General features: G+C 41.6%; 2 protein-coding genes and 1 long non-coding RNA gene across 5 annotated transcripts; 1 reads left to right on the top strand and 2 right to left on the bottom strand.

Annotated features, from left to right (window-relative positions):
* Positions 1-22844: 22844 nt before the first annotated feature.
* On the top strand, positions 22845-45824 carry LOC307046008 (polycomb protein SCMH1). Of its 2 annotated transcripts, none has more exons than XM_079692106.1 (17): positions 22845-23012; positions 23615-23748; positions 25832-25903; positions 26160-26237; positions 26518-26588; positions 26714-26948; positions 27602-27690; positions 27914-28157; positions 34015-34256; positions 34893-35099; positions 35798-35924; positions 36637-36837; positions 37555-37725; positions 39232-39354; positions 43070-43201; positions 44840-44973; positions 45128-45824. In XM_079692106.1, the coding sequence occupies exons 3-17, from the start codon at positions 25879-25881 to the stop codon at positions 45245-45247; spliced, it is 2199 nt and encodes a 732-aa protein (XP_079548232.1). In that variant the 5' UTR covers positions 22845-23012; positions 23615-23748; positions 25832-25878; the 3' UTR covers positions 45248-45824. The 2 variants fall into 2 exon arrangements, with proteins under 2 accessions (XP_079548232.1, XP_079548231.1); XM_079692105.1 differs by having other exon boundaries at positions 27911-28157.
* Positions 45497-50159, bottom strand: LOC307046009. 2 transcript variants are annotated; one of them, XR_013810044.1, is made up of 3 exons: positions 49835-50159; positions 47156-47276; positions 45497-46386 (listed from the first exon to the last, which is right to left on the bottom strand). It is a non-coding gene; the product is annotated as an uncharacterized lncRNA (long non-coding RNA). The 2 variants fall into 2 exon arrangements; XR_013810045.1 differs by lacking the exon at positions 49835-50159 and adding an exon at positions 47376-47563.
* Positions 50160-52143: 1984 nt separating this feature from the next.
* On the bottom strand, positions 52144-54989 carry cited4b (Cbp/p300-interacting transactivator, with Glu/Asp-rich carboxy-terminal domain, 4b). Its single transcript, XM_079694283.1, has 2 exons — positions 54773-54989; positions 52144-53910 (listed from the first exon to the last, which is right to left on the bottom strand). Exon 2 carries the CDS (start codon positions 53899-53901, stop codon positions 53041-53043), a length of 861 nt encoding a protein of 286 aa, XP_079550409.1. The 5' UTR covers positions 53902-53910; positions 54773-54989; the 3' UTR covers positions 52144-53040.
* Between the last annotated feature and the right edge of the window lie 13102 nt (positions 54990-68091).

Below are 68091 nucleotides of genomic sequence, written 5' to 3'. Positions count from 1 at the left end.
AAAATAAATTAATGTACAAAAATGTAACTGGTGGGTTTAAAGTTTCTTTCACTGCTGGATGTCTAGTCAATAAACCAGCAGCAGCTCACACTTTAGGTACACATATGTTTTACAGTATTTATTTCTGTGCCTTATAGCCTGTTTTTTTATTACCATTTTTATACATAGGGTTGGACAATAACTTAAAGAGGGCCCTCTCAAGCTTTTTGGGGTTTTCCCTTAGCTGTAATATAGGTATTTTTGCATCTAGATCGTCTGCAAAGGACAACATTAGTTTGTCTCCCACACACTCCTCAAACGCCTACATTTGACTCCTTGGTTTACTTCTGTAACATAATGAGATCACTATAGGCGCGTTCACACCAAGTACTTTTCCCAAAAGGTTCCTGAGAACTACGATTTAGTTGCGTTCACACCAAAAAGTCCCAGGAGCTAAATTAGTTCTAGAGAACCTTTTTTACCCCCTTTTCAGTCTCAGACTTTCGTGGGAGAAAAAGGTTCCTGTGTCTGATTGGCTGGGCGGAATGCAAACCACGCCCCGTCAAACTCCAAAAACGTTTGTGAAGCCGCCATTTTATTATCCTCGCATTGCATTATTAGCATTAGCCCAGCGCCAGAAACGCAGAGAGACTAACTTATGACAACACAAAATAAAACATGGGAGCGGTGGAGATGAGGAGGTGTCGGCGTTCTGGCCGTTTACTCGGAAGGCTTCAGTAGAAGCTGCTGGGAGTCCCAGCAGCTTCTACTGAAGCCAGTCCCTACTCTGGGGACTTCCGGCCTTGGACTTTGGGCGGCAGTATACGCCGTGAAGTTGTTTGCGGCCTGCCAGTAAACCCAAAGCAGAAGAAGAAGAAGTGACGTCAGCGGTTTCATTTGCCTAATCCACCCTCAGGGGACTTATTTCCGGTGTGAACGCGATCTGTACTTAGTTCATTGAGAACTAAAGAGTTCTCAGGAACCTTTGTGGGAAAAGTACTTGGTGTGAACGCGCCTAGTGTTAGTCTCGTGCTCAGACAGAGGTGCTGCAGCACAGGCATTATGAGAAAAATTGAAAAAATACCTTTTTGCCACATGTAACAGTAGAGGCACACAATTCAAATATGAACCTGAATATGTGCGCAATAGGGCCCCCATGTAAACAAGTTAGATGTTACGTTGGAGAAGTTTATAATTCCCAATCTTTTTCAACAGTTTTAGAAATGTAGCTACTGTCAGTCAAAATAACTCAGTCATGTTTCACTGTGAGGGTGAAACTCTGAATGCTTGCTGTACAGGTGTCATTTATCATGAAGGGTCTGGATGCCACTTTTCTGTCTCGAGGCTGTGTGTCCTGCCAGCAAAACAAACAGCAGTGATGCTCATCCTGCTAGTTTGAAATCCTGCACTTGAATTTGACGAAGGATAACCATTTTTAAAGAAGTGTGTTTGATCCCATTATGCAGTGCCCATATCGTTTGAGCACCTGTGCCCACATATGTGTCTCAAAGGCAGAACAAATATGTCTGCCATTCCACATTCCTGCCATCTGACTAACCACATTCCTGCCATAGCCTGGCAATTAAAAGCCCTTACCTCTAAAATCCACACCACATAACCTAGCCCAGCAGTGAACTAAGAGCACTAAAGCCCATTAAAATTGGAAGTGCATGCCAGCTTCTTAATCGAAACACATGTAAGCCATTAAGAGTACACTTTGAATTCTTCTCTGTGAGCTAAAGGGGGAAACAAGACACAGAGGGAGAGAAAGAGAGCCAGAAACAGACGTCAACTCGGAGAGAAAATTTGGGATTCTCATCTCCCTTAAAACGACTTCAAAGACAGCAACGAAAGGAGAGAAATGTAGATAACAAAAAAAACACATGGAGACAAACACAAGGAAAGTAAATAGGAACTGGGGGCTTTGATTAGCGGGCTGGATAATAGCGCTAATATGGGGGGTTTGAGCTCTAAATCCAGACTCTCGCTGTGCCTTGCATCTTCACATCCCCCCCCTTCCACATTTTCAGATGGTTTGGCCGCGGGCTCTTTGAATTGGGTCCCTATGGCGACAGCCCGGCTGGCGTCCAGAGCAACACTCTTTCCTGATGCTGTTTGGAAGTTGCAGGGATCACAGAAGGCCACTTCTGAGCACAGACTCTCATCTGTCTGTCTGTCTGTCTCTCTGCCTGCCTGTCTCTCTGCCTGCCTGCCTGTCTGTCTGTCTGTCTGTCTGACTGTCTCTCTCTCTCTCTGTCTCTCTGTCTTTCTGTCTGTCTTTCTGTCTCTCTCTCTCTCTCTCTCTCTCTCTCTCTGTGTCTGTCTGCCTGTCTGTCTGTCTGTCTGTCTGTCTGTCTGTCTGTCTCTCTCTCTGTCTGTCTGTCTGTCTGTCTGTCTGTCTGTCTGTCTGTCTGTCTCTCTCTGTCTGTCTGTCTGTCTGTCTGTGTGTCTGTCTGTCTGTATGTCTGTCTGTCTGCCTGCCCGCCTGCCTGTCTGTCTGTCTCTCTGTCTGTCTGCCTGTCTGTGTGCCTGTCTGTCTGTCTGTGTGTGTGTCTGTCTGTGTGTCTGTCTGTCTGTGTGTCTTTCTGTGTGTCTGTGTGTCTTTCTGTGTGTGTGTCTGTGTGTCTGTCTGTCTGTCTGTCTGTCTGTCTGTCTGTCTGCCTGCCTGTCTGTCTGCCTGTCTGTGTGCCTGTCTGTCTGTCTGCCTGTCTGTCTGTCTGCCTGTCTGTCTGTCTGTGTGTCTTTCTGTCTGTCTGTCTGTCTGTCTGTCTGTCTGCCTGCCTGTCTGTCTGTCTGTCTGTCTGTCTGTCTGTCTGTCTGTTGAGCGAATCAACCTCTTCAACGTCAGTTAAATCCTCACCGACATCTACTTGAGTTTTCGTAGTGGTGAGAACCAAGTGGAGTATTCTTTTATGTATCTGTAAAAAATGTATGCGGTTCCCTTCTGTGTCATTGTCTCTTTTTATTACTCTCTTTCTCGATTTGTAATTCCTAATTCAACCTCCCACTGTCTGTGTCTTGTGGTTGTTACATAAGTGAACCCAGCTACACACACACACACACACACACACACACACACACACACACACACACACACACACACACACACACACACACACACAAAATGCTCGGTTTTCATTTGCAGTAACTTAACAGTACCCCCATAGAGCTAAAAACAGAGCATGAATTGGAAAAATAAAGCACATTAGAAACAGTAGTGAAGCTCAACTCCACAGAGATTTAGTTAGAAGTTAAAAAAGTACCACACACACATAAACTTAAAATATATTTTTCTCTTCTTTTCCTGCAAGTCAACTTTCCTGAGTTGATACATATTTGGTACGATTGAAAGCATTTGAAATTGTTGCATTCTGGACCAACATTAAATCAACCTAATTGACCTCTGAACCTTACAAATGAATGAGTTGATGTTGGTGAGGTTACACAAAAAATGGTTATGTAATCAAATGATGTATACGTGCGTTATATTCCTTGTAGGATTTCCTCCAGGGAACTGTGGTAAACCCAGATTAATATAATTAATTGATTAGGAGACGACAACCTTAACAATACTTACTCATTAATATACAGTTATACAATAGTGTTTCTGCTATTTTTCCCAATTCATAAAAGGTGCATTACGCTGTGGTGGTCACAGTGTGGCCTACCTCTGCTTTAAAACACTGTTGCATAATATTAGCATTAAAATGAAATGACTGTCCCAGACTTCTAACAAAAAGACTGTGTCTATCTTCCAGTGTCCAGGGCAGACAGAGGTTCAAGAGGTAGCTGTTGGGACACATACCACTGAGAGGAAGTCTCACACACATGATTTATATGGGCTATTTCCAAAGTTTCTTCATCCTTTCTGTCCTGTTTTTTTACTTCTGTTGTCCCTCTGACTTTTTTCTTCCTTTTGTTGTTTTGATTCCCCTGATGTTTTTATTTTCTCTTTTCCCCTGCCTTTCTTATTGTCAAATCCCTCATGCACTCCTTTTGAACGTGTGGACGCACACTCACATTCACTAGCCTACATCACAAAAACTCACAGATATACTCTTCTCTTCTCTCCTGCACCCCTCTCTCTTCCTTTCCTTAACATCTCTTTCTTTCTTCCACACTTCTCTAAGATGCTCTTGTTTCTCCCTTCATCCATCTCTGCTTCCCTTCATTCTCTCTGTGATGCTGCTCTAATTCCTCCCTCAGCGTCTTTGATCTCATTGGCCTCTGCTCTGATCGGCCTAGCAGACTGCTGTGGGCTTATTGATCAGGGCTGCGGCAGAGGAATCCCCATTCATTGCAACATGAATATGTCTAGCACATGGTCTCAGTTACACTTAACACTGTCAATAAAGGCCTGACGCTCTCTCGCTCTGCAGTCTGTGACCTTACAGATCCTCAAAAGGGAAAAAGTGGTGTGTGTGTGTGTGTGTGTGTGTGTGTGTGTGTGTGTGTGTGTGTGTGTGTGTGTGTGTGTGTGTGTGTGTGTGTGTGTGTGTGTGTGTGTGTGTGTGTGTGTGTGTGTGTGTGTGTGTGTGTGTGTGTGTGTGTGTGTGTGTGTGTGTGTGTGTGTGTTTGTTAGGGCTGCTCGATTATGGCAAAAATCATAATCTCGATTATTTGGGTCAATAATTGATATCACGATTATTAAAAACGATTATCCATTTACTAAAAAAAATGTGAACAGTATGTTTGTAACAGTTGATTACCCTGAACTTTATAATTCAACTGAAAAACCAATAAAAACATAATAAATAAAACATTTTTTTTTTAAATAAATAAAATGAAATAAATAATCTTTTTATTTTGATTATGTTGTTTTCATAATCGTTGCAAGCCAAAATCATAATTGCGATTAAAATATTAGATTCATTGAGCAGCCCTAGTGTGTGTGTGTGTGTGTGTGTGTGTGTGTGTGTGTGTGTGTGTGTGTGTGTGTGTGTGTGTGTGTGTGTGTGTGTGTGTGTGTGTGTGTGTGTGTGTGTGTGTGTGTGTGTGTGTGTGTGTGTGTGTGTGTGTGTGTGTGTGTGTGTGTGTGTGTGTGTGTGTGTGTGTGTGTGTGTGTGTGTGTGGTAATCTTTTTAAAAACTGTATTTTAACTGTGTTTGCACGTCTGACAGCCCACAGTCACGCTGTGGCAGCTATTTGCAGGTAAAACACACCATTAGAAACATGTCAAGTTGTAAACATCGTTGGTCTTCATTTGGAATAAATAAAACATGTGTGGCTTTCAACTATATGCCTCGTGAAGCTCAGTAAGGCTTCTTCGGGCTGAACATTAAAGCCAGTAAACATGTGCTGTACATGGCTGTTTCTTTCATACCTTTACAAGTTGGGTGTGAGTGTTTATCCTTTAAGCCCCTGTCACACTGTCCCGAAATTGACACCCGATGGACACACAAATATGGAATTGTGAATTTCGCACGAAGATGGCCCCGAACCACACACGAAGGCAACATTTACATTTCATTTAAGACATACAACTGCAACGAAAGTAACAAAAACGATTATGTTAAAGTACTTTGATACTGTACTGATATTTTCAGACTTTGTTCTTTACTTTATCCGTCTTTATATGTAGAAGCTATTACGTTTTCTCCGTAATGTTGTTTCCATAGCAACAACAACTTTCTTTCAACTCGCCTTCAAAATAATATATGATATCCTTTTCAGTTTCACAGAACACAAATTGGGTTATTTACATAATATGTTTACATGATTTTGTTGTGCAATAAAACAACCCGATGGACACACGATAAAGGAAATGTTCAAATTCGGCTCTGATCGTAGCAACATCGGGACATTCGTGAGGGCATCTTAAGCCATCGTATGACCGCCGGTGGAGTTTCTCAGGCTCCGGCAGCAACTTCGTGAGCGGTGGCAAAATCTTTGGTATGCCAAAAAATTGCAGAAGGACCTTGCGAAGGTTAATTTTCGTGTTGAATTCGTGTGTCAATTTTGCCCTTCGTAAGGCCATCGTGAGAGCATCTTGTTATCACCGATGATAACAAGATGCCCTCACGATTTGACAAGATGCCCTCACGAGTGCCTTACAAAGTTGCCGCTCACGAAGTTGCTGCCGGAGCCTGAGAAACTCCACCGGCGGTCATACGATGGCTTAAGATGCCCTCACGAATGGCCCGATGTTTTAAAGATCAGAGCCGAATTTGAACATTTCCTTAATCGTGTGTCCATCGGGTGTCAATTTCGGGACAGTGTGACGGGCTTTAAAGAGGACATGTCGAGCTCATTCTCGGGGTCATATTTCTATTATGTTCCTCTACTGTGACATGTTTCCATGCTTTAATGTACAAAAAGCTCTTTCTTTGTCTCATACTGCCTGTGCTGCAGCACCTCTTTTCACCCTCTGTCTGAAACCATAACCCAGTCTGCTCTGATTGGTTAGCTGGCCTGCTCTGTTGTGATTGGTGACCGCTTAGAGATGTACCACCCTTTAGCCGATCACGTACAATGTGTTGGAGCGCCAGCCAAAAGAAGTGCAAGTGTTACATAGGGATGTCACTATATTATGGAAGTAAACAAAGGAGTCCAATGGAGGCATTTCAGCCATAGTGTGTGAGACAGAAACTCCCTCTGGAGGGAACGTTGGGATTGTAGCCTTTGCAGACCATTGACATGCAGAAAAACCCATATAACACACTTCAGGGAAACTTCAAGGGAAACCCCCAGAAAGCATAATCGGGCCTCTTTAAAACCTGCTTCCCATTCCCTTGACATACAGAGACTTAATTGTGTACTGAGTTTCTTTTGTGATCTGTCAAACAATGTTGCTCGCTCATCTTGGTCCAAACTGAAATAAAGCGGCTTGTTTTGGGAAATTCCAGTTAAATGAATTGACAGTCAGATGATCTGACTCGCGGTCTGCGGCGTTTCAGGCCCTGACGTCTGCACGTATAGGGTCAGGTGGACAGTCTGGATAATAAGCACACTGAGACGAACAGACACAAGGAGGTGGGGACTGAGAAGAAGACAAAAGCGGGAGCAGATGTTAACTGTCCAATGACACGGCAGAAGGGTAATTGTACAGTGACTGGATTCCTCAGGGGTGAGCAGTCTATATGTGCACGCATTGACTCCGGTTTGTACAGTATTCGTGTGCGTGCAAGGTTGTGCATGTGTGTACATTGCAGCCACAGGCAGACACATGGGAGCCTGAGGAGCGGTGAATATTACAGAGGAGTGGACCACAGAGGGACCAGGCCCACAGCCAACAGACAGGCCCCACTCATAAATCCTCTCCACACTGACGCCTTTCCCCTCTGTCTCTCTCTCCCTCTGTCAATCTGTCTTTTCTCCACTTATCCCACTGTGTGTTTGTCTCTGTTTTGTCTCGCTTGTACTTTTTACGTGTCTTTCTCTCCTGAGCTGGGAAATAGTCTGTTTTATGAAACTAACCCTCTAGGTCAGGGGTCGGCAATTTTTTTTTAGCCACTAGATGGCGGGCCAGAACATAATCAAAGGCCAGAGACCCGTGGCTAGACCTGCCCAAAGGGAGGCTTGTCCTTTCTAGCCCCATTTCAGTCCCATGTTAAAAGCTAGGGTGTCAATAACCGATCTGTCCCCCTTCCCGATCTGCAGTGCGCATGTGCGAGATGGTCTGCCATATTGGACAACTCCGGACGGCAACCCAAGTAAGACACTTGACACAGTGGCTTTTGGCAAAGCTCAAAAAGAAAACTCGAGAGGGATGAGTTATTGTTATTAAAACGTGACTTCACTATTATTTAACAACTCTTTTTATTGGGTTCTTTTATTTGGGGTTAAGTACATTGTCAGAATAAGTGAGAAATGGATTTAACTTCTGTTGGACAGCAATCATACTGAATAAATATTTACTGTGAATGTATGCAAAATGTATGGCATATCGCTGTCTAACAGAAGTGAATGATACTTTCCCTTCAACTACAAACCTCTGGCAGTTTTAACAGACAGCTAGATATCCTTTCACCTACACATATCCAAACCACGCCGAGTGGTGTTTTTCTCTGCTTCTCCAATTGCTGTGTCAACTTTGGAAAAGCCTGAATTAAAATCAATAGGCATGATCCTTGGTCACAAAGTAGAAGATGTCATTTTTCTAGGATAATCGTGTGCTGGCAAACTGAGTGGTGAAAGAAACGACACTGCACTTTCAAATCATTCCCATTGAGGTCTGTCAAAATGATAAAGTTAATAATACTCTTTATCATTTTAATAAATAATCTATGTTTAAACTCAAGACTACCATCTTCTGTCAGAGGTGTCAGTTGCTGACGGATTAATTGAAATTGATGTTTTACTGTTAAATAAACTGCAGTGAGTTCATCTATAATGACAAAGAAACGCAGTCCCACTATAAATAATTAAATAAATACACAGAAATAGTTTTGTACACATAAATCGCCCACCTCTGTCTGAATATACCTGTATTCACCCTCTTTCTGAGACACAGACTGAGACTCTTTTTAAGCATACCTTTTGTTAATATATGACACACCTTTGCAAATATACTTCTTAAGCTGTTGGTGTAGACACTCAGTAAAGCAATTTGAGAAATATTCTGTGTATTGCACTCTGCCGCTGTAGAGTTTTAAGGCAATTCCACTCTCATACCAGTTGACCTCATTGATTGACATCAAAACCCTAAACTCTTGCGTTGGGGCAAGTGAACAATTTGAGGTTCAACTCTTCAACAGAAGAGAACTGTTTGCTTTCCAGCCAATTTAAAGCCCGATTACGTCACAATTTATGTCGCTGCTTTCCCCATACAGCCATCCCAGATAGAAATGTTTGGTTCTAAAAAACATTCTGAGAATGTTACAGTCATTGTTCTAGGAAGGTTTTCAGCGGGAAGTTTTTGTTTGGTTCCAATAACGTTCTTCTGAAAGGTAGGATAACGTTCTCTAAAAACATTCTTAAAATGTTTGGTGATAACATTGTTAGAACATTATGCCCTCCTATTCTTAAAACGTTTTCAGCGGGAAGTTTTTGTTTGGTTTCCAGAACGTTCTTCTGAAAGGTAGGATAACGTTCTCTAAAAACATTCTTAAAATGTTTGGTAATAACATTGTTAGAACATTATGCCCTACTGTTCTTAAAACATTTCCAGCTGCAAGTTAGATTTTTTATGTTGCCAGAATGTTATTGTTTTAGAGAAGGATAACATGGTTTATGTTAAATAAATTATGCAAATGTTCTATGGTAACAATTTACAAAAATATGTTAACATTATTAGAACATAAAGACATAATATTCCTGTAATTGTTCAACTCAAATTCCTGGGTAAGTGGACCGACCACTGTGGTCATTAGGATGATTATGATAGTTTGCTTAACTATTGGAATTTGACTATTAACACATGTAAAAGGATGACTCGGAATCAGCTGGTGAAAGTAACATTTGTTTAATAGAAAAGGGGAGCTGGGAGTGGAGGTTGGTTATGGCGGCAGTGGGAAACAGTTGTTCCAGGGTGGGTAGAGAGGCCTGGCTGGTCTTGGGAGTGTGGAAGGCCTTGGATTCCTCCTGGGAGAGACACAAAAATGAGTGTGAGGCAAAAGCAGGCAAAGTTGTTAAAGAATATGCTGGTAAAAAGAGCGGCACGCAACAAACCGTTCACGGCAACAATCCGGCAGGGAATGAGTGCAGGCTGCAGGTTTTCATAGTGTGGCTGACGAGCAGGTTGCAGGTGTGGTTGATTGGAGATTGCTCCCAGCCGTGTAGAGCAGACCAGCAGGCAGAGAGAGAGACACACAGTAGAAGCAAACACATCCAAACACTAACAGGGGTTTCAGGGACGGGTAGTGGTAGTCGGTCCGTTCTTCTATATGTCTGCCTTTGGTTTTCTCAGTGTTATTCGATCCATATGACAATAGAGATACGTGCATAAACAACTAAAACACTTGGGGTATAATGTTCGAACAATGTTATCACCAAACATTTTAAGAATGTTTTTAGAGAACGTTATCCTACCTTTCAGAAGTACATTCTAGGAACCAAAATAAAACTTCTCGATGAAACCATTCCTAGAACAATGAATGGTAACATTCTCAAAATGTTTTTAGAACCAACAATGTCTAGCTGGGAACTCAAACATGCCTACGCAAACATGCAATATCATGAATTACATGCTTGTTTTTTTCTAAAAAGGAAAATGTGGTGACATCAGATTTCTTTTAAACATCCTTTTCAAACAAATGCAACAACTTTGTTTTTTAAAGCGCACTACAAATAAATCTGACGTTGACCATGACCCTGTTAATATTTCGCATCACAGGAACATTTTTATAAAAAAATAATAACCTCCTGAAAACATTATCCAAATGTTGCTTTCAAAATGTTCTTCTTTGGTTATCATGTAACATTGAGGGAATGTTCTATAAAAGAACATCTTTAATGTGTTACCCCAACAACGTCCAAAACACATTCTTAGAATGTTGGAGGCAAAACGTTCCACCTTTGTTGACTTATCACATGAAAGGAACATTTTATTAAAAAAAATTCTGTCATCTCAGGCCTCAATAACATCCTCTGAATGTTGCAGTTAAAACGTTATGTCTTAGTTAACCTTAAACCTTATAGGAACATTATTTGAACAAATAAACATCCTAAAAAGGTTATTTGAACATCAGATTAAAACGTTTCTTTAAAACCTTGTTAGAACCAATAGGTAACGTTAGCCAAAGTTGTGAGAACGTTCCCCGCCAGCTCGGATAGCAGCTTAACAAGAATGGCACAGGCCTTGAGAGCTCTGTTTATGTCCCTTTTATATTTATATAAGATTTATTTGCAAGCATGACCTCTCCAAAGACTCTACTCTTTGTCAAAGTCGTCATGAACTGTTGTTGCTCAGTAGTTGGTGCTCAAGTTGAACCAATTTCTCAGGAGCTGGCAATGGAAAAAATAGTTTGCAATCATACTGAGCATAATGAGTTGCAACACTAGGAGGTTGAGGGAAAGGCCAGCTGTCACAGAGAGGAGACGCGATATTGTGTATAAATATGGGAATAACAGCACTCATTTTCAGACTGGTTTCTCCTTGAAGGCATTCATTGTGCTTCACTTAGTTGTTTACATGGAAAGTGACAGAAAGGTTTTGTTAAGAACGAAAAAAAAAGAGCTAGGGATAGAAGTTCAAAGTGTTTGTAAATGTTGGATTGTATGGAAAGTTAGGAATGATGACACAGGCAATCGTATGACTGCATCTAAAAGGTGTTTTTTGAAACGATTGACCCTTTGACAGCGAATTCTGACGGAGTACACAGTATGTGCTTAAGATGCCAAGGTGTGCAATCAAACAGCACCTTTGACAATTGAAAGATTTGGGATCCCAGTCATACAAGTTGTGACCACATACAGTGTCCGATCTTTGGAAATGTCGCACATGTGTTGATTTCTCACACCTTTCCTGTCTTTCTGTCTATCACGATCAGCCTTTGCCACGACAAAACATCAAAGACATTGCTCCGCCTATCTAACTATCTCTACCTAGCAGTGTAACAAAGTCTTAACACATAGAAACGGTTTTATTGCACTAATGATAGGTGAGCGTTGCTGAACGAAAACTCAACATGTTCCCATTCCTGTCCATCGGCCCACCTTGACGACCTCCCTGTTTCTCGCCAGGCTGAGGTGTCAGCGAGGCAGAGATCTTTTCAGCAGTCAGAGTGTGAGTGGCAGAAATGAGATTGATTTTAATCAGAGAGCCTATAATTACATTGCTGCTGCTGTTGTCACTGATGCTGACAGAAGCCAGCCCTCCTATCTGCCTGTCCTTCAGTATGACTACACCTCTTTGTCTTGCTGCCCAAAGCCTGTCTCACTGTCAGTCTGCCTCTCTGTCCGTGTTCCTCTCAGTGAACCTGCCTTCCTGTCTGCCTGGCTCTACGTCTGACTGTGTTTCCTGTCTTAAAGCATGTTCTGTGTGTTTCTCCTTAATGGCCATGCACTAAGCAGTGTAATTACTTTGTTTCCTTGCACGCTCCTCTGACACAGACACATACGCTTTTTTCACAAGAATGGACAAAGACCATGGCAGCCTTGGGATGGCAGCTCAACGTGACCTTGTTTTCACAGCCTTCTGCAGAAGTCTGCTTCCTGTTGCACTCGTTTGTGTGTGTGCTGTTGCGTCTAACCTTGTGTAAATGAGTGTTGTAAAGACCGATCTTACCCTCAGACTTTTAAATCTCCTGTTTGCAATTGGCACTTTTTCTGTGCCGAGTCAAACCATGCTAATTTGCGTTTCCTTTACTAGTGTTAGGGCGCCTAGTCCTGCCCGAGATGGACCATCTCCAAGGGGGTTTGTGTGTGGAAGATCAGGCAAAGAGAAAGATGTTTTTAAAAGTCTGTGTGTTCAGCGCTCATTACTTTTGTAGCTTCTAACTGAATCTCCGTGGTTTGATGTTTAGTTTCTCTCCTGGGTCCCTGCTGTTTGTACTTTTAAGATATCCAATGTATTTGAATATTTCGCTTTCTGCTGAAGAAGAGTCGTGTTTAGTTAATGCTGATGAAAACACAGCATTTCCTGATTGTTTTGCTTCTTATTAAAGTTTTTTAATTACAGCGTTACAGGGGATGTTTATTGTGATGGTTTCATAGGAAATTAAATATGTTCATCATGAAGTTTGTGTAGATTTTTAAGTGGCTATTTTTCACTAAATACATTTGTAAATCATATCAATTATATATGTTAATGTACTAACAGCCAATTTACACAATACTTAAAGTCACAACCCTTGGTATGCACACCTTCTAGCCCAGTTGTAGTGGAGATTAAAAAAACAGTTAGGAATTGTAAAATGTAAACTTGCAATTCAAGCTGCATCATTTCCTCAAAGAGTTACCCTAAATGTCTGCTTTAAAACCAAAGCCAATCAGAGCCAAAACCAAAAAAAGATAGCACATGTTTCCTATTTAATAGATCTTTTCAAACTGTATCTGTCTCTGAGAAGCAAATGAAAAACAGTGAGGCTCTGAAACAAATCTTTCTTAAGTTATAGTTATAATTGTAATGTAAAACATAATCATTAGAATAATTACAATGTGTGATGTTCATAATTACTTTAATATTTGTGTCATCATACTCTGTGGGCTGGACAGAACTCACAAGTATAAATTCTGTTGATTGAACGGTACGAAATAAAGTCTTTACCATAAATGTTGCATTTCGATTTTCAAAAACATGTTTCTATTGTACTTTGGAAAAATGAATAGTTAATTGTCTTATCCAATGCATAAATCCAATTCTTATTAAGTTAACTTAGTTATAATTGCTTTTCTCAATGTATCAATGAGTTAATTGATCATAATGAAACAATTAAAATGTATAATTATTCTGATTGTGCACTCAACACTCCATAGATCGTACCAATTACTTAAGGTTTTCTATGCTCAACAATATTGAACAGATGTTTATGTGGAATTTCTCCCACTGTCTTTAAAGTAAGCATTCACAACATGTAGATGCTCCTAATTGTTGTATTTTATTATATATGTTGGATGGTTGGAGGAGCTCAGGTCAGAAGAATTTCATTGCCATTTCTACACTGCTTTGTGCATATGACGATAAAATCCTGGAACCTGGCTTTAGCAATATTAGTACAGAAGACATATGTTGAACATAATCCTGTAAAATAAGAGCTGCAGGTCTCCATGGTGGTCGGGTCGATAGGTCCTTTGTCTCCTTGTTCAGGAGTCTGTCTGCCTCTCGGTCCACGCTCATGTCTGACTTTGCAGTATTCAACGTGGTGAACTCTGCTTCCTGGTGGCTCAGAGGAGATGTGACACAGTGAGAGGAAGTCAGGAGGGCAAAGGTCAACTTCTCTCTTCTTCTCCATCACCATCAGTGCTTTAGGACGGGTGACAATTAAGTGACTTTAATTCCCTCATAAACAAGGTCAAAGAGACTGGAGTTAGAGAGTTGGGGAGGGTTAGAGCATGAGTCCGGACCAGAGAAGCAAGGAGGGATGGGAAAAAGCTGAGAGATGTAGCAGATAGAGGCTGGGTGAGTGAGGGCGGAAGGGGGGGAGTAACACAAAAAAAGAGAGGGAGATTTGAGAGACAGAAGGAAAAGGCAGTATTAATATTCACAGACTCCCAGCGCTTCCTAAATATTTTATTACTTCCAGCTGTTTGATGTTAAGGAGACTCACCAGAGAGCCCCCCACTAACACACGCACAACTCACACTAATAAAAATGGATACATTCACACACACCATCTCAAAGCCGCATCCACAAACCCACATGCAAGTCAATAGCAACAAACAAACTCACACAACCACAAAGTCGCAGTCACATGGACACCGAAACATGGACACCAGCAAACACACGCTCATTACACGTATGTGCACAGCGGGAAAGACACAATAAAAACATGTTTACAGCCCCAAAGTAGCACACAGCAAACCGCATGCAGCGTGGATACATACCCATGCATAACCATAAAACACTCAAGTAAAAATGCTTTTGAGAAGAAGACACTCACACACACACAAATCCACGGAGCTGACTGTACATCAATCATAATCTGTCTTTCAGGACTTCTGTCACGTTTATTCATTTATTTATTGGCTTATATATTTATTTGTGTATTCATTATTCGTTGGGCTGACTTTCTTTTTATTTGCCAGCTTGGTTCCGAGGGGAGAACGGGAGAACATTCATCTTCTGATGAGAGCAGTCATTAATTCAGAACAGGCCCATCCCTCGCTCTCTCCCTTTGTCAGTCTGTCTCTCTCTCTCCCTGTCCATCAGGCGCTCTCTCTCGCTGTCTGTCAGCCCATCAGCACAACTTTCTGCCTCAAAGAGAGAGCCTCTCCGCTCACTCTCAAGTGATTAAACCTCCATACCTCCTCTGCCCTCTGTCATCACCTTGACTTTTCATTCATACACCTTTGTTATCCACTTATCTTTACTGCTGCTCTTACTTGTTCTTTATTTTTCAGATTTATCCACATCAAAAAACCCATCATCCGTCAGCTTAGTATGGACGGAGTGGAAAAGTGGCCAACTCTTCATACGGACAGACAGAAGATATTTGTTGGTTATGTTGTGTCGCTATAAATAAAAGTTAATATGACCTTTGATGCATGATAGATGTGATTTCCTCAGGTTTATCAGATGCCAATTGACTGCACAACAGTCGAGATGAAGACGTTTATTAATCCCTAAGGGGAAATTCCGTTTTTTTACTCTGTTGAATTCACACAGTGCAAATACAGACATGCATAGAAATACAGATATGCACAAACACGCACATTTCTATCGAGAGGCTGCAGAATGAAAATGTTTTCTGACTTCAACCGCCGACCCTTCAGTTCCCAATCCAAGTCTATAGAGTCAACTAAGCCACTATAATACCTTGAAGATTTTACAACTCTGGAAAGTTATCACAGAGACATTTTATCATGTTATCCCGCATCTCATGTTACTAATCTAACAGTGCACTTGCATTAAGGTCCATTTAAGTTTAGGTCCAATGTTTATATACACTTCTAAGGGACGTGTATGATGCAGTTTTAGTAGAGTAAATAGTTTTGTTTTTAAGGGCAGTCCAAATATTTTTGATGAGGTTATGGGAAGGACTTTCGGAATACCATTCAAGGAGCATATGACACTACGAGCAATGATTTAGACTTTTTAATAGAATTTGTTATCCTTCATGTCAAAGTTCATGAGGTGGAGATATTACGTTAGCTTTACAAAGTAATATACCAGTGTGTGGCATTACAGTTATTGATTGGGACCCAAATTGCGTTGCTGGAGAACTCGCATAGTGTTGTGGCAAAAGTGAATCAAGCTTCAACCGTTTCAGCTGCGACCAGAAGCTTGATATCTTGCTCCATTGGTCGATCCATCCACAAAGATTTCCCCCACCCATAGGCGGCCTCAGGTCTAGCCATAGGAGGCTGGAAGTTGGCATGAAGGTCAGTGTTTCTGTTTGCAGTTCATGAACCATTTGCTCACAGTTTTTGCAAATCAAAGAGATATAAAATTGTTTTGCCTTTACATTGGTTGCTTTAGAAACCCCAGTGGTCTTGCTGAAATAAACGAGCGGGCCACATTTTCCCACAACGCGATGTCGGTCTGAACATTCCCTCACTGTGAACATACTTGTATAACTTGTGTAAAAATCATATTCCCTCTCTCTCTCTTCCCTCTCCAAACCCCCCTCTCCCGATCTGTCTACCCCCCGTGTTCCCAAGCCCGTTAATCAGCAGATTGTTAATGAAGGCCCGAGTTCAAAGACACAGAGAGGGAGAGGAGGCACACAGTGGTAGATGGGGAGGAGTTCTGGACCAACTGTCTGTTTGTCAAAACATGTCCACCCGTCTGTCTCTGTCTTCTCCTCTGATGTGCGCTCCCCGGCGAGGACCACAACACCGCATTTGCTCTTTGGGTTTTCCCTTTCATGTTCCATTAAATGTGAACGAGAAGGAGACAGAGAGACAGCCAGAGAGGGAGATTAATTACATGTTTCAATAATGGAGATTAATTAGTATTATTTAAACATTGACAGTATCAACTAGACGTCAAGCATTTTGCGAGGCACACACTAGACTTCTCATTTTAATTGGTAAATTCATGTCTCTCCGTGGCAGCCTAAAAGTCATCTCTTCACATCTTTTCCCTCTGCGCACTTTTCCTTTAATACTGTACATCAACTCGGCTGGCATCCAAAATTGTTGCTTTCATGCATATCATTTTTGTGTTTATTCCTACCTTTTATTAAGCTTGGCAAAGTTGAATAAACTTTCAGACATTTTAATTTCACTGCTTTTCCAGTACATAGACATAGCTTCATATGAACTACTCTTTCAAAGTAAAAACATGGTCAAGTCAGAAGCACAAAATAGTCAAACCCATCCCCTCCCTTTCCTTCTCCTGATGGATGCCAACTCAAAAAGATATTAGAAAGAGATCAAATCAATTGTTTGACTGTGTTTCTATACACTGATTGAATGTATATGTATATATCTGTATGTATGGTCACATGTATGTGTGTATGTGTATTGTATGTATATACACTGAACAAAAATATAAATGCAACACTTTTGTTTTTGCTCCCATTTTTCATGAGATGAACTCAAAGATCTAAAACATTTTCTATATACACAAAATAACCATTTCTCTCAAATATTGTTCACAAATCTGAAAAGATCTGTGATAGTGAGCACTTCTCCTTTGCCGAGATAATCCATCCCACCTCACAGGTGTGGCATATCAAGATGCTGATTAGACAGCATGATTATTGCACAGGTGTGCCTTAGGCTGGCCACAATAAGAGGCCACCAGTATCTGGTGTGACCACCATTTGCCTCATGCAGTGCAACCCATCTCCTTCGCATAGAGCTGATCAGGTTGTTGATTGTGGCCTATGGAATGTTGGTCCACTCCTCTTCAATAGCTGTGCGAAGTTGCTGGATATTGGCAGGAACTGGAACACGCTGTCGTATACGCCGATCCAGAGCATCCCAAACATGCTCAATGTGTGACATGTTAGGGTTAGGGCTAACCCTAATATCCAGCAACTTCGCACAGCCATGGAAGAGGAGTGGACCAACATTCCACAGGCCACAATCAACAACCTGATCAACTCTATGCAAAGGAGATGTGTTGCACTGCGTGAGGCAAATGGTGGTCACACCAGATACTGACTGGTTTTCGGACCCCCCCAGACCCCCCCAATAAAGCAAAAATGCATGTTTCAGAGTGGCCTTTTATTGTGGCCAGCCTAAGGCACACCTGTGAAATAATCATGCTGTCTAATCAGCATCTTGATATGCCACACCTGTGAGGTGGGATGGATTATCTCGGCAAAGGAGAAGTGCTCACTATCACAGATTTTTTCAGATTTGTGAACAATATTTGAGAGAAATGGTTATTTTGTGTATATAATTTTTTTTTTAGATCTTTGAGTTCATCTCATGAAAAATGGGAGCAAAAACAAAAGTGTTGGATTTATATTTTTGTTCAGTGTATGTATGTTGATATGTATGCACATGTACATGTGTAGACATTTGCTATTTCAAACAACCCCTGTGTACTTTTTCGTTTTTATTTTATTTTGACTAATTTTGTCGCTTTCGGGTCTCTAAAAATATATGATTTGAAAAACTGTACTTGTATTATAATGTGACCCCAAATAAATAAAGAATACAAATAAATAGATGAAATCAAGCATATGGGCTGTGAGATGTCACACAGCCACGAAAACATGCCAGAGCTCTCCAGCCTTGGCCCCAATTTGAGAGGGTGACAGGAAACAGTGAGGGGAGAGATGGCAGAGTTACTGTAGAGAGGCGAGCGTGAGCTCTCCAACCACATCCCAACACCACAGGGCGACTTCACCCTTTTTAACAGCACCATATTTCCCCAAAATGTATCAGACGTAGCACGTGATAGCAAAATGGCAGTGAAATCTCTGATAAATCCAGGGAGCTTTTCTCTTGAGGGAAGGGCTGTCTGCTAAAATCATTTAAAGGGAGTGACGAGAAATTCTATAACTGTACAAATAACGAGAAGTAAGTAAAATAACTCCTTCAGATATATCTTAGGGGTTAAACGAAGATTACATGGACAAGAAAGAAAAAGGAACCCATTTTTGGTACATAGCATGATGCATAGTTTCAGTCTTGGTTCATTGTGAAATAATGTGGAGCTCTTCAGGCCTTTAATTAAAATCAAATAAAGGAATCTGAGGAGCTAAAAATCACTCTTTGATGGAATAGCTTTCATTTCTATCTGTGATGTGGGTGCTCAAACAGACATTGGTTAATCTTTAAGCAAAGACTGCAACAACATTGAGCAACCATGTATGTGTGTCTTTTCTGCAAAGAGCAGCTTTACATTCATTTGTTTATATGCCCTGCCACCTCAGAGCTATCAGTTATTGACCTAAGGTCTGAGGCGGCATGAAGCTTCACTCCATCTATTCCAAGATAGTTGTGAGGGTTTGAGATGCATACTGAAGTAACAAGATCTCTGGGTGAACTCTCACAAGACGGAGATGGGGGAAGCAGAGAAAAACCAAGCAGCGGGCATCCGCCTCATACTCGGCTCTACAGGGTGCATTTGTGTGCGTGCATGAGAGTGTGTGCGTTTATGTTGTGGGTGTTTGTGTTTCCCTTCTCCAGCAGGACCCCCAGATCAAAACCGCAACCCACCCTCCCTCCCCATTTCTCTCTCTTTCTCCGTCTCTCCACCCCCTCTCTCATTAAAAACTGCAGGCCTTGGCTTCTAATTAAATCCCACTTGAAAAGTCTTAAAGTCAGCCTCAGATTGATTCAATTTGCATTTCTGAACAGAGAACATTGCCTAAAAGGATTAATAAATTGGACGGAAAAAAATTCCTTCTTTCTGCGCCACGCCGTCAGAGCTTGTAAGACAACATCCAAAGAGAAATATCCCCCCTCAACAAACGTCTATCCAACATATGCTCTTGCTCTCTCTCTTGCACGTCCCTCCCAGGATGCCAGCAGAGATGTGGAAGTGTGTGTGTGTGTGCGCATGCATGTCCTCGTCTGTGGAACAAGCACATAGTCCTCTGAGGCACAGGCACGCAATCTGACTCTCACTCTGTCTGTCTGTGTGTGTGTGTGTGTGTGTGTGTGTGTGTGTGTGTGTGTGTGTGTGTGTGTGTGTGTGTGTGTGTGTGTGTGTGTGTGTGTGTGTGTGTGTGTGTGTGTGTGTGTGTGTGTGTGTGTGTGTGTGTGTGTGTGTGTGTGTGTGTGTGTGTGTGTGTGTGTGTGTGTGTGTCTATTTATGCCTGTGTGTCTGGGTATTTGTGTGTGAGAGGGGCGACTTTGTTGGAGCGTGCCAGAGTGCTGAAAGTGACAAGGAGGCACAGTGGGAAAAGATCCTTGCTGTACTGTATGCATGTGCAAAAACAGACCTCGGCAGTGGAGCCATGCATTTGGCTAGCGGACATCTACAGCAACATGTTTGCAAAACCAAAAACATATCGGCAGCCAGAGCCAGAATCAATTAGTGCGATAAAACGAAATGAGCAAGTCCTTTCAAACAAAGCAAAAGCTGAGACCGTTGCCAGAAAAGAAAAGCAAGCACTAATACAAAGAATTACAATTGAATTGAAAGAGAAGTCCATCTGGAAATGTACGAGTACAGGCTCTTTGTGCATTTGTGACATAAGAAGAATATTCCTTTGTGACAATTCGTCTGATTATACCTATCAGGTGCATTTGCAAATAAATCTTATAATTTATTTTCATTATAAGTTCAGTTCTTTATGATGTTTTTATCCGATCAGTGGAGATCACTCATGATCCTTCCTTCATAAAAGCGCTTTGCAAGCGTTGCAGAAGAACTGAAGTGTGTTGCTAATGTTTTTCCTGTATACCCACTGTGAACATTTGAAAAGTATGACTTAGACCAGAGCAGACTGTTGGATGGGAGACATTGTCACTGTTGTTATTTGCTACTCAAACTGGCTTGTATAATGGCTGAATGACTTTAATAGACTGCTGGGAGCTCAGTGGTTGAAGCCGTATTAATAAACAACTAGAACCACATGGAGGTCCTGACAAACAGACGGGCACACAATATACAGTAGGCATGGCTCCACTGTCTGTAATTACAGCAACACAGGAAGAAACTACAATTTGATTCGTCCTCAGATACATCTAACAAAGAACTGTATGAAAAGGAAACTAAGCCCAAGATTTTTACCTTATAATATTTGATATTTATTGAAAATAAGATCCATATTTAGAATTAACGTCTGAGAGTTTAAAGAGGATCGTGAGGGCAAAATTATAAGTGGTATGGTGCTGTGCTCAGAGGAAAGCACAATATAATCATAATGAAATTAATTCACAGAGAGGAAAGTGGCAGAATGATCTTGCCCTGCTTTGTATAAACCAACACTGACCCCTAGTGATATTAGTTAGGATAACCAGAAAGTGATTTGCATAATGAATGCATGCAACTGTGAACAACCTTATGTCTCTTAATTTCTCTCTTGAGTGTGTGCCTATACATGTATGTGGTTTTTTTCATTGTTTTTTCAAGTGTGCATGCACAGGCCATATGCATGTGTGTTTATTTCTCAACACACAGTATGTACAATCACAGGAACACTTAGGTATAGAGTCTGAGTACAGTGTGATACCATGAGGTGTGTGTGTGTGTTTGTGTGTGTTCTAATAATGGTGCCTGGTGGACTGGGGCTTCCTTTGATGCGATGAAGGCTGACAGGCGTGAAACAGGTCCAATCAGGCGCGTGGGCACTGCCAATTAACCCTTTTCACCGTGTGAAACCAAACATAATTGCCTTGGGTGCAGGGGGCCACTGGGCCATGGCCTGCCCAGCGTAGGCTGAAATGGGCATTAGCAGTGCTGCCAGGTGACCATTACACACAATTGAACTGCTGGGGGTTTCTCCAAATCACACAGTTACAGTTGCTACCCAGACGTAATTGGCATGGCATTACTAAATGGCCCCTATTTCTAATTTTCACACCTCCACAATTTATCTGGAGTATCTTTAGACTCATTGTACTGTGCCAGGTTTATTACACTTCTGCAGGCAAACTGTATTTTTGTTGTACTTTGCCCTGATTTAGTTCTGGGAGCATGGATGATACAGTCTTTGATATATTAAATGTCTCTATTTGTAGTGAAGCTGCTATGATTCTGTTACAAATGTTATGATAATATTAACTGGAACAGATAGTGGTTAATAAGTAAAGCTCTGTGTACTGATAATCACATTGTATTCATGTTATGCTCAAGGCAAATACCCCTCGTTTTTATTCAAACACCAAAAACTACAGCAGTTTAAATTAAACTAAAGCAGTGTATTGCTGCAATAATGTTAACCAAAATACATTCCTATTCGTCTTGTTTTTATATTCTTGTGATTAAAAATATTCTTGCGATTAATTAATGATCATGACTATTAACATAATGTGATAACATAAAAACGTTTTATTCATGAGACTTTATTTTAAATTAAAGAGCTGCATAAAAACAATGAAAAATACATTACACTACAATACATTTGCTGCATTATTACTAGCAATAGCAGTCTCAGCGCCACTTGTTTAGGTGCAATATTACATTTGCTGTTCTACGCAGTACAATTTGTGCAATAGCCTTTAACTACGTAACATGTATTCATAAACAGGCCGTAAGCTTGACTTATAATACAAATTAGTAATGTATTATTATATTAGTAATGCCACTCAATTGACAGTTGGTTCACCTATCTTAAACTAATTCAGCATAATACATAATAACAGTCCTGCGATAAATCCCACCTTCATGATGTTCATGATGTTTTCGTATGTGTTATTTATATAAATCTGCATTCACACACAATCAGTGGCCAAACTGCACTGATTGTTAACTAATTGTAATTATCACAAATACAGCCTGCTAATAAATTAGCACAATTTAAATTGGGCAAATAGTACTGTACACCACAGTGTGCATACTGTGTACATGCATTATATGTTTTGGTACTGCATGTAAGAGATACTAGATCAATTATCATTGGGATAAGATAAGATCATGTTTTAATCCCTGTAGGGAGATTCAGGTGTCAAAGCAGCAACAGTAGGCTACTAAGAGTGAAACAGAGGAAAGAAAAGAAAATAGTTCATACAAGGATCACGATAATAACAAATAAAGAATGTAGGATGATTTTTAAATTACATTTATTATTATGAATATGTTAAATACATAAACATGTGAATTGGAAGTGCAAGTCCAAAGTAGGTTGTCATACATTTAAGTGCAGGTTGTTAGAAGTGTTTATTTTTACATAAGGATATTTTATATATTTATAATGTGTTTCATATTGTTATTGTTTCATGGCTGTCTTTCTCCCATCTTCACCTTCCGCCAGGGGTCGTATTTTAACCCTCTCTCCATCCTCCATCCTGCCCGCCTGTGTGACTGACTGCCCAACGAGAAATGTTGGCAAAACACCCCCTCCTCATCGTGTAGGGAGAGAAAATATGGCGGACAAGCGCTAAATCCACATCAGAAACAAACACACACGTTACAAAGCAAGGTAAACATCCTCGGATACATCGAGCACGTCCTCTTTTAGCCTCGGCTTCAGCATTGCGCCCAGATTTCCACTGGTTAGCCTCTTGTATGCTACTCTGCTCCCTTTCTGCTAATGCTAATATTTATAATCAGGAGCTAACGAGCCACCTAGCATGCTAACGTAGCATCCCGGGCAGTGGGCATGTATCTGTGTTGCAGTGCGTAGCATAGCATGCTGGAAATAGTGTCTGCACGACTGCACTTTGCATGCATGGCTTGTTTTCATTCATTGTTAATGCTTTATACCTTAAAGTATATCCTCAGTGCAGTGTTTGCCTCCTGAAATAGCAATTGTGTCACGTAAATGAGCATCTAACCCGAATGCAAATACACCCCAGGAGAGGGCGGTGGGGGTCCCATGTGTTGGCTTTGTGTTTTGAATGGAGCACAACACATTCTTCCATGTGAGACGCGATGTTTGTGGCTATAAATGGCAACAGCGTCCCGTGTAGATGACAGAGAAGTGGCACAAGCTGGGTGTTGAGTTGTAAACACTCAGTGGGTCAGCAACAGGAGGGAGGAGTGCCTGCTGCTCTCTAACGCCAGTCCTGTCACTTTACCCAGACGGAAACACGCAGGGACCGGGCCGCTTTCATTTGGACGCCACCCCCCCTTGGCGGAGGAAAAAGGCGCACTTCCATTGAAGAGGAAATCATCCGGGGAGGAGAAACACTGCGAAACGGTTATGAAGTTTTAAGGTAGGTAATGTTTATATGAGCACCAAGTTACTTTGTCGGTTCTCTGTTGCTATGTTGGGCGAATTTCTTTGCGACTTTAATTATAATACCTCTCAGAATAAAGCCGCTGTAAATGTTAAGCAGACAAGTGTCGCTATAACGTTACTGTGTGTCAGTACTGGCTTGTGCACGTTTTAAACACTTGCACAATTTCTTTCACTCGTGAATTGAAGTATCAGAAACTTTAAATGTTCTTGATAATTAGCAGGTTTTGTCGCCAAATATGTGTCGCTATATTTTACATATCAAAACTTGTTTGGAAATGTTTAAAAAGCCCTCGCATCTTTTCTTTTAGTTAGCTTGTTTCTGCCTCATCATAAACGTAAATCTAATCTTAGTTGTGGTCTATTTTTGATTTACTTCATGTCAAATAAATGCCACTGAACTGTGGGACTAGAAAGACTATTACTTGAAGCACTTGTTCAGTCTGACCTGTTGACCTGGATGTTGTGTCTGGTTGGTAAAGTTGGTTAAGGTTACATTAGGAGTAAGTGAACCTTACAACATGTTGCTCTTATCCAGTGGTTGATATTCTACCTAATAAAGCTTTATCTTCTTATAAACACAATATTATATTTTTATTTTGAATGAGATTACTACATGGTATAGATTCATATATTATCTTGTAATAGTCATGTAATACAAATAAAAGCAATTTGAGCTCAGTGATACACACACATGTTTTAGGCGTGATGGTTAATATCGTAGTGATTTAGAGGCTATAGTTTGTGCTGCTGTTTTATTACGAGGTGTTTCCAATATTTGGTCCCCTTCGTTTATATCAATTACTGCCTGAACATGCAATTAGCACAGCAAGGAGCTTGTATTGCATTTTGATATGTAAGTGAATCCTTAAAGTGTGAAAAAGCTGATTAAATCCATATGTAGTACATTGTCGGCGTGCTCTCGGGTCTCTTTGTTGAACTTGCCTCGGGTTTGCCTCCCATGACGACCCCCTGCCTGGAGAGTAGGCCAGCGAGCTACACAGATAACAGGGGCAGCGCTCTGGTTTCCCTTAGAAATGCAGTACAGTTAACACGTAGGAGCCTAACCTTGGCTCTGAATGCTCCTGAATGTTTGTTGGTGGGATCAAACCTACAAATAGTTAGATTTTCAAAGTTACTTTCTGATATAACAACAAAACAGACCCTTCATTTTTAAACACATTTACAGTATAAATTAGATGCCTAGTACCTAATCCCTTTGAGATATACAAATAAAACTCATTATTGACATAAATAAGGGTGGTTAAATCTTCCATTCACTCAAAATAAGCTTTTAACTATAAACGCACAATATATTAAAGCCTGCTGGGTCTCGTATACGTTTTACGATGCCTTCAGAACAATTTAAACCGCAACCCCTTTGAGTAGGTTTAAGGTTGGAGAAATACAATCTGCCTGACAGTACTATACATTGAGCTTATTCCAGCTCTTGCCTTTGAAATAAAGTTAAATGAACCAACATACAAGTGGGTAGGGCTGCTCGATTATGGCAAAAATCATAATCTTGATTATTCGGGTCAAGAATTGATATCACGATTATTAAAAACGATTATCCATTTACTTTGAAAACATTAATTTATAGAAAAGAAAAATGTGTAGTATGTTTTTAACAGTGGATTACCCTGAACTTTAAGTGTACCGGTAATTCAATTGAAAAACCAATACAAAATATATACGGTAATCTCTTTTTTTTTTTTTATAAATAATAATAATCTTTTTATTTCGATTATGTTTTTTTCATAATCGTTGCAAGCCAAAATCGTAATTGCGATTAAAATACGATTAATTGAGCGGCCCTACAAGTGGGTCTTTGAGGTTTAAGGGATGATGGTCTTTTTAAATGTATACATTTGTGTTATATGATGCTTACACCTTTAGGGATAAACTATATACAGTATAGTGTGTGAGGTTCTTTTGTTTAAGATGCTGTCTGGACTGTATATTTTTAACAGCTTAATCTACAATAAAATGGTCACATTAGCAACTTATTCACTTTATTTAAAGCTCTAACATAGTTTTGTGCCTTTTTGTTCCTATAGAGTGGAGGCCACTGTTGTGTTGTGAGCTTGGTCAGTATTATTGGAGCATGAGGAAACCTGTGCCACAGAAAGGTAAGAATTGATCACACCACGCTCAGTATGATTTGTAACAAACAATATTCATAGAAGCCTGCTCGGGAAGTTAGAAGTATAGCACAAACAACCCCTGCGTTTTTACTGTGCAGGCAGATTCATATATTATCTTGTAATAGTCCTGTTATCCCAGTCAGTGTTTGGAGCATGGACTGGGGCTTGTATTGCAAGGTACTGACTGATGTGAAAATCACCCGTAGTTTAGAGCTTATTCTATCTGTCTCGGCTCCTGTAGCTTTAGAGTGGAAAGATGCCAGAAGGATCAAGCATGCCCGGAGTGGACGGCCCTCCCGGGTGCCCTCACAGTACCAAGGTAAATAACCCACAGCAGCCGGTGATATATGAAGGCACTTCTGAGCAGTTCCAACGGGAAAATAGTGCCAAGGGATTTGACTCAACATTTTTCATTAATCATCAAGAACATTTTTGCTACAAATGTGGATAATAGATGTTAAGCCTTGTGTGTGTTTGGCATTTTGGGTTGAGGTTTACAAAACGTGTACAATTCAAGTCAAAATGTATAAAAACCTGAACATCACGACTGGAAAAACACATTTACCCAACGTTTTCATTCTGATGTTGTTCTTCTACAGGGCATTTTAGTTGGGACAAATACCTTAAAGAGACAGGGGCCTCGAGCGCTCCCTCTTCTTGCTTCAGACAGGTGAGCAAGATTTAAATGTGCACTCTCAACTCAAAACTACTTGTTAGCATATCTTCAAGTCAGTTATTTCTCCACTGCTGTTCAAAATGTTGACACTCTCTAACTTGTCTGTCATCACCATCTAGAGCCTCACACCTCCACTAAACGAGTTCAAGGCCGGGATGAAGCTGGAGGCCCAGGACCCCCGAAACACCACGTCCACCTGCATCGCCACAGTGGTGGGCCTGACGGGCTCGCGGCTGCGGCTGCGCCTCGACGGGTCGGACAACAAGAACGACTTCTGGCGCCTCGTGGACTCCTCAGAGATCCAGCCAATCGGCAACTGTGAAAAGAGCGGAGGCATGCTGCAGCCCCCGCTTGGTAAAGACACAGACAAAGGCTCTCTGAGGACACAGTGTCTCTTTTTCATTTTAGGTCCACTAGGTGTCAGGGACTAGCAACACCGAAAAGTCAATGTGTCATGTTGTTGACTATAAATAACTTCCTGACACAACGTAGAAAGCCTCTTATCTAGATCATTTCCTTATTACCCCATGGGAAACACTCTATATACACTCTACACTCCTATATTTCTGTAAGGCTGCAACTAATTACTCTTTCATCATTTATTAATCTGCTAATTATTTTCTTGATTAATATTTTAGTCTAGTAAATGTCCAAATGTGCTAAAAACTCATTCGATTTTAATTTCAAGTCAATTTAATTTCCTAAGATGTGTTGTTTTGATCGACCAGCTGTCCCAAACTCTAAACATATATTTAATTTACGGTAATACAAAACACAGAAAAGCATCACCATGTTTTGAGAAGCTGGAACCAGAGTTGTGGCTTGAATGATGACTGAAATAACAAATCAATCAATTATGAAAATGGTTGCAGGTCATTTGTATTCACTTGACAGAGTGATTCTTTTTGTTCCCATGATTTCTTTCTTCAATCTCAACATGTTTATCATATAATATTTAGATTTTAAGATTTTTTAGTAATGACAACTTTTTTATATATCTAATGCAGGTTTCCGTCTCAATGCGTCCTCTTGGCCCATGTTCCTTTTGAAAACACTAAATGGAGCTGAGATGGCGCCCTCGCGCATCTTTCACAAGGTACCTGTGCATGGCTCACAATCTCAATACACTCTAAAAACAACTTGCTGTCCCGTATAAAGGGGAACACAAGCATGTTTATTCATTACTTATAAGATTGTACTCTCTTAACAACTATTCACCAGCATTAAGTAGATGTACCTGCACTTACCTGGTACAAATAAATGCACACATGCCAACTTCATACCTGACCCCCTGTCGTTCTCTTGGTGTTCCCCAGCAGGAGCCTCCCGCCCCGGAGCAGAACTCCTTCCAGGTGGGCATGAAGCTGGAGGCGGTTGACCGCAAAAATCCCCACTTCATCTGCCCGGCGACAGCTGGTGCGCTGCGTGGTGTGGAGGTGCTGGTCACCTTCGATGGTTGGCGGGGAGCCTTCGATTACTACTGCCGCTACGACTCGAGGGACATCTTCCCCGTGGGCTGGTGCGCCCTCACAGGGGACAACCTGCAGTCGCCTGGAACCAAAGGTCTGTATCTTTCATGGCTGGATGTTTTGTGAAAAAGGGTTTTATATCTCAGCAGAAAATAGTTTCCACTGTATTGCTAAGGAGGCTGAAACAGACCAAACAGGTTGGTGGTTTAGGAAGACTGATCCTTTAAAGACACAAACAGTCACGGTCCACCTACTCATGGTTTTTACTTGTTGTCCTGATTGGATGTCTTTTTCTTAGGATAGTGAGAGTGTACAAATGGACATGTCCTTGTCTCTCCAGAATCCAGATACATTGGTATGTTAAGATCAGCATTCACAGAAAAACAACTACCTTCACTACTTTCACCAACTTTAACATGAGTAGAGAATCCAATCACTGTGGTTAACATGAAATACCTTTATTGGTGTGCAGGGTCTTTACAAACAGAAAGGACAACATTACCCAAGTAGGCAAACTGTGATACCTCATTATTAAGGATGTCCCGATCACCTTTTTTTCCTCCCGATCCGATTCCGATCATTTGATTTTGACAATTTGCCGGTACCGATTTTTCCCGATCCGATCTATATGCAATGCATTAAGAGAAAAAAAAAGAAAAAAAGCATTCAAGTTGTCCCTTAAGTTTATTTTTTTATTTAAATTGGATATTCTATCCAACATGGATATAGCTTCTTTCTTTCACAGCAGCATTGGATCAGTTCAGTTGTGCAGCATTGGATCAAAACTGAATAAAGCTTATCAGTACTCGTTAGCTTACTGCTACAATTAGACACTGCGCCCTGCCCACTCTGTTGCCAGATTGGAGAGAAATAAGCAACCAGGTCTATGAAAACAAGCCCCAAAGAAGCAACACATACATGATGTTGTGTAATTTGAAACCAAAACTAAGGCCTCAGGATGACTTTAAGACTTGAACATGGTCATTTTTGTTTTGTAACATTGAATACAACATTTTAAAAAAAGTATTTAAAAAAAAAAAAAAGAAAGAAAAAAAAGAATCACGATCCCCGATTTTTTTTCTCCCGATTCCGATCTTTTGAAAATCACGTGATCGGCTCCGATCCCCGATCACGTGATCGGATCGGGACATCTCTACTCATTATCTAGCTTAGTAGAAGGAGCATTTTATCCCGTTGTCGCCTCCTCCCTGTATGGAGCTTATTTATTTTTTCTGGAAAAGTTTCCACAATCACCACTACTACTTTGGGATAACTATTGTTAGCTATTTGGTTGAGTTGCCTCGTAGCAAAGTGCTCTCTGCAGGGTTCTTACGGTCATTAAAAACCTGGAAAAGTAATGGAAATTCAAAATGCAAATTCCAGGCCCTGGAAAAGTTATGGAAAATAATAGTTTTCCCAAAGTTTGGGAAAACTCATGGAAATGTAAATAAAGTTGCATCAAATATAATTTATATTTGATCTAATCACCGAAATAAAATGGCATTTAACTGACGAGGTGTTTTGCTGGTGAGAGATTTTAGTTGCGTTAGCCTGTAGAAGCTAGTAAGCCTACTATTGGATTTGTTTTAGATCGGCTCAACATGTTTCATATGCAGACCTTATTTTCCTGTTCCATGTTCAAATAAACCATTTTCATTGGTTGGTGCCGCTGAGAAAGAGTCATTTCTTTGGTTATGGAAAGTTAGGGAAAGGTCATTGAAAATCATTGGTGAAAAAGTGTATGAACCCTGTCTCTGGTACGCAGTGAAGCAGTGTATACGTGTAGGGCTTTTATTGTGAAGGTAAGAGCGGATGGAGTGTAGTTGTGATGGGATGATAAAGATTCTGCTGTATTGCTTCAGACTACAGAGCCTTGTATTGCTGTTTCATTACTTTCATAATTAAGACGCTTCCCAAGAGCTATTCTCCTTCTCTTTGTTTCCCATAAATCAAGCCTTTGTTTTCTTGTGAGATTGCAACCCTATGGCAGATAGGTCTGCATATTGTAAGCGAGGCCTACAGGAAGCCAATTTAAACGCAGATGGTTTCATTATTCTACAACCGTTAGATTGTGCAATCAGCATTTACTCCACGATGATAAGTTAAAGCACATTAAGGCGTCTAATGCTACTTTAAAATGAGATGAATTAGTTTACGGAGTTGGACACACACATTCCAATAACTTAGTTTGTAAGACATTTTCATATTTTATATATTTATATATGGAATTTGTAATTATCATAGTTCGATTGGCACATCCATGACCTTTTTAAGTCATCAATATTATTTGTACACTTCCTTTTGATTGCATTCCAGTCAGTGTACTTTCAAAACTCATGCTGATATATTTTAAGACCAATTTGTGAAGAAGCACTTTAAAATCACTTTTGCTGCTTATCTTTTGGACAACCTTGAGTGGTATTTATTTGATTTGTTTTCCTTCTTTGCTTGTACATTCATGCCTCAATAATGAGGCGCTTTCTTCAATATATTGAGTTCTGCTTTTCATAGTATTTATGGGTTTGTTTGGTGCAGCTGTGTAACGGAAGATCATCATCTGCCCGAAGGCATCATTAGCAACAATTGATCAAGTCATTAACATGAGTTTGCTATTTTTTATTTCTAATGCTCTCTGCGGATATAATTATAACTCTGTTTGCAAACTCTGCTTCCAGTATCTAATACAATTATGTCTAGTTTGTAAAAAGTCATTTTCCCACTGTCAGTCTTTTTCTCATTTAGCAAACAAGGACTTTTCTTTTCCCCAGTCAGTGTCTCTTAAAGCAGGAAGTTGCCATGAATAATGTCTCCTCACGAGGAACCAGAGGAAGCAATTTGTCATACAGGAAACATAAAAGGAAGGAGTGGATACAGGGGTTATCAGCCAGGAGGTCAGCTGTACTCCTCAGTTAGAGTTCATAGTATCGAAAGGAGTGGAAAAAGGAAGGAGGGATGCAGGACATGCCTTTGTAGCCTTCTGGTGTCTTATGAAGGCCTGGCACCCCCCCAGTTGGCAGAGCCGGGCCCTGACGTGGTTGAAAGGAGCCCGGGTTTCCCTCCACAGGCCTCTCGCTGGCACCCCGGCTAACAGCTTCTGATTAGACACTTAGGAGGGAATTTAGTTAAGAGAGGGGACAGAAACCAAGAGAAAAGACAGACGTATGCAGTGAGAGGAGGATTGTTTACATTGTTAGCAGATGGTGGGAGGAGAGAAGAAGAAGAAATCAAAAAAAAGGAGGAGCAAAGGCAGAGGACGAGTGGGAGAGGAGGACAGGGCAGGAGGAGAGGGTGAATCTGAGGACAGCTGTGCAGACTACCGCACACTTTTGACTTTTTCTTTGGGCACGAGAGGTGAGTAAAGATGAATGGAATTACAGAAATGCTGTCGGAGTGATAGATTTGAGGCTTTTCAGTCGATATCTTCCTGTAGTGAGAAGCTGGAAACAGTTTGTGAACTCAATGAACTCGGTGCACTCACAGGAGAGAGAGAAAAAGGCTTTGCCTCGCGTTTGTTTGGCTGTATTTACAAGCACTGATCAATGAACATGTAACCTCGAGCTGGAACCTTTTAAACACATTAGCTAAGGTTCAACCAATCCGGTTAGGGTCAATCAGGTGTCTTGTTTCTCTCTCCCTGATGACAAGTTGAAGTAGCCCGAGGACTGAGCTTTGCATTGATTGGTGGGCCCGTGTGAGAGTGTGTTTTAATAAATAAAGGTCCTCGGGCCAAGGTGTGTGTGTGTGTGTGTGTGTGTGTGTGTGTGTGTGTGTGTGTGTGTGTGTGTGTGTGTGTGTGTGTGTGTGTGTGTGTGTGTGTGTGTGTGTGTGTGTGTGTGTGTGTGTGTGTGTGTGTGTGTGTGTGTGTGTGTGTGTGTGTGTGTGTGTGTGTGTGTGTGTGTGTGTGTGTGTGTGTGTGTGTGTGTGTGTGTGTGTGTGTGTGTGTGTGGCCTAGAATTACTATCCTTGTGGGGACCTAAATCTGTTTACACAGTCGCGTGTGGGGACTCGCTCCCCTTATGGGGACACATTGGAGGTCCCCATGAGGGGAATCATTAATTTTAGGGTGAAGACTTGGTTAGGGTTAGGCATGTGTTGGTTATGGTTAAGGTTAGGATAAGTCTCCAGGAAATGCATGTAAGTCAATGTAATGTCCCCTGAAGTGGTGTGTGTGTGTGTGTGTGTGTGTGTGTGTGTGTGTGTGTGTGTGTGTGTGTGTGTGTGTGTGTGTGTGTGTGTGTGTGTGTGTGTGTGTGTGTGTGTGTGTGTGTGTGTGTGTGTGTGTGTGTGTGTGTGTGTGTGTGTGTGTGTGTGTGTGTGTGTGTGTGTGTGTGTGTGTGTGTGTGTGTGTGTGTACTGTGGTTGTTGTTTTAATGCACACATTCCTGGAGTTTGTCCAGCTGTGTTGGCATATTTATTTGGCTATGTTGATGTATTTAAAGCAGGGCCCGGCTCTAAATGATCTTTCCATGTGCATGTTCCCTCAGTGGTTAATGTGATTTGTGATATGTGAAATGTTTCCTGTCCAGATAGGGAGGGTGTGTGTTCATGGGTGGGAGTGTGAGAGATACATCTTAAGACCGTCTCTTAGCTGTCAGCAGCGTACTTCTTTATTAGGGTTTATTCCTCAGGCGCTTAAGGCGTTCACACACTTCGTCTTATTTTCATTCCAGCAGGGGGTTGAAGGTATGCTAGAAAAAAAGATTTTCTTTCTTTCAAACTGATTTTTTCCTTCACCTTTTTAGCCTGTGTTCTTTCAGTTTTAGTTTCCCATCTTTTTTTGGTAGTTACAGATCACAGTTTATCCAGGTAGTGTGTGTTTGTAAGATTTTTAAAATATAATACTGAACGAATATATACGTATATCCCACCAGATATCCGGCATAGTACTTCTTTACATTTTGTGTTTTCTGTCCATCCAAAGCAATACAACCTAAACTAAATGCATAAATAGATACCATTAGAGTGAAGAACATGTTTCTTTTCCGTTATGTAGATAAACCAACCTTTAGTATTGCGAGATAAATTACCATAATGACCCCAAGCAGAGTATTGATGTCTTACCGCAAAACAAAGTATCGCTGTAAGTGTTGCATCTATTATTTTCCCCTCCTTTAACCTGACTCCCATGAAGAGAAATTATATTGCAGAGAATTTCTCAAGAGTCTGACTTCTCTGACCTTATTTATATGCTGAAAAAAGGCCAAATAAACCCTTTGAGTTCACTGGCAGATTAAAATTCAAAGAATGAGCAATCTTCAGGAGCGAAGTGGAGCATGCACCTTGTGATGTCACCTCTCACCCTCTCCTCTCTCTCTGTGAAGCACTCTCACCGTCTGAGAGGAGTAGCTTTGTGACCTCATGCTTATAACCACCGAGAAAGGAAATGGTGGACTTACTCTGCTGCTTTAGCTCAGGTTTGGCATTGAACAGTGCTATATTTTGTAATAACTAAATGCTACAGATTATGAAATGAAGTTGTACATGTTTTAGTCTGCAATAGACTGAAGTATTAGTATCCTAGGTGAGCCACATGCATGGAGAGTGTATAATGTGTGTGCATGACACCACTTTCTTCTTGGTTGGCTGCAGCTAAAGTCAGCGGGGACTGTAGCCAACAGCGTAAAGGCTCCATGGATGAGTGAGCAGTCGGGTACATGACTCACACTGCTGTGTGTTGGTGTTAGGAGCTGCCATTCACATCACATAACCACATCATGTAGGTTTTAAATGACTTATTATGTGGAGAATATTTTTGTTCTAGAATCACAAATGCTTTTAATGTGAAAATAACTACTCACTGTTCAAACATTATTACATGACTGTGCACCCCCTGTGATTAAATGGGTAGCCTGGAGCTGTAGTTGTTCATGTATTATTTCTCTGTTAAGCCACAGCTTTTTACTCATCTCCCCTTCTTTCTGTGTATTTGTCCATCTCTGCCCGTGCACTAGTGTTGCCTAAGAGCCTCGGGCCATTGACAGACGGGAGTGTGGAGAGCCCGGCCATGCACCCCCCGCCCACAGTGGGCAGGCCTCCAGGTCAGAGAGGACGAAAGCCAGGCCGCAGGAAAACCAAGGTGACGGCGCTGTGGAACCAGAAGGGCCCGGCGCTGGGGCCGCAGAGCCTCCAGCCTGTCAAAGTCCTGGAGCCCATCAAGATCCCCAAGAAGAGAGGGCCCAAGCCTGGCAGTAAGGTAGGCATGAGGGGGTGAACCATCAGGGACAGACAGTTCTCTTTATTGATCATGGCATGGTCAGTTTATCTTGATTTAAAAAAAACATGTATTGCATTTAAATAAATGATGTCAATCTATTCCTGCAGATAGCTTTGGTTTTATATTCCCAGGTTTTGTGGTTTCTGTGCATAAGATTTCCGCCTTTTCCCCGATACACCGACGTCAAAGCTAGACTTTTTATTTGATTCTGATTGGACCGTGTCTGTTCAAAGTGAGGTCTGTGGATTATTGAAATTTGTTTAAGAGATTATAAAACATGGTCATTTTTCAATGTGGTGATCGCATAAATTCCGTTCTACTGTATTCAAGTATCTGCAGAAATCCAATCAAAATTGTCAAAATAAAGGGGCTCAAAACCAACTACTTTATATACAGGATGTATTTGTTTCTACAGAGCTTAATATTGGAGGTAACATAAAAGGAGTTGAGGGAACCAAAGACTGACTGACGTTTGAAAATGATTGCTTATTCCTGTGATTATGCTACGTTCTGATGGGCCTCTGTTCAACATGTCTGACCTTGTGTCATTGTACAGTAGTATCCCAGCATTAAAGTGACCCCACTTGACTCTTTGTCTCTTCTTTTGTTTTTCAGCTGGGCTGGGCAAAGAGAGCAGGCTGGCTGGAAGATGCCATGGCCGGCCCAGGAAGGCCACCGACGGGACCAGGAAGGCCGGTGACGGGCCCCGGGAGAACCAGGGGCCGCCTGCCTGCTAACTGGGCCCAGAGGATCGCTCTGCAGACTCAGGCCGAAGAACCCGTCAAAATCCCAAAGAAAAGAGGGCCCAAGCCTGGCAGCAAGGTACACACACACACACTGAAACACAGAATATCAAAAAGAGATATTTATCCTTGAAAACACTCATTAGCATTTCAGGAGTTAGCAGGATGTGTTTACCAGTGACAGTTAATTAGTCATTTAAAAGTCTCTTGGGATATTTTATTATCTCCCCTCGCATCATCCTGCTTTCCTCTTTGTTGTTACCTTACCTTTTTGTTTTGTTACCTTTTTTCTACCAATAAGACTAGCGAGCCCCTTTAGGGAATATGTTTCAAAATCCTAAGCACATTTTTAAAAGGGCGGATCAAACTGGTTGGTTGTGTGTTAGATTAAAAAGCATGAAGGCATCTTGTTTGCCACCTTTTCCCCCCCAGTTAAAGCAGATCGAGCTGGTTTCCATTTTAAAGGCAACAATATATTATTATAAAAACAAAGCGGCTGCCCACAACAAATGTTTCATGCTGGCAAAACAGGCAGCCTCACTCATCAGGTTCAAATAATGTATTGAAGACAGATTACAGTACTTGGCAGAGTCATGACTTTCCTTTTGATTTGATCTTTCTTTTGTTTACTGACAAAACACCATGTCACATTCACCGGTAGGCCCTTTGTTTAGATGATGCTATAAAATGAGCTATTAAAGACATTACACAAATGTACAGATGGTATCGAACCAGCAAAAACCCAAATGTTATATAAATGTGTGTGTTTGTATCCAGAGGAAACCCCGGGTGGTCCCTAATCCGGTCCCCACGTCTCCCACCACCAGCACCCCAGAGCCCGACACCAGCACTGTGCCTCTGGACAACGCCACCATCCCCAACTCTGCACTACAGGCTCCCACAGGTACACAACACACACACACACCTGGACATAGCGCATAATTATTATTTATGCCTGGCTGTTTGTAAAGCTGTCACTCACAAATAGCAGTGAGTATATGCAAAAACAAGGTTTAAAATAGACAATGTGGTCGCTTTATTCATTTAAAGTTGTAGAAGTTGCGAGAAAGTACAGACAAACCACTTGTTTTTTAACTACACAACATGTTTGTCATTTATTAACCCAGCTGAAAAACTAGAGGGACAACCGTTGCTATGTTACTCTGAACATTCTGTTTCCATAGTAACAAACTGCCACTGTCCAACGGTTTACTATGTGAGTGTGATTGTAAAACGTCACAAAAAAGCCACATAAGTTGATTCAAAATGTTTAACCACAGATAATGTAGAGTTGTTTCCACCACAGAATAACATCTTATGAATAATAAAACAAGTAATAATAATAATAATACATTTCATTTAGGCCTATAGGCTATAGCACACTTTAAAAACAACGTCATCTCAAGGTGCTTCACACTGCTATGAGGAGCAAAGAAAAGATCAAATATAAAGTTATCCAAGGAGCATATTGAATAAAATATGGTAATATAAAAAAGGTTAAGAGCATAAAAGGTTAGAATACAAAATCAAAGTAAAGGACAGTCATTAAAATGCGTCGTGGAACAAGTCACATAACCTTCATCATTGACTCTTCTGCTTTGTGCTTCCCTCCACAGTTTGTGTGTACCTTAACAAGTACGGCAAAGCGGGCCCCCATCTGGACCCGCGGCGTATCCAGCAGCTCCCGGATCACTTTGGGCCGGGCCGGGCCTCCTCGGTCCTCCAGCAGTGTGTACAGGCCTGCGTGGACTCGGCCCACAACCAGGGCACCGTCTTCTCCTGCCTCAAGTCTGGGCACGGGGGGGAAGTCATTTCAGGTGGGAATCAAACTCTCAATTTAAAAAAGAATATAATTTTTGTCTCTCTCACTCTCCTGCTTCTAGAAATAGTCCCTATGAAAAAGCATTTTAAACTAATTGTTTACTTTTTTAAATGTTGGTTATCCCATCTGTTTGAATTACCTGAAGTTAGTTAAATATCCCCCACCTAAATAAAACCAGAGCATATGGAGCATTTTGTTCCGTTATCATTGTTTGTTGAGGTCTGAAAGAAATGTGTTTAAAGCTCACACTCACATCAGCAAACATGTTTCTTTTAACAATTTGTTTCATGTAAAACCAAACGTTTTCAGCATTTTGTTTCAGTTAGTTGAAGTCAAATGTCCTTGTTAAGTTAATCCAATGTAGTCATAGTCACAGTTAACAACATCCCTTTTGTTGACTTAAACTAAGTTAAGTAAGTAGGTTTCTGAAAATCCTCCTGACTGCTCATGGTGTGCACAGCAAAGACGCAACAAAACGAAATAATATCTCTCACCTCATATTTGTTCAAATGTGTTTTGTTTTTCTATCAGCACTTAAGCCTGTTGATATAGCCGCAGTTTGTATTTACTGATGTCGGTGCTGTCTCATCCTTGCCTTGCTTCATTCTTGTAACTAAAGGTCATGAACACATGTACTCATAGTTCTTGTTAACTAAATGAATACTGCTGTAACATTTGATTGAACATCATCTGATCCTCTTTCCCTGTGCAGCTTACTTTGAGAAGCAGCAGCACACCCTGACCCTCCCCACGGTCAGCAGCGTTACCTACGTCCTCCGCTTCCTGGAGAAACTCTGCCACAACCTGCACTGCGACGCTCTGTTTGGCAGCCAGCCTGTGGCCCGAGGAGGCCTGCACTACGACACACACACACACACCGCCGGTCAGTGCACTGCTCTCTCATCGTGACTTTACACACACACACACATTATTTCATTTACAGCAGCTTTGTTGAGAATGTTGTCGTCATTTATGGAAACAGATCAGATACCTGGAGTTACATTATGCTGGAAAGACACATTTTCCAGATTGTTAGTGTACATATTGTTAAAGTTGAGAAGAATATAAGAATAAAACCGTTGTAGACAAACATATATATTCTTCTCTAAAAAAAAAAAAAAAACCGTTGAAGCACCCAAAGTGTTCGTAGGTTCTTAAAAAACACAAACTCCCTGAAGGAAAAATAAGCTATCGCCTGCCTCACTCATGGGGAGTTGTTGGCAGTAACCTTCTAAGACACAAATCTTGTAAATACTTGAAGGAGAGGCACCATGTGACCCCCCCCCCCCCCCCCCCCCCCTCCTGAGTGTCTGCACAGTATGTTCTACACTGCTCTACAAAAGGCACAACGTGTCTGCCATGCCTGGAATTCAGATAAGATAAATAAGACATAAAGTACATCTGTTGTCGACCAGTTATTTTACAAGTGTGCTCACAAAGAGGTTCTTTATTGGAGTAGAGAAAACCAGGTTGCAATTAATATGCTGTTCATTTCCATAATGCTTGTTTGTAATACATGCTGTAGTACTAGTGTGATCATGTTGAGGGTTAAACTGTTACAGTGCGTCTTCTTGCCGATGTGTATTTGTCATCTATGTAATTCATGAACAATGCTTGAACATGTTAAGGCCCTGACGCACCGAGCCGCGGGTAGCTGTCTGGCCGTCGATGAGCGTCCTGCCGCCCTACTCTGATTGGTGTGTCCCGCACCGTCGTGTCTTTTCGGCCGTGCCGACACCTTCCGCTGTGATTTATTTTGCCGACAGCGTTGTTGAATCGGGAGGCTGTCGGCAAAATAAATCACTCTGATTGGCTGTTCAGCTTAGCGAATCAGTGCATGAGAAGCAAAACGGAAGTGAAGAAGGCACACGCAGACGGCTATTATTTTTTCATTTTCCAGTACCGCACTAAACATGTTTTCGATTATAAGTCTTTGGTCGAGAGTGAAAATGGAACGCACGCTATTTGTTGTTTGTATATATCACGCAGTCTGTCTTCCGGTTGCCTCTTTTGGATGACGAATACACCGCCGCCACCTGCTGGTAAGGAGAGTTATTGCCACTCACGCATGCGCAGTGCGTACGTGCTACTTGGCCGTCGGCTGAAGTCTTTGCGGTGTGTTCCAGTGCGACTTTTTTGCCAAGACGCAGGAGACGCGAGGCAACATAACAATCGGGTCCGTCGGGACGTGTGCTTTGGTGTCAGTTTGGTGTGTCAGGGCCTTTACATGTCAAAGTATTCATTGACACTAACTGCATTCCCTCTTGTTCCATATTTCTGTACCAAAAATAGAAACATTTGTGTTTTTTACACTGCCATCATATCATCTGAAATGCGGTCCACCTTTGTCCTTTCTAAATGTTTCACACATGGCTCTATCTTCTTTTAGAGAGGAGGAGTTTTGGGGACAGCCTAACGACGGGCCCGGGTCGAGGCACTAAGCGCTTCCTCCAGGACTTCAACAGCCCTCTTCCTCAGAAACTGCCCAAAACCCCCCGGCAGTCCACTGATGGTATGTCACCTTTTTATTGTCATGCATTTTCTTTAATATCCACCCTGGGCCTCATTCCTGCCGCGCAGAGCTACTGAAAGATACTTGCATATCTGGACTAGGGTTGCAAAATTCCGGAAATCTTCAAAGATGGAAACTTTCCACGGGAATAAACTGGGAATTTTCTAAATTGAAGATTGGCTCTTCGTAGGGAACTTAAATATAGTTGGAGTATATTTGAGCATAATCTGGACTAAAACAAACAGATGCCATTCAAGTACACTTGAATATCCATGCCATTCCTCAATCACATGCACATAGCACACTGCTTACTGCACGGCTATTGAGACCACACCCCCTACAGGCACTGTGCATTCCTCCATCACATGCACACATGGTTTCTTGAAGACTGGATCACACTTTTGAGCCCAAAGCACAAGACAAATGAAGCCACACATTTGAGCCTGTGGACTACACAAAGTCAAGTAAGTTTATGATATTATGGGGTAATATATGTATTTAATGTTTAAATTGCAAATATCACATACAAATGTATTCATCTAGTACAGTGTTTCTCAAGCTTTTTCATACCAAGGACCACTAAACCAATACAAAAAACACTCGCGGACCACCTAACTCTCCAAATATCCAAAAACGCATCGTTTGTCTAGAACAGATTACAAATCGCCTGACCATGGTACAAACAAGTGGCAACATGTGTGAGGAATAGGGATGGGCATCGTTAAGGTTTTAACGGTACTACTACTTTTATCGATACCGCTTATCAGTCTGGTCTTTTAACGGTACTCTTATCAGTTCTTTTGGAAGAAAAAAAAAGGTAAACTAACTAAACAAATTGTGAACAAAACTAACATTGCTTTTTATTTAAATGAAATACATAATATTTCACATCAAAAGAAACAACAATGTTTTAACAAATCGTATTGAATAATCTGATGACAGAATTGTAAACAGAATAGCTGAAACTTTAACAAAATGAATAACTCAGTTACCTCTAATCATTAACCCATGTTTGTATAATGTAGTTAACTCCGTGTGTTGCTGCTAGCATACATAACACCTGACGTGGAAACGTTACTCGTGGATGGGGCTACAGAGCTACTCGAAAGACAGTCGAACCCGGTGCATTCCTCCGTCTGGATGTGGAACACTTTTGCTAAATGTTTAGACAAATTGCTCGTGTTACCACCCTTACATGCTAAACTCTTTTGGTAACGAGGATTGTCCACCTCAAGACGGGTAAAGTTTAACCACACCTCGGAGCGCGTTCTCTTCGCCATCTCCTCCATGTGTGTGTGTGTGTGTGTGTTGCTGCATGTAGCAGCTGCGTGTGTGTAAACTGCCCCGCCCCCTCGCAAGCAGGCGGGGGAGAGAGAGATCTCTCGTCTGGATTGGAAAGGTCGAAAATACTCAAAATAATCATAGACGCATTATGCAGTCTTTTTGCGTGTTAGAAACGGAGTTGGCAACACTAAAACTGCAATATAATGTTTGTGTAGCAATAATACACATGACATAGATGTTTGACATGTCTCCAGTACCGATAACACTTTTAATGATTGTCTTTAATTCCACTATTAGAACAGTAGTGCATTATTTCACCTTTATATTAGATGATGAGCTGTAGTGCACCACAACATTCGCCCTGAGATATGAGATTTGACTCCTTACTAGTCTTGTTGTCTTGTTTACAAAGAAAAATGCTTTTTATATCATTTTTTGTTCTATGTTGTTTATTTGTGAGTTTAAAAAAGGGAAGTTTGCTTAAAGCTCTCGCCTGCTGTGTATAGTGTTTGTTCTTTAATCAGTTGCTATAAAGTCTAATGCTGCTCCGCCTTTTATATGGGACATTTACTTCTAATAAACGACTGCTCCGAGTTGTCTAGTAAAGCCTTATGTAATCATATAAAAGGCGGCAGTAAATCAGAAGAAGCTTTCGGCTCAGGAGCAAGTCGTGTTGCGTTCTGGGCAGGAGGTTAATCATTTCATCTTATTCCGATTTCCTTAGATTTTAATTAAGTTAATGGAACATTAAAAGAGATTTATGTAAAAGAGTTCCCTTAAAAGGCTCTTCCACTTCCCCAGAACATACTCAAATCAATGTTATACTTCCCTACAGTTCCAGGCATTTCTCTGTGATCGATATCCTGAGAATAAGGCCCATTGTGCTTTTAAATCACTGTGTTGTTACATTTTATTATTTTGTGTCCGCGTCAGCATAATGTGTCCGCCCTGTCCCACATCTCAAAAAGGTCTTGAGAGATTTCGTCCCTTGAGTCTAATTAGACTAAGTGATGAACAAATGTTATTCTGATGTTCAAAGGTCGAGTCAAATGTGAACTCAAAAAATAACTCTAATTATGCCAAAATCTCACACAAATGTCTAATGGGAGACAATTAAATGATGACATTTTATTTCCCGAAGGTCACTATGATATCATCATCATTTTCAACCTAGAGGTTATTATGTCTAAGTGTAAGTGCACTTCTTGAAACAGTTTCGATTTTGTACATTTCTTCTTCTGCTGCGGCCAAGTTGATTATTTGTGTGAAAAACCCACTTTTAAGAATGTTAGCTTTTCTGGATGGACATCATACACCCATATTTGAAGCATTGTCCACTGTCACGGCTACAGCTGATGATGTTCTTTAAGCTTTATTAGCCAAGCATGTGAACACATTTGGACGCAGAGGTACTTTTGTAGTCCACCCTTGTTCACTCCCTCTCCCTGGACGACAAGCAGGACATAGAGCTGCAGTTCAATGGTTGTTCTGATATACAGTAGAGCTCCGAGAGAGAGTTGTTTTGTACGTCTGCAGAAATAATAATAACAAAGTAGAGACTGTGGCCGTTTCTCAATCGCGAGGATGCTTGCTTGGTAGCACATGTCTTCCGAGTCACTTCCTCCAGAAGCTAGGCAAGAATCCTTCCTGGCATTCAGAAAACAAAGAGTGGAACAGGCTAGCAAGTGTGCAGGTGTGCGTCATATGAGAGGCCCCGCCTTCCATTCTCCGCCACAGATTTGGGGAAATTGTTCCGTGCGCAAAGCATTGTGGGGATTTGAAGGACGCGAAGTCTACCCATGTGCAGCCTCGAAATTACCCCCAAACCAAGGACGCGGCCTCGGTGGAATTCCAAGTATGCTGGAGATTGGAACAGTCCTTCGGCGGCACTCGATGACGTAGCATCCTTTAAATAGTGGCTTGGAAGCCAGTTTCCTCGAGATTGAGAAACGGCCAGGATGTTCCTCGATGGAAATGTTTTTCTTTTTTTTTAATGGTTTTGCACAATTTGAAAATAGATATAGCAGATAACAAATGATAAACATTGCAGGAAGAGGCAAAATACCCGGCTACTTAAATAATGTTAAAAATCACAATTTGATATAGAACTCAAGATCAATCTTCAAACAATTGCTTAAAGGCAATAAAAAGGCAAACTTAAGAACAAACATACTATACTAAAACTTCAAATAAATAACACACATGTAAAAAAAGAAAGTCATACACCTTCAGCAAAAAAATCGACTTTATTCCTTTTAATAACGTCTTAATATAAACGTTTTAGTCATCTGGACACACACTGATGTAAACTGCAACTTCAGAGGTCTGGTGTTTTAGGCTGGTGGCCCCTTTTGTTATGATAGTGCCCCGTTTTAACGTTTAAACCTTTATGTGTTCACTTGATCTCACTGTGACTCTTCTGTGTCCCCAGGTGAGTCCTTCATGGAGAACAGCGTTGGATCATCAGAGCACTTAAAGAAGAGCCCTCTCTCTCCAAACTCCACGGTACAAACGCCCGGCCTGCGGTCTCCCTCCAAGCTGCTGCTTCACAACAACTCTACAGGTAGGAAGAGAGACGCCGATTCAGGAGCAATAATCGCTGCTGAACACCATTTGAGTTCTTCAGTGCAGCGGTTGTATCGCTCCTGAATGGTACGACCACACCAAACATAGTCCTGGTATTCACAACGAAAAAAGCAGGGGACTTGAAAGATGAGTTTGAAGGCTGTCAGACACCAAATAAATACAAACATAATGAAATATTCAAAGGGTTTCACAACCAGCAACACTTGCAAACGATTGCGAGGTAAACGGTTGAAATATGGCAGCCATGCTACAAAATAATTTACCAGCATTGTGCACTTACTCTTTCGTCAACATTGCACTTTGCCGGATGACGACACTGCATTTTATGGTGGATTCCTCTACTTTGGCCCCTCTGCTGCGTCGCTGGACAGACCCTATAGAAATGAAACGGGGGGGCTGCGTATATGCGCCCTGTCCAAAAATCCTAAAATCAGACTGAACTGTAAGTAGGCTTTAACCAATACAGTTTTTGAGGCTGATGATACTGCACTTGAACAATTGTGTCTCATCTTCATAGGAGGTGACTACTAGTAATAACATTGTTGCTGCAAGAGTTGTATTTTTACAAGGTGAATTACACTTTTGGATTATAAGCTTGCAGAGCAGCTAGAATGACTTGTATTACTATATTTTTAGATAAAGGTATATACACTGAACAAAAATATAAACGCAACACTTTTGTTTTTGCTCCCATTTTTCATGAGATGAACTCAAAGATCTAAAACATTTTTTATATACACAAAATAACCATTTCTCTCAAATATTGTTCACAAATCTGAACAAATCTGTGATAGTGAGCACTTCTCCTTTGCCGAGATAATCCATCCCACCTCACAGGTGTGGCATATCAAGATGCTGATTAGACAGCATGATTATTGCACAGGTGTGCCTTAGGCTGGCCACAATAAAAGGCCACTCTGAAACGTGCATTTTTGCTTTATTGGGGGGGTCTGGGGGGGTCCGAAAACCAGTCAGTATCTGGTGTGAGGATTAGGGTTAGGGTTAGGGTAATGTTGTGAATCGAGTGGCCCATGGTGGTGGTGGGGTTATGGTATGGGCAGGCGTATGTTATGGACGACGAACACAGGCCACTCGATTCACAACATTATCCTAACCCTAACCCTAACCCTAATCCTAACCCTGATATCAGATACTGACTGGTTTTCGGACCACCCCAGACCCCCCCAATAAAGTAAAAATGCACGTTTCAGAGTTGCCTTTTATTGTGGCTAGCCTAAGGCACACCTGTGCAATAATCATGCTGTCTAATCAGCATCTTGATATGCCACACCTGTGAGGGGGGATGGATTATCTCGGCAAAGGAGAAGTGCTCACTATCACAGATTTGTTCAGATTTGTGAACAATATTTGAGAGAAATGGTTATTTTGTGTATATAGAAAATGTTTTAGATCTTTGAGTTCATCTCATGAAAAATGGGAGCAAAAACAAAAGTGTTGCGTTTATATTTTTGTTCAGTGTATTCTGGATAATATAGTGAGTAACAGTGGATTTTTCACTTTATATAAAATTCTGTGTCATGTGGGGTTGGCATTTACAGTTCAGGTCATTCATTTTGATAATAGTCATTTTCAGTTTGCTCTTTTGTACTTTCAGGCTCAGGCAGTTTTCGGGAGAGCCCCAGGCCGAGCGGTCAGGACCCCAACCTGTGGACCGTGGAGGAAGTGATGCAGTACATCAGAGAGATCGACCCAGTGCTGGCACCACATGCTGACCTCTTCAGAAAACATGTATGTATTCTCTCATAACTTCAAAAAAACCTATATATATATTTTTAGTTTTATTATTCCAGTCATTGATGTTGGTTCGTACATTAGCACAACTTAACTTTCTCTTTGTTACCTTAAATAATGAAAATGCCCCCCCCCCCCCTCTCTGCTACAGGAGATTGACGGCAAAGCGCTCCTGTTGCTCCGCAGCGACATGATGATGAAGTACATGGGCTTAAAGCTCGGCCCCTCTCTAAAACTCCTCTTCCACATCGACAAACTCAAACGGGGTTGAGGCGGTCAGCTGACCAGCTCCCAAAGGACTGAATCATCCTGTTCTAGGATCAGTATATCATGCACTTCCTATACTGACCATTTACATGTAGCAAGCTCCATCACACGACCATATCTGGTATTACAAACCCTGTACTGACCTCATCCAATGAGGAATGTTTATTTTGTGTAGCACAATCCAGCCCTAAGGCAGCATGGGATACGTAGGATCACACACTTGTCCACCATCTGTTTCACATTTCAGTTTAACTTGAAAAGTCCTCTGTGGCCGTGTTAACTGTACAAGTTTTGTGGGCCATTTTCTATAGTGTTACATTTTATTCTGAACATTTCATATTTTGTACTTCATGGATTTATCAACTTTAATTGTTGCCTTTTTCAACGGTTTGTGTCAGAAATGCTAAAAGGAAGACAAGAAAAAACGATATTCATCCCAATAGTTGGGAATGCTTATGGTTAACTCCTCAATTTGAGGAACAATTTTGCAACCAATGCTATAAAAGTAAAAAAAAAACACTATTCTGAAAATATTGCCATGAAGAAATCTGTTTATTAATTCTTATTCTGGATGTTGTTTACGATGCCTTGTCTTGTCTTTGTTATTTGTACTTTTTTAATTTTTATACTATATTATTAGAGTTCCTACATGGAGAGCCCTATCATGCTTAACATTGTTCAATAAATATATAATAATTCAAATCTTGGTTCATTTCATCTAGTTTATTTGTTCTGCAGAGCCACTATTTGTGATAACATTTAGTTTACACTTTATTGTTTACAGTAGAGAAATTGATCACGTCATTTTATTTATTACTAAAGTTTTATATTCGTCCTTTTTATCCTGTGGCAAACTGATTATATGCTTCATACACATGTGGTGTTAAGAGTCTGGTCTTTTAAGGCTGTAAAATCTTTATATAGCTTTAATTCTGAGATATTATTAAATTCTGAACTACAATTAGAAGAATAGTCAATTTAGTGCCAACTATATTCCATGTAGTTCCAATGGCTCAGCAGCAGGGGGCACCACAGCCTCGTGTATCTCTTGGCAGTCGTGTCTCCTTGCTGTTTCTCCTTGGGACTCACTGATGCACTGCCATGGGTGGCCATATCTCCATCTGGTAGACTCTGCATGATCATCTGAGAGATATTTGAACATTGCGTTTAGATTTCTTATCTTCTTGTTGCTTTTTTGTCAGCATTTCTCCTGAATTGCTTTCTAGTAATTTCATGTATTTTCCATGAGTTGAAACCCCTCTTTTCTCTGATTATGTCAGCCTATTGTCCATGCTGTTTCTGGTAAATATTGCTGTCATTGTTCCTGTCAGTACATGAGTGGGCTAATAGGCTTGTGGGCGAAAAAAAATGATTTGTGTGTACTGAAGCGATTCAGCATTAAACTGAAAATCTTACCACATCCTCCTAGTGAGAACCGTAAAACGTCTCGCCCAAATGCAGGGACCAAACCCAGTGCTTCTAACTGACATGGATGAGTATGAATGCATTTGTCTGTGTGCGAGCATATGACACACACTCCCAATCTGTGCTGTGTTTGTGTGTTCTGCTCAGGCACATGTGACAGGCGCACAGCTCGTGGCTGATGCCTCTGTTGTTGATGTGTAGGCCTAATGGTAGCCAACGTGTTGTGCGTGAAGCCAGCGCTATTTATAGAAATAACAGCTCCTTGTGCTGCATATTGTGTTTGTGAAGGGAGCTTTTACTTAGGCATCTAACACTATAGTGTGATTTTTATCAGGTGCCATTTTTGTGTGGCTGATATGGCAGCAGGCCTGTTAGTATTGTATATTCAACATGACTGGCTGAGTTCTCTTGAGTGATAGATTATTTGTGTTGTTATGACACACAGTGCTACTGGGGACTTTGGGGGAATTCTCCCCTTGATATTTACCAATAATGCTGAGCAGTCATCTGCATCCACTGTCTTCGCCCCAGCAGCCAAACAGCATGTCGAGCCGAGAGACAGTTTCGGTATGAAATGGGAGTTTTGCGGGCCTGCAGATCAGTCATAACTGTGAGAAAAAAACGACTTTCTTAGGTCTTGATTTCTGCAGAATGAATTCCTTCCCATAATGATACACCTGAAGCTGTGGTGTTATGCAGGGAAATACCGTTTTATCTGCAGAACAAGCCTGGCATTTTGCAGGCAAGTGTGGGCAGAGTTTAGGAGAAGCAATAGAAAAACAAGATGCTCGTCGGTCCAGCCACTTTATCTCCAGATCTCACCAGGATACCCAGCATGCCTTTGGGCTGACAGTTGAGTTGCCTTGGGGTGAGGGTCCTGCTGGCCTCGTGCCTCGGAACACAACATGGTGTCTTTTAATTTCTTTGTCAGGTTGCTCTTTTGATGATGATAGTACAGTATTGTGAGGACCACACTTACTCTGGATATAATCAAACTGTTGGTTTATTTATTTATTTGTATTCATTTTATATATTATAATAGACGTTAACTCTAGTGAGCTCCACACAACATTTTGGACTACATTATTTTGTATTTGTCACCAGTAGAAATAAGCATCTACTGGTTCAAATAACCAAATAATGAGGAATTGAAAAATGAAAAGCACACCTCTGAGGAACCCTAACATCTCAGGGAAAGCCCCCTTTAAACCCAAAATATGTTTTTGATATCCTCATAACACTGACAGCCATGTCTAGCTACATATTTTTAGAAATGTTTATATCATTACCTTGTATAAATGACCTGCTCTGCTTGCTTGTCTCCAGAGACTTTTGACTGGGAGATAATATCTGCTAAGACAGTTGTCTTGACAGCCCTCACCCCAACACGCTCACCCAGCCAGCCTCGTGCCTACAGATGGTGTGGGCCGGATAATGTCAGGATTTTCCTACCAGGAAAATGTTGGTCACACGACAGCACGGGTATTATCTATCCACGAGTGCAGAGAAATACTCACGGATCACATATAAACACATCAAAACTAAATACATGGCTGAATATGACATTTTCATTGGCATTAACCCGTTGATATTAGAATATATGGATATTTCCCCGGCTGCAGGATAACACAAAGCCTCACAAGAACTGCTCTCTTGTATTAATTACACCCCCAGCCTATAGCTTGTTACTCTGTCTTTGGTAGCATGTGCTTGCCCCTGTCACCAGATTAGCACGCAGGCTTAAAACCCCGCTCACAAAGACACTGTGTACTGAACATGGTCTGTGCTAATACTGTTTCCCAATATTCCAAGCTACAAACCTGTAACTCTCCCCACAGTATATCCCTGCTCACAATAAACCAGGCCAAATCAAATTGTCAGTACAAGAGGTGAGCGCAATAACATGAACCTGAATGTTATTAAGACTGCCAGATTCACCTCTACATTATTGACGTGTACAGTGTCATGGCAAAGATATCTTGCTGACACATTATCAAAGAAATGTAAGCTTCAAATGGGTTACATTCGTTTTGGATTGATTTACATTGCACACGTTTTGTTATTATCTCTTAAAACTGAGAGTTTATTTCATCTCATTTCTATGACTGAATCAGTTACAATTGCATGATTTCCATCTGCTAATCCTTGCCGTTGAAAAACTAACAAATTAAAAGACAAAAAGGTTTGTGTTACAAGTTCATCTCTCCTGGGTATGTGCTGGCACAAAGGTTAACTTTGTGCCACTGTTGCGAAACCGCAGCTCTGCTCAGTTTGGCATCACTGTGCAAATCACACAACCCTTAAATATTTACCAGCGTTAGACATTGTTGGGACACCTCGATGTGTTTGAGCCGGCTCGACGGAGAAGTGTCAGCTGTGTGCAGGAAAATAAATTATTTACACCCCCCACTTCTACTTCAAAGCGCTGGCAAACCATTCAACCTCAGATTTGGGGAGGGGGGCTGGAGGAGGAGGAGTTGCCAGTCACTAAGCAACCTGTGTGTCACCTGCCCCGACATGCCAAAATCAGCAACTCACCTCTGGAGACTGCATTCACGAGGTACATGGCGGCATTTAAAGCCTCCTCAGCAGGATTTCGTATGGAAAACCAAACAATTACAGAGACGCTGCTAAAATAGTGTGATGTGTTTATATGGTTTTTCCCTTGAGTGAAAAAAGGGAAAGTTGCTTAGAAGATGCTGAGCTTTACTAAAAAAAAGCCCCGGAGCAGAATCACACAGTGCAACACCTGATGTTTTCCAAGCCTGTTGCATTCACATACCTTTTTATATGACAGTGCTTTATGATGGGAATATGAGGCTAAGGGAGGGAACCATATGACTTCATGTCAGATGGAGAAACGAGGTGACTGTTCAGCGAGAAAATCAGGAAGTTCGGCATGAGCAACGTGTCCACTGGATGAACCCTGCCCTGAGGGAGCTGATGTTTATTTGCCCCCTGTCAGCACACATATACTCATACACCACTGCACATACAAACATTCACAAGGTTACCACAAAACATGCCAAAAACTTCCAAACTCTCTTGTTAAAGCAGACAAGCTCAAACGTGTACCCTCTTCACACAATGAGATGGAAACATGCCCCTTGTTGTCAATAAATAACTCATCTTGGAAACTCAAGTTTTCCCCTCGCTTTGTACTCACCATCAGGTCATTCTTTACAGTTATTCACACTTGGGGATTCTTGGTCTTTTTCTTTGCCTCTCAGAAATAGCACACAGTTCAGTCTCACTCTTCAGTTTCAAGATGACACATTTCCAGCACATCTTTAGTACGTAGTCATTTCCAAATGTACTAAATTGATTTTAAATAATGGATCCACCGTTATCTACCTGGATAATGTAGGTGTAAGGATCACATTGACCAGAGACGAGACATGAATCCTTTATCTCGCCCTGACTCCACACTGATATTGAGGTATCCCTGTTAGCCTGTTTGATCAGGTTGTGTGCGGATGTGTGTGTGTGTGTGTGTGCATTTGAAGACCTGGCCATGCGTGACAACACCAAAATGACCACCTATCCATCACTGGTGCTAGGGCCCCGAGTTACCACGAGCTCAGGCATCGCACCAGCTGGACAAAAAACCACTAGACAGCGCTGAATGCAGACTAATACAGTTCAGAAAAGAGGAGTTACCTGGAATGCATTTAGCATACCTCGCTTGATGTTTTTATTGAAGGGTTTTAAATGGAATCATAAAAGTGTTGTGGGAAAAACCCACCACCGAATTTCTAAATCGTAAACCAGGGAGATCCTAACACTCTCTCTCGGCATCTCTATTTCTTGTCTCTTTCACTTTGCCTCTCTTTCAGAATGTGGCTTTTGCTCTCTGACTTATATGGAGAAACCGGCAAGCTGCCACAGGAAGACAGTGTTGCATTGAGCAGTTGATGTGGGTGGGCTGAAAAACAAGAGAGTAAGAAGAGCAGAAGTAACTGTAAACGTCTCCGAGTGTCCCACCCTGCTTAGCATGCGTCTAGACTGGCCTCTGTGAGGCGGGCGGCAGTCATAACAAGGGATTGGGAGAGCAAACAGGGCTGTTTAGCAAAGTTAACCATTCGTCTATGGAGTCACAATCAAGAAAAACAAAACCTCGGCATTTAATTGAGGCTAAACAAGGAGCTCCCAGCGCACCGTACAATTATGAGATATACGAGGCGACAGAGTTCTGACAGCGTGCCAACATGCCCCATGTGACACACACCAGAAGACCATCTCACCAGATTGCCACTGGGCAATGGACCTGCAACCGTTACTAAGCAGTGTGCCAAGGCTGTTGGCCTACTTATGAGCCATTCTCTTGACAGTGCAAAGCCAAGACAATCCACACACACACCCTTAAGCTAGTTACTTGAAACAAGCCCACATTCAGGCCCTGGTATTTCAGTTTGGATCATCCATCATGCCGCGTTTCCAATTGAGCACATCACACAATTGGATAAATGAAGAGTTGAGGCTGCTTTAAGGGCAGAGTCGACTCAAAAATTGAGCAATAGGTAGTTCCTATTTCTAGCCGTGCTCTCATTTTCCCCTCGTTACTCACTAAAGATGCCTTTGTTGACAATGTGAAAACTAGACACGGTGATGACATTCCCAACATGACCTCAATCAAGCGTTTTCATAGCCCGCAGGCACATAACAATCCAACTAAGTCATCCACCACAGAGATTCTCTTTACCCTCATTTCATAATGAATGCAATTATATGAACAAAATGGTTTTTTCTCCTTCAAATATCTGTAGCTGAGACTGGAGTATTTTCTGAATTTGAATTACAGTATTATTATTTAAAGCCAATTCTCTGACCATTCACTGGGGGAGAAGGGGAAAAGCAGCACTGTCTTTGAGTCAGGGCTTACAAGCTTTAAGTCAGTTAAACCCCCATCAAGGTAGGCATTCTTTGGTCATTCCACCTCCCCCATCCACACACATTACTCTTTACACACAGAAAAAGAAACAAATGTTTGCGGGGCTGTAGAGGAACCAGTGTTATTCAAATCCTGCTTTTGTGAGCCCACCAACCTTTGAATGAATATCTTGCCATTAAACCGGCTGTCTTGCAACATATAATGTCAGCGCATGGCATTTGCTTAGAGAAGCAGCAGGATACAATGTTGTAAACATATTTGACTGTTTTTACCTGAGATGTCATATAAGATGTGACATATAATACAGCTTGCTAACCGTCAGTCATTATCGCTGTGTGTCAATCACGTTCCCATCAGTGACATTAATAGTGGAAATAACAAGTTAAGGAAAAGATATTGGAACACCGGGAGATGTGGAGTAAATATATATATCCTTTTCAAATAGCATTAATATTGTAGCTGTATAAACATTTCCCCAGAAAGAAACTGAGGTTCCCCCTTCACCCGCAGGCTAACTTAAGCACTTAGCTAGCGCTCCACTGCCCGGGGGAAGAACTGTGCAATGAATGGAAAAGCAGGCCACATTTCTATCCAGGCCATCTTTATTGATCCTCAAACCCCCTTCACAGAGACCATCCCCCCATCTTGACCACAAAAAAGGGGACAATATAAACAACCAATAAATAAGAATCTGCGCGATTAAGGCGGTTCTACATCTCCAATAGAACACAACAGTGTGGACATGTTGGAGTTATACAGCTTCATACAGAAAAAGCAGTAGACTTCATAGAGAACATCACATCTAAAAAAGGCAGCACTTAACCAAAAGTGAACCGTTTTTAAAATAGGGATGAGGCTCCCATTCAAATGAGTTAGCATTGTACTTCCATTGTGTCTGACTTGAAAAAAAAAAATGCAGGCTCTTTTTTTAGACGACCTTGCCATCTGAGCTCCTTTAAATACTATGCCAAATAGAATGGGAACAAAAACTTGAGCTGAGAACTTCATTTAAATGTTCTCCCCCATCAGACTCAGATTTTTTTTTTTTGACCACCTGGTTCCCAAACTGGAGATGGTGGCTGTTCTTTATATCAGTTTTCTCAGACAGGAATAAATAAATACACCCTTTTACTGTTAAACTGTCTTGGAGTCCGGGCTAGGAGGCTACACAGTGTCATAGCATTGTTCAGAGTGGCTTTAAAGAATTTCAGCATTTCTTTGTTACATTCATGTCCAGGAAATGGGAGAGGTGGAGCTCTGTCTGCAGCCAACCGCCCTCTGGCCACTCGCACATGTAAGACTTGAGCACTGTGTGTTCCCTGTGGATATCCAGAGTTCTCTTCTGTGCACCCTGTGACCCAACTGGGCTTGGCTGTACAGGGAGGTGTTCACTAAATAAAAAGTGATAAGCACTCTGCGTCCATCCTGGACAATTCTCACACTTCTGTCTCCATATGTGCTCCTTCGTTACTCAGTTCCTCTCAGCAACTGACAGTGCTGGGCTGCTGTTTGCTGACAAAGTCTGAAATAAAGTCAAACTCATTCTGGCCAAGGAAGAGTTCTGGCAGCTCTTGGACCCGATCCAAGCCCAGCTCCATGACCAGCGAGGTCAGAACCTCCTCGTCAATCATATCTGCGTCCATGCCGTTTAGGGCCAAAGCGGGTCCGGCCATGTGCTGCATGTTAGCCAGCTGGGCCGGGTTCATGCGGTACTGGGTCGTAGGCCCCATGTGGTTCCCACCCATAGGTCCCAGTGGGTGCCCATGGTACTGGGTGTTTAGTTTTTGCAGCTGCATGCTGGCCATGAGTTGCTGGGACGTTAACCCTCCATTCATGAACTGTTGCTGCTGCGGGTGTGCCTGCTGCTGTGGATGCGGCGCCTGCTGCTGCTGTTGTGGTGGTTGTTGTTGTTGTTGTTGTTGTGGGTGCTGCTGCTGCTGTTGTGGGTGCTGGGCCTGTTGCTGGTGTGGATGCTGTTGTTGCTGTGGGTGCTGCTGTGGATGCATGTGATGCTGCTGCTGCTGCTGAGGGTGATGTTGCTGGGGTTGACCGTTATACATCATGTTACCAGAGGTCATCTGGTGGTGCCCCATCTGGGCCCCGTTCAGCTGTCCGCTCATGGGTCCAGCCACCATGCTCTGCCGCTGCCTCATGGCCGTCTCCATGTTGGCCTGGGCGCCGCCGTAGTGCATCATCTGGCCGTTGGGCATCGCCCGCATGCCCTGCTGGGTGGCATGCTGCTGGTGACCTGCCTGCAGGCCGCCATTCATGCCCATCCTGTAACCGTGGATACTAGCGCCCGCTGAGTTGTGGTTCATGGGCATCATCAGATGGTCTGCCATGCCTCCTGTCTAGGAACAGAGAGGAGAAGCTGTTAGTGGAAGATGTTCTGAAGCAGTAAAGGGGGCAGCTACTGGATCATGACTGATGTAGCATTAGCAGCTGACCATGTGAACCAGTATTACTAGGACACTAGCACATACATAATGGTACCATGTGTGAGATGTACAGGAAATGTTACATTGCTGTGGGTCAAACACATTTTATTCCCACTTCCTATAGTGACCACACAATTCGTCTTCATTGAAAACGATAATATTTTCCATGTAATGTCACAAGTCCAACTAAACGCTTCCGGAAAAAAATGCACTATTGTTGTGCCAATTTGCGACTACTGAGAACCTAACTCGTTGGTTTAGTCTTCTTAACAATCTCACGTCTTTGTGCCAAAGAATGAACGCCCAGGTCGGAATAACAGGTTAACATACATTGTTTGGGTGCATTTTTCAAACCAGATAATTCATGCACGACGGGATCGCCCAAACGGAGGAAAATACATGCATCGTGTAATGCATTGCTTAAAACCTAGTCTTTGTTGCATGTCAGCTGAGGCGGAAAAATATGTTACATTTTACGCACGTAAGGTTGCAACAAAGAACACTGACATCATGCAACATCTCACCAACAGCTGAATCACCACATTTCTAACAAGGCACCCAATCCAACAAAGGTTTCGTTTTTTTACGACTGCTTCCAAACGATTGGTTTAAATCTTTATATTCAATCATCATGTTCCCTGTAGCTTAACACTATTCATCTGTTTAGTCGCGAATTTAAAACAAGGCAATGCAAACAATGGAGCAGCAGCCCCGGAGACCACCACAGACCAAAAGCCCAATTCTCCTACAAATGCATCCGTTAAAAATCACTTACCCGTGTCCGCTACGTTTTCACAAAGTTACGCGACTTTGCTTCGGCTCCGTTTATTTAAACTGTGTTCCTCTTCTCCTCTGAATTACAGTATATATTCCACAGGGTTACGCTTCATGCTCAAGCGGGGACGGTGTGCACAAAGACTGCCGCATCAGATCTTGAAACGACTGCCTATTTTCTGGGTCAACTCAGGGATTATGTACATCTAAAAAGCTCAGAGGAAGGCAGTCGGGGAGAGGTGGAGCCTCGGTCCTGCCTCTTCTTTGTTCCTATTGGCCCCTACTTAATAGAATTGTGCATGGGCGTAGAAAAACAGGGGCTGTTGGAGAACTGTGACACAGTAGCCAATTTAAATACCCTCCTCCCCACTGTTTCTTTTTGAAAGAATATGTGGACGTCTTGTTTGTCTTCATAAGTATCTGCTGCTCCTGTGGATGAATAGTGTGAATACAAGGGCAGTCATTAACTTGTATTCATTTTAGATGGATAGATAGATAGATAGATAGATAGATAGATAGATAGATAGATAGATAGATAGATAGATAGATAGATAGATAGATAGATAGATAGATAGATAGATCGATATGTGCACTGATACATAGATACTTACATACATTGATATATAAAATACAGCAGATAGATATATTATATTGTTATGTAATATACAGTATGTGTTTTCATGCATATGTAGAATTCAAAATGCTTGCTCATATCTGCCAGTGTGTGTTAGACAACATAACATTAGTGTAGAAATCCATGTTTCCAACTTGTCTGCACCTACTTATCTCTGTGGCCTATGTGTAGCGAGAGTGTTGCCCTGGTATGTGAATGTACACTTCATCTCCGAGATCATTGTTGGTCCATGTGACCCACCGGTCTGCTGAGTGTTCGCCCCAGAGAGGCGGTAGAGGGAGGGCAGAGGAATGTGGCCTGTGTGCTATTCTAGGCCACAGAGGCTGCAGCGGCAGTGTAACTACTGCTGTGCATGGGTGTGTGTTCGGCCCGTTTACGTGCATTGACTGTGGATGCAGGCATGTTTCTGTGTGCCTCCACTCTGCAGATGCACAAGTCCCTTGATTGCCCACTTCAGGACAACAGTCTCTTGCCTGCAATTGCAAATGAATAGAACCACTTTGGGAGAGCAAGCCAATCCATTGTCCTGGGAATTCAACTATAAATGAGCAACCACTGGCAGGCGTTTGTCATTGTTTGACATTGTCCAGCCACTTTAATCTAGTGCTAATGAGCCCCTCCTAGGTGTGGGTACGGAGAAACTCACTCTGCCTGACTGTCCAAAGAAAACACACAATCAACATAAGTCTCTGATGAGCACTCTTTTAGTGGAGCGTGTGGTCTTTGCAAGGTTTCTGCAATCTGAGACAATATGACAAACAAGCATTTTAAAATGCATCAAAGCAGACTTTATTTTTATCCCAGGGCCAAAAGCTACTAATGGTGTCATTGCATTAGAGAGCGCAGCTACAATGTGCCCAAACCTTCTGGAGCTCAACAATCACATCACTGCGACTGTTTAAAACCCAAGGTATTTGCATGAAATCGCAATCAGCCATGATTGTAGTGGAAGATATGCATTTTGTAATTATGTATCCATTGAACAGCCTTGCGTTGTTGTAATTAGACGGTGGATACTGCAGTCTTATCCCTTAAAGGATTTCTTTCTGTATGTTATGTTTCACATCTCTGGCTGTGGTCTATGGTTTGCCTCCACACACCTTGCCATGAGCCATTTATTGACTTTTGTGTGAATGTGTTTTTTTTATTCCCGAGATGAAGAGCAAAACAGAGTTCATGCGACTGTGTTTATAGGAGCAAAAGGCTGGAAGTGTTGCTTCCATTCCCAGCTTGGACACGCCCCTGTGCCAGGCTGTAATAAAATGCAATAAAAAATGCTGCAGTTGCATGATAGGTCAATTTCACGCTGATTTCATGCTCCAAACACAGTCTAAATTATCCAAAAAATAGTAGCCAAACAGCACTTATTTGTGTTCTTAGAGCTATCCAACCTTGCATGAGCTCCTCTTGACTCTTAAATACTGAGAGCAGACAACAATTGAGCTAATATCTGCTTTGTCAGGACTGTGCACAACTCAGCCTAATCTGCCTGCGCGTCATCTGCCTCGGCACTCCATTTAATTCCCATCGACTGAGGCAACGTTACTAACTCCAGCAACCTTCTAGCAGTTAAGAAGTTACAATAAGGATCACAAAAATCCAGCTCCTGCTTCCATCCAGACTCTGTACGCCAGACTTCAAGGGAACCGACAATCTGTAGAGATGAGGAGGCCAATGTTTATTGCTCCCCACCCCACCAGGGTCTTGAAGTGTGTTTAGAGCCCCCCCTGGAGCAAAGGCACTCACTGGAGTGGAGTGGAGTGGAAATCTGATGTTCTGCACAGAGGAACTGCCGGCAGAATCAGTCATATACCAGCTTCATCCCTGGTTCTGTAAGGTGGTATATAAAGTATCATGCTTTTAAAAGCTTAACACCTAAAACCAAAGAACAAGAAAATGGCGGAACATGTTCTTCAATGTGGCAGCTAGTCAGCAAACACATACTGGTGGCTCCCTGTTGGACAATCAATCAATCAATCAGTCAATGAAATTGTATTTATTCAGTATCCAATATAGCAAATTACACATTTGTCTCTGGGGACTTTAAAGTGTGCACAGCTTATGACACCCTCTGTCCGTAGAGCCTCACAATGCACAGGGAAAATCTCCCAAAGAAACCTCGCAATTAAATGGGCAAAGTGGAAGAAACCTATGGGAAGTGCTCCATCTTGTTTATAATACATGTATATTGCAATATTAGTACTTCCTGCAAAGCTTTATACCAAGCTTTGTTTGTTCATAATATAATTGCTAATTGGTTTGAACTTGTTCTTGGCTCTGCAGTCTCTAATGATGACTATGTCTAGAGAAGATTAGATGGACAGAACGATGTGTTACGGTAATACTCTTGCAAGGGGACACTGAACTGAACATCCAATTTATTTGTAATCTCTGTCACCATCAACTAAAACCAGCTGACTCAATCCTACCTACTTGACTAATCCACCCTACACTTTCTCTAACGGTAACTATGGCAATGACTGGTACAGACATAAGGCTGAGTACTCAGGAAGTGCTGCCACATCCTTAAAATAAATTGGTTTCACTTGCATCATTGGATTAGTCTACTTACAAGTCTTTGTAAACAATTGTTGTTCGCTCAACTGTTAAAATAGATACACACTGTATTTGTTTTTAATGCGTTTGTGTTTTAAATACAAGTACTCCAAACGACTTCTAATGATTTAAATGTGTTAAATTAAAGAATAAAAGGGGTCACTTAAGAATTACATGGTGAATTGGTTTTTAAAACATCCCAGGAGCTAGTTCTCTCGATGTTTCTCATCACTCAGACTTTTACCTTCTCTTTTATAATTGCTGCACAACACCAACATGAATGGAGAGTCACCTCAGTGAACACAACATGTGTCTTAATATGCACATTTGAGATGTGAAACCAAAAGTCAGTCTGCCTCTCTCCTGGTGTGGGGGAGGGGTTGTTATTGTTCTGGTAAATGAGAGACTCTCTATAAATACTCCCAAGGCTTCCTTCTCCGCCTCAGCCACCAATCAACTGTCTCTGTTAGCCCGAGCAGCTGAGAGGAGGCAATAAGCCTGAGTCAAGGCTAACGGGGGAGGGTTTGACTCAAACAAACTGTGCTGAAGAAGTGGGTGAGGGACTTTGGAAGAGAGGGGGAGAAACTTGGTAACTGCCACTCACAGACCTGAGGCCACAAGTGGGGGTGAGGCTTGAGTGAAAGTAGTGATTTGGTTGGATGGGGGTGGTGGGAATGCGCCACTTTAAAGCAACTTTGCAGCAACTTTTGTGCCTGCTCCATGTGAGGCTTAATTAACATGTGGCCTTTTAATACAGCTTTTGTATGTCACTGTTTGCCGGTGATGCACTTCATTAGAGCATCTTGAACATTCGTGATGGGTAGATCTCTATATAACTTCGGACAAACAAATAAGGAAGATCCAAGAGTTGACTCAACTTGGTAAAAATCCTTTCTGGTTTTCATTGGCCACAGCCTTGCAGAGAAACTAGTACATGATACTTTCTTTTGGTTTCTTTTATCTTATTGGATTATCTTTCAAAGGTCCTCATTATTACATTACTATTATGACAAATATGGTAGCATACAATCATTCATATTCTATAATCTATTCATCTAAATGCGCTTACATACACAACTAATACTCAACCAATACAAACCTATATGAAAATGTCCTTTCAATAATTGGAGTTTGCAATCAACAATCCAACTGCCTTAATATGATAGATTGAATTATTGAAACAATTGTATGAAGGAACTCCATAATTTAAAGGTTCTGAAAATAAAACTCAGCTTCTGGTAGTCTATTATACATTTATTTTATATTTTATATCCTATAACAGTTTGTCCGTGACACCGACTAGCTCTTTAAACTCTTACATTTTTGAAATGATTGCAATAGACTTTTGTCTCACGCTGTTCATTAAATCCTTTCCCACACCATAATAACATATTAGCTGCTTTGTTTAATGTGATCTGTATTCTACTCATTTCTCTGTGAGCTGCACGGCCCCATATGCACAGTAATAATTAATGTGACTGTCAATTAGATTGTGACATATTAACATAATAATGTCTTAAGGGAAAAACTCCTATTCTGTCCAACTATTGCATTCATTTTCATCAGTCTTACAGTAATATCTGTAAAATGAGCTGCACATTAAACATTGTTTTATGTTGTAACTCCCAATAGTTTAATTTCTGCAACCTCTTTAATTTGAGCACTGCCCATTTTAGGTTTCTTTCTCTGTCTTGTCGTACATATAATCACATTTAATACAAATGTATTGTTTTCCACCCCTTGATAAATATCATACATCCGGCTTCCAGAAGTTTGTGAAACGGGTACCTCAGGGGTGGCTGTATCATTCCCAAAAATATGTGCATTTTAAATGGACATAATAATAAAAAAGTAATGGTCCAAGGAAACTTCCTTGTGGGATACCACAGATAAACATACTTTGGGAACCAAACAGATGCCTTTAACTAAGATAGATTACTTTCTTCCTCCATTCAGCATTCTTCCACTCAAAGCACTTTCAGTCACATGATATTTACTCAACCATGTTAACGCCAAGTTACAAAGTACAGATGTTTCTTATGAAACAATCCAGCGCAATGTGTTTGTTTTGCGTTGTAGATGACGTCATAGCAGTTTCATTCAGTAAAACAAAAATCAAGAACTTTAATTGCAATAAATGCAAAGTCCATGTTAGCTGAGAAAGTCGAGAGCATGCAGGGATATCTGAGGCTAGAGATAACCACTGAAACAACTTCCTTACTCCAGCTGAGAATTCCCAGCATAGTTAATATGATAGCGGAGACATGATAAGCAGTATTAGTGGCTGCAGGTGCTTACACACCCCACAACGCTGACTTCATGCAAGCTATACAAATAGGACTGGAGTTGACTCCCTGGTTTCATGTTTCCAAGTTTGGCTCATTACCAAGCAATGTCAGTCATTTACAGTCAGCACCACGAGCCCACCGCCTGCATTTCTAAGCAACACCATTCTCCAGCATTTACTAGCCTGAGGGATCATTGTCGACACAAACACTAATCATGTCGCCTTCGCTGCACTTCCTGCCTTACAGCCACTGATGACGTTCCCAGCTACCTCCAGGAACGTACATACTTAGCACAGGAGTGCGGGGGACACACAGACTAGATGGACAACAAGAGTCTGCAAAACCTGTCAAACAAGTAGCAATATGGAAGGAGGAAGTCACAGAGAGTGGAAGAACACGGTGACGATGTGCAGAATGACCTATTAATCATTCATTATCTCCCAGCACTCTTAATGAGATGACGACTCTTAAATAATTAGCAATGTGACTGGAGCATATTTCCATAGCAGAAGCCTGAGGACGTGGAGGGCATTGGGGACCAGAGGGGAAGGGAATATAGGATGCACAATAAGAACAGCCCCCACACCAGCTTAGCAAACAATAACTAACCTGATATGGGGCACTGGGAGGCATGGACAGAGCGATAGAGGTAGACAGAAGAAAGGAGAGATAATGAAGCTACATACGTAATAGGGAGACGAGAGTGACCCATGGAGGAAATCACACATTGAAATAGTTATGTCTATACGTAGTGGGCGTTTAAGTTGTTCACCCAGCAGCCTTCATTATCCGTCTGTCTTGTTTCAAGAGGGACAGGACAGGGCCTTCAGGCTTTTCTAACACACAAGTCAACGGAGCACTGCGGACGGCTAGCACCCCAGCCTGCCATGGGCCTATTCATCTTGCACAAAACACACAAAAGAGCAGACCATGAGCCACATTCTTGACATCCAACCTCATCACCCCCACTACCCTCCCACCCCCTGGCCGTGACTAGCGCCCCTCCCCCAGTGCCTCACACCAGGCAGGGCAGACAGGAGCTGCTAGCTGCACTACCTAACTGGCTGGATGGCTTGTTGGTTGGGGTTGTTTTGTGGAGGAAGGGATGCATGGAGGGAAGGGAGGGTGTGGGAGAGAGGGGGCAGGGATGTTTTCTCTTGAGTCAGCTAATTGACTCACAGATGTCAGGAGGAGTCGCGTTTGTGGCGGGGCTAAGGCACCCGGTGACACTTTTCCCCTTCACAAACAAACATTACACCCATGCACGTGCACTCAGGCGAAGATTGTGCACACACACATGCATGCACGTATACTTCTGGTCTGTTCTCTCTAACATGCGTCTCTTCAGTAAACATAGGTTTCTGTGTTGGGCAGGATTTCTCAGAAACAGATCTCAAGGTGTAAATACGACATTGAGAGTTAAGTTGGTTCTGACTGTAGCTCAGCCCCACAAAAACACCAAGAACCAACAGCCTTTAGAGGACAATAACAATCTGGAACGGTCGGGGCATAATCTTATTTTTCTGTTTACCATCTGGGGAGCCTTTCTGGCTGTCGAACTAAAGCAGGTCTCATCTACTGATGCATTGGCGCAATAAGACTTGAGGCAGTTCAAATGCTGTACCACCTTTGATATGACCTATATACACACCACAGTTTCATGTCATGCCATGTTTGCACGCTGCAAATTCATATCTTACATGTATGCACTGCAGCATTTGAATGTCTTCTCTGAACACCCAAACCACTGACAGCTGTGTGTGTGTGTGTGTGTGTGTGTGTGTGTGTGTGTGTGTGTGTGTGTGTGTGTGTGTGTGTGTGTGTGTTTGTGTGTGTGTGTGCATCTGTCATCGGGTTCATGTGTTTGTGTGTTCCAACTAGACTGCTAAACAGCTGAGCCCAAATTGAAAGTCAGTGCTGTCATTCCCTATATTTACCAAATGAATCACTCGCAGCAGAAATCTGTTTGGACACACAGTTAGCATTCAAGCAGTTGGTTACAACATCGTTGACAGCAGCAAAATAATTAGGAGGGAAAGTGTGGGTGAATGAAGAAAATATTGCAGACTATCAGTGGTGGACGATATATATACTAACAACAAATTGTAGAAAAAGCTACATTTGCTCCCTGGGGTGGTGATAAAAGGTCTGCCAAGCTCTAAAAGACACAATATTGTGTAGTGTTTTTGTGCAACAGTTGAGAGATCTGTATATTTTCCGATATATTCATCCTCTAGAGGGACATTCACCAGAGCAATCATGCTGGACTACTAAGAAAACACAAATCATGCATTATTGAGTTCCCCCAAAAGCTCTGTGTCTTGGTAAAGTTCCCCCTGTGGCCTTTATCCATCGGTCTTCCCATCATGAGGTCTGCTAATGGTGAAGTCATATCCCGCTCCTACCCGGGCGCTGACAGTTAGACGTCCCCTCCAGGAAACAGCTAGTTCTGCTTCCTGACCGGGGAGCCCTATCTGTGTTGCACCACCATCGCGTCTGAATGTTGAGCAATGTCCTGGTGAACACATGCCTTAGCGGGTTAACACATATGCTGTACATACAAGGCTTCAGCACACACACGCACACACACACACACACACACACACACACACACACACACACACACACACACACACACGCACACACACACACACACACACACACACACACACACACACACACACACACACACACACACACACACACACACACACACACACACACACACACACACACACACACACACACACACACACTCCAATCCACTGCCCACTAGAGCTGTCTATAGTCTGCCTGTCCTCTTTCTGTTTTTCCACTCACCCACACTGTCACTCTGGCCAGGAAGCTGTGGGAGAGATACGCATGACAAAGTCTCTCTTTATTAAATTGGCAGAGTCAGAGTGTGTGTAGTGCATTTGAAGTCCCTGTATGTGTGTGTATGCCTGTTGGAGAGAGAGAGAGACAGACAGACAGAGAAGGAGAGCAAGCACTAGAGGGATGGGGGTAGGGACCTAAGCCAAGGGCTGGAGGTTTATCCAAGATCCACTCTAGGCTCATCCCTGGATATTGCTGTTTGAAACCACGAATCAAGATCAGAGGACACAGAATAAAAACCAAAAGGCCGCTGTCATGTATCCAGAGTCATATCCATCCACTGCAAGAAACAAATACTGATTTAATAAACACCTGAACTGTGAAGTTGGGTTAGGAATTCACTTCCATGTATACATACAGACACCTGTAGTCAGAAGCAGAAGAGAGTAGCATAACAGGAAACATCTTGGAGAGTTAATTTCAAGATTTGCTCGTAGACGCAAACTAAACTGACCTTGAGCTTTTGCACAACTTTTGTCGACTTGAATTTGTGTCACTGACATCTCTTTGAGAGGACAGAGATCACAATAGAGGAAGCTCTGGCGTAAGCTATAAATGTCTTCAGGGAGGAAAGAAGCGTGTCACCATAGCACTGTGTGAGGTTGCAAACTCTAAAAGGGCCTTGGGAACGATACATTTTTTTTCAAATGATTCATTAATTTGTGAATTTGAGAGCACATTTATTGGTCAATACGTCCACAAGCTCCCAGCACTGCACTTGCAAATTAATTTCCATGTACCACTTACTTAAAAATCTTTACTTTGCATTAAAATGATTTGGGCTACTGGCCTTTTAGGATATAACTTTTCAAATAAAACATCCAATAAAATTGTGGTCGGCCAAACAAAATCACACACTTTGCAGTAAGGGTTGAGAGGGAAGTTACTCTGACTTCTTGTTTTGTACTCAAGAGCCCCTGCATGCTCAAATATTTATTGGCAATTTATAGTTTTAACCTTTGTGTGAGTTATTTTCCAACAGACTGGCTGATATAATATAACTCAGACAACACTTTCATTTGTGTAAGACATTTTGATTTGCCTTTATGCAAGCAGCAAACAGCCGTGTACAGTCTCTACGTCCGTGTGCAGGAGATAACGACAGGGAGGACAGAGGACAAGATAAGACATTGTGCTCTGTGGTCAGGGAGTACGCCCTCCTCTCCCTGCTCTCCCTGCTCTCCCTCCTCCTTTCTCCCTTCTCTCCTCTGTCCCTCTTATCTGCTGCCTCTGTCTTGACCTCCACCCTGCTGCACGGTATTTAGTCAGGGGAGACAACAGCATGGGACTGGAACGAGTACAAGTGAACTCTGTTAAAAACATTCTCCAGAGCTCTGTTCTCAGAGCAAAATGAAGTTATGAGTGCTTTCCTTTTGTGGTCTAATTGAGACATCACACTATTAAAAACAGACACGTTTTTATTGAAGGGCATTGGATGAGCCAAAATCCATGCTGAGGATGTTCTTATTGGAAAACCTGAAACATATGGAAAGATATTTCAAACACAAAGTATGATGGTCATTGTTAGGAATCTCTGAGCAGTGATACTGCAGCAGTCTCACAGGCTTATTTGCAAAGGGAACATGTTTTATAGCTTCACTCATCTTTTATAACGGCTTTCTATTTGCTCCGGAAACCTGTGCTGTAATGTAACTATAAGTACATTTACTCAACTACTGTACTTCAGTTAAACGTTGAGGTACTTGTACTTTACTTAAGATTTATAGTTTTCCTTCACTACATTTGGTTGGCAAATGTTGTACTTTTTATTCAACATTTATTTTAGTTGTTATTTTGCAGATTTAGGTTGTAAATACAAACAATTATTCTACACACATTATAATTAAGTATTATAGGTTAAGTTAACCAGTAGTGTATTACGCAGTTCAAATTAATCCCATCTTTACCAAGTGCAACATTGAAGTGATGAACACATAAATGCACCAATAATTTTTATAATATCATTTTAAAAACAAGCACTATTTATTTTGATAAAAAAAAAAGGAAAGGTTTTTTTTCAAATGCTAATACTTTTGACTTTTACTTTAGTATAACTTTGAATGGAGAACTTTTAGTTGTACCTATATATTATTAAACTGTAGTATTGCTACTTTTACTTCAGTAAATAATCTGAGTACTTCCTCCACCTCTGCCCCGGACGCATAGGCTTCACTGCATTTTAGTCTTTTAATTTTAAGTTGCCTAGTTCAACACCTGTGTAAAGTAGACTCAAGGTACAAACAAAAATAATGAAAAGGATGAATAAATGCAAAAGTTTGACTGTAAAAAAGGAAATAATACAGCATTAAATAGATAATTTACTTATTCCTTAATCATCACAAAAACACATCAAGCATCACAACCCTTCCATAGCGGCCACCTGTTGCTTTTCAGAGGTAGACAATGATGGTATCATATAAAATTGTGACATCAAGAAATACTTAATTATAATAATAATAGTTAACTGTCAAAAGGGGAAATAAAGTTTCAGGCATTCAGGTGTTCAGTTTGTTGTAAGTGTACTCAATACCAGCCATATGATGTTAAACTCCAACCTGAGAGATCCAAGGAAAGCCTTGAGGAAAGACTATTGGCAGGGATTCCTTTGGCATGGCAGGTCCTCAATCAGATGTTATTAGCCATGTTAGCTTTGGGAAAGAAGTGCATGAGAATGTGTTTGCTCATTCATTGTGCAAGTAACTTGTGCTCAACAGATAAGGAATAATGTGTATATATAGTCTGCAAAGAAAGATGTGTAGACTCTCTGCTGTCTTGATATCAATGGGTAGCTCGTTTCATCATTTTGGAACTATATAGCATACGTGTTTTTATAGAGGGGGGGTACCTGGGAACGATTGACAGTGAGGGAGTATCAAGCTGATTGGCCGATGCTGAGCAAAGTGCTAGGAAGAGCTTGATCCATTAACAGCAAAATTAACATCAATCAACCACTGGCTAGCAAAGAAATTACAATTTACCAGTTGTACTTCTCTATTCAGCTGGCTAAGCCTGAATGTTATGCAGAAGATGAAATGACTTCACACCGCCAGATTCATTTTACAAAGATGTGAAGTGTATTCAAAAATGATGACACAAGGTCAGCATGCCATTTCTGCCAAGGGGAAGAATACACTTTGAAGCTATTTCCAAGTCAGCTTATTTAACTCCACTTCCTTGTGAAAAGAAACCTGCGATCGCCCTGTTGAGATGTGCCATTCTGCCATGAGGAACTGAAACACCTACACAAACCAAACACCGCTGCTGATGTGTGAGAGAAATTTCAAAAACACTTTGAAATGTTTTGCAGAGCTGTGAAAGAAAAACCTCTGATTCCATGCTGCTGTACTCGTGGAGCGTTTCATAACCATTTAGAAGTCATTACACATACCATTCAGAAGTGAATAAGCAACACTAGCTTTGACTATCTATAACACAAAGACTTCTTTATTGACCATGACAGCAATTCAACCAGCAGAGCAAAGCTTTTTTCAACCATTGCCAAGAAGAACATAGTGTTATCACCATTGAAATGGGAAGAGCTGGGGATTATTGGCGATGTAGTGATCTGGACACAGTTTTCTTTACACTATTATGAATACCATTTCCTATTTGATTGGCTTTGATAGACTTATATCCTTCTTCTACAGGCAGACAAATACAACTCCCCCTGCCATACAGAGCTGTGAGCCAATGACTGTTTGACTTATGATGCAGATGAGTCATGCACACATTCGCAGGATGACAAAGGCAGCTCAGAATAAGTCATCCCGACTGTACGTTGTTCTCTTGTTCAGACATCAAGCTTCATGTGACTGATAAACGGACTTTCTGTACTCAATTGAGGATAGCAGGAAAGCAGCATTTGACAGGAAATAAAATGAAGCATGTAACTGCAAAGCACTTTTCCTTTATCTTGTCGCAACAACTCTACTGTGAAAAACAAGAGTGCTTTCCACATTAGGCTCTCTCTCTCTGTCAGACAATTTCATCTCCGAGACTGGCACACGATTCAGTTTCTATAAGAGGTTTTCGCAGCAATGAGGCTAGAAAAGAGCTACAGTTTAGAGCAGCGTCCTTGTTTCAAATGAATTCAATACAAGAGGGAAAAAAAGCAGAGGAGTGTTTGTCAGTGTCTCCTACTGACTCACTACTTTGTTCACATCTGTAATACTGCTATACCAGAAGCCATCAAGGCTTTTCAGAATCCCTACAGCTTGTATGGGAAGCTGTGGAAATCAATAAGCTTCAAGTGCTAAATTGTTTGCGAGCCATTGATCGAGGAGAATCTACATCTCTGTTATTCAATCTGCTTAATAACAACCAATTATTGTTTCCCCTGCTTCACCCCAGAGTTTGAGTCCAATTGCCTTGATTTGACTCCAAAGAGACAAATCTATATATCGATATATATATATCTCCTTTAGCTGACCTTTGCAGGTGTGAGGCTGAATACACAACTGTGTGTCAATGTGTATGAGAGAATGGTGGCAAGACACCTACACGTGAACCAACCTCGCTGGCATTCAGAGTCACGTTTTTGGGTGTTGACAGATTCAACTGTCCACAGACCTATAACAGTCAAGTCACATCAACGTGTCGGACCTCTGAATACACTTCATTCTGCCTGGCATAACACGACCTTTAATACTGTTACTGCATTTATACGTGATAAAAACCAGTGGTCCATGACTGCTGGTCATTGAGCAGAGATTTAAGAGCTGCTGTCAGTATAACTAATAGAAACTAATTAAAAGAAAGGCCGTGACATTTGTTAATTTAATGTATGAGGTATACACGGCACAATACGCTAAAAGCTGGGGGGAATATATGAGGCGATTGGACTCTGACCTTCACGGTCATTATGACCGAAGGTTAACTAGTGAGCTATAGACACGCTGGTAGGCTATTTTGTGTTTTACTTTTGAACAGAGCCAGGCTAGTTTTCTCTTTACTTCCAGTCATTAAGCT

This window comes from Notothenia rossii (assembly GCF_949606895.1).
Source record: "Notothenia rossii genome assembly, chromosome: 7".
In the NCBI taxonomy this organism is placed as follows: Eukaryota; Metazoa; Chordata; class Actinopteri; order Perciformes; family Nototheniidae; genus Notothenia; species Notothenia rossii.
Note: the sequence above shows the minus strand (reverse complement) of the source record. Positions and strands in the feature narration are given on the sequence as shown.

Coding starts and splice junctions, on each gene's coding strand:
- LOC307046008 (XM_079692105.1), top strand. CDS start 25,879: ATGAGGAAACCTGTGCCACAGAAAG. Junction 36,838..37,554: donor CGGGGGGGAAGTCATTTCAG/GTGGGAATCAAA, acceptor TTCCCTGTGCAG/CTTACTTTGAGAAGCAGCAG. Junction 37,726..39,231: donor CACACACACACACACCGCCG/GTCAGTGCACTG, acceptor ATCTTCTTTTAG/AGAGGAGGAGTTTTGGGGAC.
- cited4b (XM_079694283.1), bottom strand. CDS start 53,901: ATGGCAGACCATCTGATGATGCCCATGAACCACAACTCAGCGGGCGCT.